Here is a 72,089-nt window from a genome sequence, read left to right on the forward strand (position 1 = left end):
TTCAAAATGTTTAATATGTTTATTACACAATTTCATCATTATGCATCATTATATATAACTTTACAATGTCATACATAAAATTATCAAATCATAGTATTAAAATATTAATATTTTTATTACAACTTTATGCATCATTAAGTGTACAATTGTCAAGCATGACACTTCACTATTTCATATAAGCATGCCTATTTCATTTATGTCAAATCAAAATATACATCATTTTTTTAAATCACTTTTATGTCAAATCAAAAATGCATCATTAAGCATGATCATTATGCATTACTTCAAATCAAACATGATTTCATTTATTTTCAAAATATTCATCATGTTTATTTTTATGAGATTCACAAGATTGGTAAACTAAATTCATTAATCTCAATAGGATATAAAATTCATTTCCATTTCATATAATTGATTTCATGTGAGGGTGTTCAAGTCTTTTTGTGAAAACATGTATTATCATTTAAAATCAAAACATAAGTTTCGTCGTAAAGCCGTCAAGACCAAACACATCAAAAATAAAACATCATGATATCACATCTATCATCAAAAGACTATCAAGAAATTCATACATATATGTACATGCACTATGTCATCTTAATATGTCATGAGAATGTCATCTTAATTCGTCATAAACATAATTAAACCAAAAATATGTTAATCCAAAATGAGAGTATCAAATCAACATTTACTTCAAAAGCTCATGCATGACATAAAATCATCAAAATACACATGCATGGATTAATCCTAAGCATTATCACATATCATATAACTATCATCCATAATGTTGCATACATCATTCAACATTTCAAAAATGAAACCTTAGCAATATACTTTTCATGATCAAATTTTTTAATTTTTCAAAGATGCTAAAAAGAAAAACATGTTATAATTTTTAAAAAATAATTTTTTATTTCCTATTCTAAAGTCAGCACTCATGAAAGACTTCAAGTAATTTCAAAATAATTCAAGAGAGTTGAGTTACTTACCTTATAGTCGAAGCCCGTCAAAGCCCAATTCGTCGTTTCACCTTTAGAAGTTCTTGATTCATCCTTGGGTGCCTTCCTTTTCTTTGGCCTCTTCCTCCATTCAAGTTCATTGTTTATTTTAGATTTTTGTTTAATGAACTTATTAAGAGTTAGTGTTCGAAGTTCAAGTTCATCATTGTCCTCATCACTTGAGTCATCGCTCAAGTGGTATTCATTTGTCCGGAGTTCCAAATCCTTCCTATTCTTTGGAAGGTGGTTCAAGTGTTCATTGTGTTCATCATGTGCATTGCGCACCATTTCATATGTCATCAAGGAGCCGATAAGTTCTTCAAGTGGAAAAATATTTAAATCTTTTGTTTCTTGTATTACTGTTACTTTTGATTCCCAAGCTTTAGAAAGTGATAGTAAAACTTTACTAACAAGTTCAAAATTCGAGAAACATTTGCCAAGAGCTTGTAAACCATTGACGACATCCGTAAAACGGGTGTACATGTCAACAATGGTTTCGCTCGGCTTCATTCGAAAAAGCTCAAAATCATGCATTAAAATGTTGATTTTCGAATGTTTAACTCTAGAAGTGCCTTCGTGCGTGATTTCAAGAGTATGCCATATGTCGAAAGCCGTTTCGCACAAAGAAACCCGAATGAACTCAGTTTTGTCCAAAGCGCAAAATAAGGCATTCATAGCCTTTGCGTTTAAAGAAAACATCTTCTTCTCCAAATCATTCCAATGGTTTATTGGAAGAGAAGACATTTCAAATCCATTTTCAACTATATGCCATAAATTCAAATCCAAAGAAAGTAAGAAAACTCTCATTCGAGTTTTCCAATAAGTGTAGTCCGTCCCATTGAAAAAAGGAGGACAAATGAGAGAGTGACACTCTTGAAAGCCGTAAAGAGCCATTTCTATTTGGGTGTTAAACCAAGGTAGAAAAATGTGGCTCTGATACCAATTGTTAGGATCGGAGCGGCACTAAGAGGGGGGGGTGAATTAGTGCAGCGGTAAAGTACGATAAACTTTTGACGATTTAAACACTTTCAGAAACTTCGTACGATAAAAGCAGCGTTTCGTTTGAAACCATTTTGATTGCATTTTAACTTGAAGAGATAAGTAAGACGGAGACAAAGAAGTAGAGCATTAAAGTGCAAATGGTTTGTAGTAATGTAAATGACAATAAGTAAATGCAAACCAGAGATCACGCCGATTTTACAGTGGTTCGGTCAAATGACCTACATCCACTTGCGAAGCCCCTCTTCGATGAGGCTCCCACCTTCCACTAGCAAATCTCTTGAAAGGGAAGGGTAAATACCCCTCTTACAACTTTTACAAGCGGTTCACTCTCTTACAGATTTTCAGCAAGAAAGAAGGAGGTGAACACTAGCAAATTGAAAACAAGAAAGGCAAAGACTCTTCTAAGACTTTTCTCTCAATCACTTGCTGCTCAAAAAGTTATTTTCTCAGCTGAGACTTGAGGGGTATTTATAGGCCTCAAGAGAATTCAAATTTGGGCTCCAAAAATTTGAATTCTCTTATGTTCCCGATGCTGGTGGTGCCACCGCCCAGTGCTCGGGTGCTGGGCGGTGCAACCACCCAGCCCAGGAGGTGTCACCGCCCAGCTCTCGGGTGCTGGGCGGTGCCACCGCCCAGCCTATGCTAGTCATAGGTGCCCAGCAAGCCAATCACGTGAGTGATGGCACGTGTGACTTAATATAGAATCTTTTTGCTTATTATATTTTGGCGTATATCACTTTATAACTATTGCATATGTGCATATATATATTGTGATATCCTTGGATTTGTGCAATGGGAATCGGATCGTGATGAGATCACGATAATGAGATCGATTCACCTTTAAACACATATCCTAAATAATCCCGGTCATAGGTTACTCGAGAGGGACATCGTGATAACCGGATAGACTGGTGTGCTGTATACTCATCCATATGATGGATGCAGCTGGTCTCATAGTTGCTCGTGTAGGGACACTAGGGATACAGTACAGGTGCTCATTGGAGAATGAGTTCACTGATTGATCCGCTTACGGAATGCTGGATGGTTGATGATGCCTTATTGTCAGACAGCGATTCCGTAGTCCTAGTGGTGTATCCGGTCCTTAGACTAGAGACACCAAGGATGTCCTGTATGAGTGCTCCACTCTTTGATACCAGACTTATAGGTTTGGCTGTCCTAGATCTAGTACAGCTGGTCATTGGGAGTGGTAGTCGACCTTACGACGGCTATTGAGTGTCGATAGAGGATCATCCACTCTCAGCGTCATGAGAGGAATATCCCATGTGTTCTTGCTCAGACAAATCCCTGGCCAGGGTCATTCGGGTTGAGAGAGAAAGAGTTCTCCGGGAGAATCCGATTAGAGCGAGACTCGAGTAGAAACCGTATGGGTCTGACAACACAATGCTCGATATACGGTCTCTGGGATATTAGATGGATGAGGGATTATAGGTACACGGTAACTGAGGACAGACAGGTCCAATGGATTGGATTCCCCTGTATCGTCTGGGGACTACGGCGTAGTGGCCTAGTACTTCCTTAGTCGATGAGTCAAGTGAATTATTACAGAGATAATAATTCACTGAGTTAGAAGGAGTTCTGATAGGTATGACTCACGGCCAGCTCGATATTGGGCCTAGAGAGTCACACACATATGGTAGGTATTGCGATGAGTAGAGGTTCGGATATGATATATCCGACGGAGCCCTTGTCTTATTGGATGCAGATCCAATACCCATTAGGGGAGGACCCATTAGGGTTTGACAGGGGACCTCTATAAATAGGAGGGATTCAGAGCCTCATAGGCTAGAGCCTTTGCTTGCCTTTCCTATTCTCCTCTTCCTCTCCACCTCAGATCAGGCCTGGAGTTTTGAGGAGCGTTGTCGCAACCCTGCTGTGTGGATCACCGCTAGAGAGGAGGACGCTTGACCTCCTTTACCCTCTCCTAAGGATCTGCAAGGAAACAGGGATATACGATCTCCCTAGGTAACACAATATACTCTATACGCAGTTTCATGTTTCGCGGATTTTTGTGCACCAATCTTCGCACGACGACGAACATCTTTTTGGGAATTGGGGATTTTGTTTTCTTGTTCTTCCGCTGCGCATGTGATGTTGCCCCCATGATTTCCCAACAGTGGTATCAGAGCCAGGTTGTTCGTGCGAATGATTGGTTTTGAACTGCGTGTGTTGTGTTTAGGAAGAATTTTGACGTCAAAATCGTTGACACAAAAGCGAGAAAGGGCAGCGACAGTTGCTGCCCTCGATCTGCGTGTGTGAAGCGCAGCTGAAGGCAGGCAGCACAGGGGCTGCGTCTGCAGTAGCCGACCGGCGGCCTGCTTGCAGCAGGCTTGCTGCCGGCGGGGCTGGCAGCCCACGGGCAGAGGCGCCGCAGGGCAGCGACGCGAGCCGCCGCAAGGAAGCAGCGCCTGCCACCGCAGGGCAGCGGCGCCTGCCGCCGCTGCTCCCGCGGGCGAAACCCCCCCCCACAGGGGCGGCCGCCCGGCGGGACAGCACCCCCTGCGGAGGCAGCGGCGCCCAAAGGGGGCGCCCACCCGCAGCGGCAGCGCTGCCAGCAGGCGAGGGCAGTGCCCTCATTCGCCGCACAGGCCGCCGCCGGCAAGGTGGCGTCGGCGGCACCAGCGTAAGGAGGAAAGGGCATTAGGGTTTTTTGAGCAAAAGATAGTTTTGCCCCTCGGAATTTGAGAAATTCCAATTTCTGTCTTTTGTCCAAATTATGAAAATACCCCTAAAAATTTAAAAATTCCCTACATGTCCTGATTTTAGAAAATATTAATTAATTAAAAGGTTTAGTTGATTATTATTTTTATTATTATCTAGTAGTCCTACATGATGATGATTATTTATACATGTGATGTATGATATGTGGACGGATGATCATGGACCGTGTGATGTGTGTACTTGTGATTATCATTATTGAGGTCTGCGAGCCTCCATTATATTTCTCGTTTATTATCGGGCCTGCGTGCCTATGATTAAGTTGTAATCACATGAGGAGGCGCAGCGGGAGCGTGGATGCGATAGCGGGACCCACGAGACGAACGATCGTGATGCATGGAGATGCATCAAGATGTCGACAAAACCGACGAGGACGAGATGGACGATCACAGGGCATGGAGATGTACCGTTGCACACATAGATCTTGATGTGAGTGATTAGGCCTACTGGCTCGGGCCTAATCATATTAGGTTGTGGTCCATGATCATCTGGTGTGATTGCTTATACACATACTAGATAAGTATATATATTTGCATGCGATATAGATATATATTAAATATGTATATGTGTGACATGTCATATTAGGAGACCAAATCTTAGAAACATCTCTCGATAATATTAAGTCGGTAAACGTGAGGCAATTAGATTGACCCACGTGGCCTTCCATCGTTATAAGTAGGAACCGATTCCCGGTGTAGGTTGAGTTGGTCGAGTCCCTCGAGACTCACCTATATCGCGATTCGCTATCTTGCTTACGACATAGAGATGTCACCGGTGACCTGAGGGCATGGTATACTTGGTCGAGTCCCTCGAGGGTATATCATCAAATCAGACTCATCTTGTAACGAAGGTGTTGACTTAACTGAGTATCATGGTTGGTCGAGTCCCTCGAGGCCATGGTGATTCGGAGGCCGAACAGGACGGGAATCACAAGGAGTTGTGATTGGTAAGAGTTGCCTACCTTTTAGGCTTAGTGTGATTGGTCGAGTCCCTCAAGGTTACACTAAGACGCTGATTGGATCCTGATCCCCACTAGAAGTCTGCCGGAGACTTCCATTTCACGTGTTGAGGGTGTCGCGTGACTCGTTAGTAAAATAGTGGGAGCATATTAAGATAGAAGTCCATATCTTGATAGTTTATTTCTTGCAAAATCTGCATGTTATTCATTTCTGCTACATCTTTATTTTCAAAAAACGTCGCTTTTAAATCCCTTACGTGGCATACTTGATGTCAACCGCCTCACTGGTCCAAATTATACGGATTGGTTCCGTAACTTGAGAATTGTTCTCACAGCGAAGAAAATCGTGTACGTCCTTGATATAGTGATGCCTACGCCCGAAGAAGGGGCAAGCGAGGATGAGATCGCTCGCTACGTGAAGTACATTGATGACTCCACTCTTGCTCAGTGCTATATGTTAGGCTCTATGACTCCTGAGTTACAGAGACAACATGAAAAGATGGATGCCAGATCCATTCTCCTACATGTTCGCAAATTGTTTGAGGAACAAGGAAGGACTCAGCGATATGAGATATCCAAGAGCCTCTTCCATGCTAGGATGACTGAGGGGACACCGGTTCAGAACCATGTCCTAAAGATGATTGAGTGGATAGAGAAACTCACAGGTCTATGAATGGTCCTAGAGGATAACTTGTGTGTGGACATTATGCTTCAGTCTCTACCAGATTCCTTTTCATAGTTCATAATAAATTTTAATATGAACAAGCTTAAGGTGACTCTCCCAGAGCTCCTCAATATGTTGAGGGAGGTAGAGAGTACTATTAAGAATGAGAAGCCAGTTCTCTACACTGGTGAGACAAAAAAGAAAAGGAAAGCAGAAAGGTCCCTTAAGAAGGGAAAGGGCAAGGGCAAACCAGGTAAAGCAAAGGTTGCTAAGAAAGACCCAGTAAAGGACAAAGGCCAATGCTTCCACTGTGGTAAAGATGAGCACTAGAAGAGGAACTATAAAGAGTACCTTGTAGAAAGGGCGAAATAGAAGCTTGGAGAAGCTTTAGGTACATTCATGATCAATCTCCAATTGGCAGATTTTTGTGATAGTGCATTGGTATTGGATACCAGTATTACTTATTACATCTATAATTTATTGTAAATTCTAGCAAAGCCGAGGGGAGATTGACGAGAGGAATATTGCATAAAGGTTTGTTTATGCAAGACACTACTCCACATATCATGAATGTAAGTGTCTAAGAGGAAACGAGATGAGGTGAACAGTGCATACCTATGGCATTGTAGGCTAGGTCACATCCATGAAAGAAGGATTCAAAAGTTGCTAAATAATGGATATCTAGATCCATTCGACTATGTGTCATATGTAACTTGTGAACCTTGCATTCGTGGAAAATTGACCAACTCTCCATTTAGTGGAACTGGAGAGAGAGCCACTGAGTTGTTGGAACTCATACATAGTGATGTATGTATGTGGACCCATGTCAACTCATGCCATTGGAGGTTACTCCTACTTCATTACATTTACTGATGATTTCTCAAGGTATGGATATGTGTACTTAATGAAGTACAAGTCCGAGGCCTTTGAGAAATTCAGATAGTATAGGAATGAGGTGGAGAACCAAACCGGAAAGAGTATCAAAACTCTTTGATCAGATCGAGGAGGTGAGTACTTAAGTACAGAGTTTACTCAGTTCCTCAATGACCATGGGATATTATCCCAATGGACACCTCCTTATACACCTCAGCTCAATGGTGTCTTTGAAAGGAGAAATTGTACGTTATTAGATATGGTACGGTCCATGATGAGTTTCGCTGACCTACCCATCTCATTCTGGGGATATGCCCTAGAAATCGCAGCTTACCTTCTGAACAGAGTTCCAACTAAGTTGGTAGTATCTACACCATATGAGATATGGAAAGGGAAGAAGCCCGATCTTAAGGTTGTTAAGATTTGGGGCTGCCTTGCACATGTTAAAAGACACAACCCCGATAAGTTAGAATCAAGGACAGAGCGATGCAAATTTGTGGGATACCCCAAAGAAACTTATGGGTATTATTTCTATCATCTCGAGGACCAAAAGGTCTTTGTAGCTAATAGAGCAGTGTTCCTTGAGAAGGAACACATTCTTGGCGGAGACAGTGGGAGAATGATAGAGTTGAGCGAGGTTGGAGAACCAAGCTCAAGCACCACTCTATAGCCCGAGTCTGTTCAGGTACCTAATACACAATTTTCAACTTTACGCAGGTCTGATAGAGTATCTCATCCTCCTGAGAGATATGTGGGACATATTAGAGGAGAGGATGTTAAGGATATTGATCCTCAGACCTACGAGGAGGCTATTATGAGTATAGACTCTGAGAAGTGGCAAGAAGCCATGAATTCTGAGATGGATTCTATGTACTCCAATAAGGTTTGGAACCTACTTGATGCGCCCGAAGGTATTGTACCCATCGGTTGCAAGTAGATCTTTAAGAAAAAGATCAGAGTAGATGGAAAGGTAGAGACTTATAAAGCAAGGCTAGTGGCTAAGGGGTATCGTCAAAGGCAAGGTGTTGATTACGACGAAACCTTCTCACCCATAGCAATGCTAAAATCCATCAGAATTCTATTGGCTATTGCAGCACACTATGATTATGAGATCTGGTAGATGGATGTGAAAACTGCATTCCTCAATGGGAACCTCGAGGAGGTATATATGATGTAACCTGAGGGATTCATGTCCAAGAACTGCCCAGATAAGGTGTGTATGTTGCTTAGATCCATTTATGGACTAAAGCAAGCTTCCCGAAGTTGGAACATAAGATTTGATAAGGCAATCAGATCTTATGACTTCGTTAAGAACGAAGATGAGCCTTGTGTGTACAGGAAGGTAAGTGGGAGCGCTATCACCTTTTTAGTGATATATGTGGATGACATCCTGATCATTGGGAATGACGTAGGAATGCTATCCACGGTAAAGGCTTGGTTATCTAGACACTTCTCCATGAAGGACTTAGGGGAAGCATCCTATATCTTGGGGATTAGAATCTATAGAGATAGATCCAAGAGGACGCTTGGCTTGTCCCAGTCCAGGTACATAGAACCATTGTCAAAATGTTTGGCATTGAAAATTCTAAGAAAGGGCGAACATGGATATGATACCTTATGCCTCAGCAATAGGGTCTATCATGTATGCCATGCTATGTACTAGGTCTGATATAGCACATGCTCTGAGTGTCACGAGCAGGTATCAGGCGGATCCAGGCTTGGAGCACTGGAAAGCAGTAAAGTGTATCCTTATGTACTTGAGAAGGACTAAGGATCTTTTACTAATATATAGAGGTAATAGCCTTAAGGTTGAAGGCTACACTGACTCAAGTTTTCAGTCTGATGTCGATGATAGCAAGTCGAATTCAGGGTATATGTACACCTTGAATGGAGGAGCAGTGTGCTGGAAGAGTTCCAAGCAAGATACCACTGCTGACTCGACCACAGAGGCGGAGTACATTGCTGCATTAGATGTAGATAAGGAGGGAGTCTGGGTGAAGAAGTTCATCACAGATTTGGGAGTCGTGCCGGGTAGCGAGGAGCCGATCTCCTTATATTGCGACAACTATGGGGCGATTACTCGAATAAGGGAACCCGGGTCTCATCAGAAGTGTTCTGAGGAGGTTCCAACTTATCAGAGAGATCGTAACCCGAGGATATGTAGCAGTGGAAAGAGTTCCATCCGAAGATAACATTGCAGATCCACTGACAAAACCGTTGTCTCATTTTGTCTTTGAGCGTCACAAGGGTCTGATGGGGATCAGACACATAGGTGATTGGCTTTAGGTCAAGTGGGAGATTGCTAATCATAGGTGCCCAACAAGCCAATCACGTGAGTGATGGCACGTGTGACTTGATACAGAATCTTTTTTCTTATTATATTTTGGTGTATATCACTTTATAACTATTGCATATGTGCATATATATATTGTGATGTCCTTGGATTTGTGCAATGGGAATCGGATCGTGATGAGATCACGATAATGAGATCGATTCACCTTTAAACACATATCCTAAATAATCCCGGTCATAGGTTACTCGAGAGGGACATCGTGATAACCGGATAGACTGGTGTGCTGTATACCCGTCCATATGATGGATGCAGTTGGTCTCATAGTTGCTCGTGTAGGGACACTAGGGATACAGTACAGGTACTCATTAGAGAATGAGTTCACTGATTGATCCGCTTACGGAATGCTGGATGGTTAATGATGCCTTATTGTCAGACAGCGATTCCGTAGTCCTAGTGGTGTATCTGGTCCTTAGACTTGAGACACCAAGGATATCCTGTATGAGTGCTCCACTCTTTGATACCAGACTTATAGGTTTGGCTGTCCCAGATCTAGTACAGCTGGTCATTGGGAGTGGTAGTCGACCTTACGAGGGCTATTGAGTGTCGATAGAGGATCATCCACTCTTGGCGTCATGAGAGGAATATCCCATGTGTTCTTGCTCAGACAAATCCCTAGCCAGGGTCATTCAGGTTGAGAGAGAAAGAGTTCTCCAGGAGAATCCAATTAGAGCGAGACTCGAGTAGAAACCGTATGGGTCTGACAACACCATGCTCGATATACGATCTTTGGGATATTAGATAGATGAGGGATTATAGGTACACGGTAACTAAGGACAGACAGGTCCAATAGATTGGATTCCCCTGTATCGTCTGGGGACTACGGCATAGTGGCCTAGTACTTCCGTAGTCGATGAGTCAAGTGAATTATTATAGAGATAATAATTCACTGAGTTAGAAGGAGTTCTGACAGGTATGACTCACGGCCAGCTCGATATTGGGCCTAGAGGGTCACACACATATGGTAGGTATTGCGATGAGTAGAGGTTCGGATATGAGATATCCGACGGAGCCCTTGTCTTATTGGATACAGATCCAATACCCACTAGGGGAGGACCCATTAGGGTTTGACAGGGGACCTCTATAAATAGGAGGGATTCAGAGCCTCATAGGCTAGAGCCTTTGCTTGCCTTTCCTATTCTCCTCTTCCTCTCCACCTCAAATCAGGCCTGGAGTTTTGAGGAGCGTCGTCGCAACCCTGCTGTGTGGATCACCGCTAGAGAGGAGGACGCTTGACCTCCTTTACCCTCTCCTAAGGATATGTAAGGAAACAGGGATATACGATCTCCCTAGGTAACACAATCTACTCTATACGCAGTTTCATGTTTCGCGGATTTTTGCGCACCAATCTTCGCACGACGACGAACATCTTTTGGGAATCGGGGATTTTGTTTTCTTGTTCTTCCACTGCGCATGTGATGTTGCCCCCATGATTTCCCAACAGCCTAGGCGGTGCCACCGCCTAGGCCAATTCAGCTCACTGGTTGGGCTCCAAACTTGGCCCAAACCAGTCCGAACTCGGGCCCAATTGGCCCCTACTTGGGTTATAAGATTAACACCTAATCCTAACCCTAATTAATGTGCTAACTACGAATTTAAAGACATTTTCTAAGCTATTACAAAGTCCGTAAGTCAAGACTTTTTCCGACGAGCTTCCGGCGAACTTCCGACGGTTTTCCGATAAACTCTCGGAAACCATTCTGCGGACTCCCGGCAAGCTCCTAGACTTCACGATTTGATCTTGACGAGTTCCAACGAGCTTCTTTGGCAAGCTCCGATCTTTCTCGGTGAGCTCCGCGAACTTCCAACGAACCTTCCGACGAGCTTCCGAAAAACCCTTCGGCAAGCTCCCTACTCATTCTCGGCTATTTCCGGCAGCATTCCCGACGAACCTTGGGACTTCCGTCGAACTCTCGAACTCCCAACGAATCCTTCGCGCTTGACTCCAGCACTTTGTTTCGCTTTATGTCTTCATCGTTATCATAGTTAATCCTGCACACACAAACCAAAACTCAACTCCGATCTAGACAATTATTACAACGTGAATTGACATTCTGTTGCCCGACACGTCATTGGTTGGCGCTTCGTCCGATTCTTCGGTGCATCGTCCTCTCTTGCGGCTTGTTGCCTAATCGGCGGTTGACCTCCGCAACCCCGATATCCTTGGCGCAATTTCGCTCTCCTTGGCCCGATGCCCGATGTCCGAAGCATTCAGCCATCCAATATCCTGACGTGATCTCTTCCGGCGCAACGTCAATTCCTCCTGTGTCAACTGTCTAAACCTGATCGAGTAGACCTGCATCGCTCAAAATGCAGTTTAAATCATAAACACATATCAAGTGGTTTCATAATCAAAATACGAGATTCAATAGATTTTGGGTAGCTAAGTCCCTCTGGACTCGTCGTCGCTTCCTCGCCCCTTTCGACCCCCTGCTTCAACACCTCTGTGTTCTCCAAGCAATCCAATTGGTCAATGGAAAGATAGATTACAACTCCCATGCATGGCCTCTGCCATCACGTTATAGGATTTGCACCAATTCTGTTCTCCTTAGCTTCCTTGGTAGCAACGTTCGCTTACTCGGCCTTGTCCTCTGACTTGCCGGGCTCCCTTAAGCGAATATGAGCTCTGGAGCAGTTCAACTCTCTAGCTGCTTCGATCATACCTCTGCATGATCAAGTCCCCCCCATGGAACTCACTGGTACTTGCATTCGAACTTTTCCCTTGGTGGAACACAGCCCCCATATGCTGATGACCAAGATTTTCATCCGATGCAAAATTCGATGCACGCACGAAAGACCCGCCTCTGCGGTACCATGGCCTTCACTCCTTGAATCCATAGCCCTTCTTACCGTCGTGTTGTTCACTGAAGTGGAGCTTCTAATAGCTCCCGATCATACCTCCATATGATCTAGTCCCTCACGGGACTAGATTGTGTGTATCGCATTGCCACGAACTGTTCCACCATGATCCGCTGCACCATGTCGCCTCCTAGTGACATCTCCATTGCATTCTGATCCTTGTGGAATAAACTCGAATTATGAACCCTCCATGTGTGGCCTCTGCCAATACATCCCAGGGTCTCTTCCACCTTCGATTTTGTTCGCCCCTTTGGCAATCGACCTTCATCCACCCACTCTTGGGTCACACCTAGATGAAGCACCGCTCTAGGACAGTCCGTCGCCTAGTAGCTCCCGAATTCCACCGACTTCTCTGTAATTTGTGCACCATTGTCTGGATCCTGGGCCTCTGCCCTTACCAGCACAATCTCCGCTGCGCACCGCTTCCTTCACGGCAACTTGAATGGCAACACTGTGGCATATTCTTCAAGAGTACCCACCTCTGAGTCCTCTTGCCTCGTGCTAAGGCCTTCTGAACTCAACTTCGCCTCCGCAAATTGAGTCGCCTTAGTTCCTCCATCAAATGCTCCTCCGAGATAAGGTGCATGTGCCCAGAAGCTCCCTTCGTCTTTGACACCATGCAAGATGAGTCCACTCTGACAGAATGAATGGCCCATGGAACAACATGATCTTGCTCTTGCCTCTACAAGAGTTCATGTCCTTAACCTCTGTCCAAGGAAAGCACTTTGCCTCTGCTCCATGTTCTAACTTCTATGCTGGCTCCCTTCATGTGGCTTGGGTACTTCGCCAAGTTACACCCAAGTTGCTCCGCTCCTCGTTTTTGCATTGAGTCGATGGTGGCCCTCGCGCCCACCATTCCACGGGTCAGCCCTCCCTTGAGTCCGATCTCCACATCGACTCCAAGTATGCCTTCATTTAAGTTGCTTTAGGTCGCTCCCCCACTTGATCTTGCAATGCATCCACCAATGCATTCTCTCAAGCGAGATCATGCGACAACTCTTCGCCGCTTGCTCAGTCCATTGAGCTTCATGGAGTTGTTGTTTGTTGAGGTACTCCTCCTCAACATGTGAGGTCCGTCCCACATGATTCTCCCTCTGGAGAGCCGGGACTTATCCCTCCTAGATAACTGTCCCATTGGAGCAACATCTCTCTTCGTTTCGGAGACCACCATCCCCTTAGACTACTCCGATCTGCTGAACAAACTGTGTATGTTCTGCCTCCTGCAAACGCACTTGCTAGATTGCGACTCTACGTCAATACAGCCCCCGCTGCGCCACTCAAGGCCCAGCAACATCCTGAACTCGTTGCACACTTCAGCCTCCTATGGACGTATCCTTCACATGCCGAAGAGAAAGTTCCAATGCTCCATGGCGCTGAGTTTCGATCGCCTTAAGATGGCCGTGAACATTCCGTCGTCCGTATACAAGCCCATGCATGAGTACCGAATTCTTTGAGTTAGCAATTCCCCTCACCTCTGTGAGCTTTGCACAACTCTTTCGATCGCTGAGCAACTCATTCCACCTTGCATGGTCTCATTCTTTACCAAGCGCCTCGCTTGCCTTGAGCACCATCAAGTATAGTTGTCAACGTTGAGCCGTAGCTCAAACTCAGCCATCCCAACCTTTGTGCGCTCCGCATTCTTCCAAGCTTGCCTGTTCTCATGGTGCCTCTTGCGCGAAGGGTTGGCCATTCCTCTGAATGCCAATGTCAGATGCCCGCTCCTCCGAGCGACTCCTTTTCCCCACATCTCCATGCTCATTTTCCCCCAAATGGTCGTGCGTGTGCTGACTGCCCTCAACGCAGCCCCGCTAGGTCCCCCACGTTTGCACGCTAAGTGTTTCTATGAGTGCTTGTCCCGCTCTGATACCATCTGTCACGGACTTAGCTGGTTTTGCCTAAGTCGTGCGGCACTCTTGCGTGTCCGTCCGCAAAGGTCGGCCTCCCCGAAGCCTCCCATTGTCCCTTAGGACCAACAAAAGAGAGAACGCCTCAATCGGGATCCACAAGCAAACATCTCCGAAAAACACTTCATAGACAATGCAAATTACAAACAGACTTTACAAGCTCTGAACAGTGGCACAACAAAGGGTAAAATGGTCCATTACAGACCGAGAATCTCTCGCACGTGTCCACATGACATATCCTTTATTTACAAGCCTAAAGAGGCCATCAACCCAACTAAAATGGGACTATTAAGCCTTCGGCCGCCCCTCTACATGCTGTACAAGGCATGAACATGCCAAAAGACACGGACATACATAAGCATTACATCAAACATCCTGTTTCGAAGTTTGTCCGTGACAGAACGTCCGGACTTCCGATGAACTCTTGAACTCCCAATGAAATTGCGTTCTTGACTTCGGGACTCCATTTTGCTTTATGTCTTGCTATCGTAGTTAATCATGCACATGTAAAAACACACTTCGATCTAGGCAATTATTACTAAGCTTGAATCATATTGTCCGACATGTCATTAATCCATCGACGCTTCGTCCGATTTTTTGGCACATCGTCCTCTCTTGCGGCTTATTGCCCAATCGGCCAGTTGACTATGCAATTTTGATATCCTTAACACAATATCCGCTCTTCTCGGCCCAATGCCCGAATCTATGGCCCGAAGCCTTCTATCGATATGTCGATCGATCCTCCGGCTCGACGTCCAATCTTCTGACATGTTTTCCTCCGGCCCAACATGATTTTTCTTGCTTTAATTATCTCTCCCTGATCGAAGCATCCTATGTCACTCGAAACACGGATTAAATCATAAACATTTATCAATTGATTTCATCATCAAAATACGAGATTCAATAGGTGCCACCTGTTGGGTCATTGTTTGGGCCTTGCACTTGGCCCAACACAACCCAAACTTGGGCCCAATTGGCCCTTAATTGAGTTAGCCCAATTCCAACCTAATTATATGCTAACTATAAATTTTAAGGCATGCACTAAGCTAATTAAGTCCGTTAAGTCTTGGTTTCTTTTGGCGAGCTTCCGGTGAACTTCCAACGATCTCTCGGCAATGTTCCAGCGGACTCTCGGCAAGCTCCTAGACTTCATGACAATCTTCTTGGAAAATTATGATGAGCTTCTTTAGCAAGCTCCTGGACTTCTTGGTCAATTCCGGCAAAACTTCTGATGAACATTCGGAATTCCGACGAACTCTCGAAGTCACAACGAAATCTCGTTCTTGACTCCGAGACTTCATTTTACTTTATGCCTTTCTATCATAGTTAATCCTACACACTTAAAGCCCACTTCGACCTAGACAATTATTACAAGGCTTGAATCAAGTGTTGTCTGGCATGTCATTGGTTTATCGACGTTTCATCCGAATCTTCGGTGCATCATCCTCTCTTATGGCCTATTGCCCAATCGGCCAATTAACCTCTGTAACTCTGATTTACTTAGCGCAATTTCAGCTCTTCTTGGCTTGATGCCCGAACCCATGGCCCGAAGCCTTTTGTTGATACATCGACTGATCCTTCGGCTCGACGTTCAATCTTCTGATATGTTTTTCTCCGGCCCAACATGATTCTTCTTGCTTCAATTGTCTCTCCTTGATCGAAGCTTCTTACGTCATTCAAAACGCAGATCAAATCATAAATAGTATCAATTGGTTTCATCATCAAAATCCGATATTCAATACCCATGAGAGATTATTGGATAGAGATCCACTAATCTAAGAGGCCTGGGTAGTTGGATGAAGATCCAATACCCAATATGATAGAATCCATTAAGGTTAAGTAGACAAGAGACCTCTATAAATAGGATGTCCACTCTCAATTCCTCCTCTATTGATGCCACCGGCTTCTACTATCGATCTTCTTTCAATGAGTGAATATCAACTATCCTCTTACAACTCTTTCTCCTTTTTATAGGTTTAAGAGAAAACATTTACAAGTCACTCACTCACTCCTCCCTTAAACAGAAATCTACACTTAGAACAAGAAGAGAGGAACTCTCAAAGAATTACAACAATATTTTCTCACTTAGATCACAAGTTTTTGTTCACTTTTCATGCTTTGTCAAGCAAAAATGATTGGGATATTTATAAGCCCCAAATGACTTCAAAAATAAGTCAAAAAAGTGTCTCATCCCGAGTTTTGGGGGTACTAGCAGTACCATCGCCATTAACTGGATAGTACCATTATATACTAGACTGATAACTGGCAGTACCACCATCTGTCATTCTAACATTGGGTGGTACCACCGTCCAGTTTAACATTAACATTAGCCGGTATCACCGTTTGATAGCCTTGGAGATTGGACTGTAGTGATATCATCACTAGTATAAGCGGTACCACAGCCCAAGCACTGTGAGTCTGTGCTTTTGGCGATGCCATCGCCAAACCCTGCTACATGCCACTAAATGGACCAAACAACAAGTCCAATTTAGCCCTAAATCAGGTCCAATTGGTCCTTAATTGAATTAGTAGGATTACTCCCAAAACTAACTCAACTTAAGATCAAACTATGACAATTAAGACTTAAATAATTATAAATTATGAAATCTTAGTTGTCCGGCATGTCATTTGTTCATCCAAACTCCCGGCGAACTTTTGATGCATCGTCTCAACCTTCGGCATATCACTCGATCCATCGACATGTTGACTCCTACAACATCTAATCTTGGTGCAACGTCCGATTCTTCTGACCCGATACCTATTTTCTAACTCCCGCCCAATGTTTGATTTTTCTTGCTTCAATTGTTTTACCTTTTCATGATCGTGGTTACTCCTACGTCACTTTTCTCAAAACATGAATTAGATCGTAAACTCATCAATTAATTTCATCATCAAAATATGAGATTCAATAAAAATTTTAGCATGTCATGCATTTCTTTAAAGTTGGTTATATAAGTTTTTGTTCACTTTCCATGCTTTATCAAGCAGGAAAGATTGGGGTACTTATAGGCCCCAAATGACTTCAAAAATAAAGCTAAAAAGTGTCTCACCCCGAGTTTCCGAGGTACTAGCGATACCACCGTCGTTATTAGGTAGTACCATCGCCTAATCTGACACTAACACTAGGCGGTACCACCACCTGATAGCCTCGGAGATTAGGCTCTGGCAGTACCACTACTAGTTTAGGCAATACCACGGCCCATGCATTGGGAGTTTGTGCTTTTGGCGATGGCACCACCAAGTCCCAAACCTTGCAACATGCCACTGAATGGATCAAACAACATGCCCAATTCAACCCTAAATCAAGCCCAATTGGCCCCTAATTTAGTTAGTAGGATTACTCCCAAAACTAACTCAAATTAAGATCTAACTACAATAATTAAGACTTAAACAATTATAAATCATGAAATCTTAGTTGTCCGGCACATCATTTGTTCATCCGAACTCCCGGCGAACTTTCGGCGCATCGTTTGAACCTTCAACGTGTCGCCCGATCCATCGGTACGTTGACTCCCACAACATTCAATTTTGGCGCAATGTTTGATTCTTTTGCTTCGATGCTTGTTTTCTAACTCCAGCCCAATGTCTGATTCTTCTTATTTTAATTATTTTACCTTTTAGTTAGTCTTACATCACTTTTCTTAAAATATAGATTAGATTGTAAACACATAAATTGATTTCATCATCAAAATTCGAAATTAAACAAAAAAATTTAACATATAATACAGTTTTTCAAAGCTGGTTATATAAGTTATGCATAAGAATCTCTTATTTTATTATTTTAGGATCATCGACGGCCATACGAAGGTCAGTGAACAATTAACGTAAACGTTTGGTTTTTTTTTTTTTTTTGTTTTAGATAAAAGAAGAGCTATTCGAGTTATGATAAGTTTGTGGTTGGATTTGTGGTGCATGTTACGAGTTATCTATGGTTACTATTTTTGAGATGTATTTCTCTCTCAAGATGAAATAGAAATACTACTAAACCACTTGTTCAAGACCTCTTTTTTTTTTAACCTTATTCTACTTTAGATTCTCTTATTGCCCTTACCTATTACCTTCTGCTGTCCCCTTATTGTCATGATAATTATAAAATAGTATGCTTTCTAGTAACAATGCTATTATTCACTTTTTCTCAACCATCATCTCTACACGGTTGATTCACTGATAATATTCATAATGTTGTGGTCGGGAAAACAACAATCGAGATTCTTTTTACAAATAGAATCATGGTATACTTATATAATTGTTGCTTTGGTGTAAGGTGATAATTAAAATTAAATTAAATAAGGTGTTATTTCCATAATAAATTTTATACTTATCATGTCCTATCATACATGATAAAGACATTATGAATTTTAGAAGTCGGCTTTCATCACGGTGGATTGGATTGTGTTCATTTATAAGTGGATCTAGTTGGGAGTTTGGGTTTATGAGAGCTAGATCGGAATCAAAATTGGTTTTTTATTGGAATCAAAATTGGTTTTCCATAATATTCTCTACTCTTTTTTTTTTTTTCTTTTTTTGTATTGTTAGCCAAAAAAAATTGGTTCTTTGGATGGCAATTGCTGTAATAACACGAGCCCTTTAATATATCGTGCTATTATAATGGATAAAGGAACCGCGACACCGGCTATATCCGGTTGTCCACCTGCTCCCCACCGGTACTTTCCGGTCTCTCCTTTTAGGACACTAAACGGCGCCGGCGTCTCTCTTATTCACTGTGAAACGCCATCCGCCACCTCTCTCTCTCTCTCTCTCTCTCTCTCTCTTCTATCTTGGAAACTCCTTGTATCGGTTTCGCTTCCCGTTTCCGGGATCCGCTGCCCTTTTGGCGCCGGATCAGAGCTCATGGGTGCCCTTCAAGGATTCCTGTTCTCCGATCGGCTCTCGGCCCTCCATTGAGTTGACTCCGAGTTTCTTCTCTGGATTTAGCTGGCCATTTCAGGGTTCCGGGGCACCAGTTTGGTTTCCTGGCGAAGAGCCGCTGAATGCGCGCGCGTTGGTGTCGATATTGTCTATTTGGGCAGTGTTGCGCTGATTTTGACCTTCGTCGGGTTTCGTGGTGCGTTCGACGGTTAGATTGGAAATGGCTGTCTTGGGAACCCTAGGTTGGTCTGGGGTCCGTGCTGCTGAAGGAAGTTGCGGGTCAAAGAAGGGTTTTCTGGGGTGCTTCCTTGGCCTTGCTTAAGCTGGGGGGTGGAGGGTTTCGATTTCGCTGGCTATTTGGTTCTTAGGAGTGCAGTGGTGCGAGCGGATAGGAGCCTTGAGAATCTCGATGAAATATTCGAACTATCATTTGATTCTGTTGCAGCAAGTGAAGGGTCTTGGCCAGGTTTAGGGCCACAGTGGTGGATCCGTGGAAAAGTTTGGATTTTGGTGATATGTCGGGAGCTCCTAAGGCCCGTTCCCTCAATGTGGCCGATCCCGATGCAAGGCCAGTCCTTGTACCCGGCGGTAACAAGGCCAGGTCAGTGGCAACCGCTCAAAAACCAGCTTCGAAGCCTCCGAGTAAAACTGAGAGCACTGAGGTTGCAGCAGCTGATGAGAAGAAGAAGCAGAAGAAGAAGAAGAAGAAGAAGAAGGCTTCTAGTCCTAGGGCGAATCTACCACAGCTTAGGTCTAGTTTAAGCGCTCCCTCAGCGCTTAGGAGGCATGAGATGCTGTTGCAGTCAAACCTGTCGCTGAATGCTTCTTGCTCCTCTGATGCATCCACAGACTCCTTTTGCAGCCGAGCCTCCACTGGGAGGATTGGTAGGACAAGCTCAACCAGCAAGCGGAGAGAGAGTATCTCAAGGACAGCCAAGATTTTGGCGAAGGTGGAGAAGAATGTTGCGGATGATTCAACCATGCATCCACCAGAAATTGTGCAGGGGAAGCGGAAGTGTGCTTGGGTGACACCCAATACAGGTGAGTTTGTTTATTTCCCCTACCTTTCTGATTACTGGAAAAATTATTGTTCTGATTTCTCACAAAATTGTTGTTCTAATATGCCTTGATTTTCTGTTTCATTTTTTTCTGGAGCTAAGCAATATTTTTTATCCTTGATGGAATCACATGTTTGAGGATTTTATAAAGAAGTATTATTACATTATAATATGGTCTTTTTTCAATTACATGGTCGTAAGCACTTCTTGTTGTGTTGGTCTTGACAAGCTTTTGGTTGGTTGGCAAGCTTTTGGTTGGAATCACATGTTTGGTATAGGGAAAAATGTCACTTTTTTGTAGGAAGTGATGTGTGGGTTTAGTGAGCCAAAATGAGACAAAGTGAGAAGGGAGGTTAAGGAAGATAGAATTGGAGAGGTCCAAGGACAGTGATGCAAAAAATGGTTCGCTTGAATTTCTTTCTTTTCTTGAAATAAATTCTTTGTCCTTGTGGACTTCTTGCTCACTCCTCTTTTTGTTCTTTCCATGATTATTCTCTTGGCAACTGAGCTAGGGTCTTGTAGTGCACAGGGGTAATGAGGCTTCATCTGCCAGATGTCCACAATCCTCAAGTTACATGATAATTGAAGCATTGACGATGTTGTGCCTATTTATCCCTGCACTCAACCAGGGAAGAAAATGGAAGAGACCTTGTGCTCTGGATTTCTATTTGGTAGATGTCAATATTAGGTGGAAAAAAGCTCGGTTAACTTGTGAATTGATTGGAGAATAGAATGGACAAGGACACTCGTAGAGTGTATGGGTGTAGAACTGTTGTTAAGGAACATTGAGAAAGTGTTAATAATCTCACCCTCATGCATCTGAGTTGGCAATGCCGAACCCAGATGAGTCTTAGCAAAGGATGCTGTTTGTGGAGCCGAACTAGTTCTATTAGAATCTGATTCATGATGATTAGATTGATCCTATCTATGGATAATGCCAAAATTTGAGTGTACTCACTTTGGCTGAATATTAGTTGTTTATTCTAGTATATTTTATGTTCTTAGCATCACTCTGAGGCTTATTGTTACCGAAGAGTTAACTTTCTGGAAAGATCTGGCAAAGGTTGGGATGACACTAATTCAATTTGATCTGGTAAAGGCTGAATATTTGTGCAGTTAGAAAGTCAACAAACCTAAGCTGTTTCAGAGATTGTCTGGAAGCAAGAATTTTCTAAGAAGTTATAGCACATCATGGAATTATAATGGGTATTTCTTTTATGAGTAATTGCTTCTCCTATTCCTTTTAGGTGTACCTTTGGTGTAACTTATTATCACGTTTTTTTGTTTCTAGAAAGGATTTTTTACAGCATGCAGCTTTTCTAATCTTCAGATTTTCTTGATAATCCAAGTGATATTGTACATATTCATTTCAAGTGTATTGAATTTCTATTTCAATTTTTTTCTAATTTTGTCAGATCACGTTACAGTTCGCCGTTCATAGTATCAATATAATCCATAATAATAAGTGATATTCTGCTTGACCTAGACTATGGCATATCTAAGCTTCCTTTTGGTAACTCTTGGATCAAGACTGGCTTGTTTATTTTGTGACATCTGATTATGCTTTGCTTGCTGTCCTAGTCTTCTACTATTTATTGCTTCTTAATTAGAGTTACATGTTGCCTTCACCCCTGATTTGCTTACCATTCTTCTTATTTTGTAAAAGAATGTCTTCAAATGCTCATGTACAGTAAATCTGGGCATAGTTTTATTTTCATTCTTTTGTGTTTCAACAGAACCATGTTATGTTTCTTTCCACGATGAAGAATGGGGAGTTCCAGTCCATGATGATAAGTATGCAATGGTGATCTTTATTCTTGATTTTTCAAGAGAACAAAACTTTCTAGTTTAGACTGTATGAACTAATGGTGTCTGGTAACCCCAAAAAATCTACAGGAAATTATTCGAACTTCTTGTACTATCTGGTGCATTAGCAGAGCTTACATGGCCTGTTATCATTGGCAAAAGGCACATGTTTAGGTACTGCAAGTGCTTATAACTGGTTTGCAACTGTTGGGAAATTCAAAATATCATCATTATTAGTGCTTATATAGCACCATTTCAGGGAAGTTTTCTTGGACTTCGATCCTGTTGCAGTCTCTAAGTTGAATGAGAAGAAGATTGTAGTGCCTGGAAACACTGCTAGCTCCCTTTTGTCAGAGCCAAAGCTGCGAGCCATCATCGAGAATGCACGCCAGATACTCAAGGTTGGTCTCACTCACTTTTCTTTTCCCTGTCATTTTCTTGTCATTTGTCATCATAGTTGCCACAAACTAGAAATCCATATTTCTTTGTCTAGGAAAGTTATTGCATGTGCACCCCACCGAATAAAGTTTAAGAAATTGCATGCGAGTTGGTCAATTTTGGAAAATTCTCATCCTGAAACATAAGTAAACAAACACATGTGATCTACGACTAATCTGAGTCATGATAGGTTCACCGCTTAGCTTTCCTGCTCTCTTTCTGATTTGTGACAGATAATAGATGAGTTTGGATCATTCGATAGATACTGTTGGAGCTTTGTGAACTACAAACCCATTGTCAGCAAAATCCGCTATCCACGTCAGGTTCCTGTGAAGACACCGAAAGCAGATGTCATAAGCAAAGACTTGGTTCGAAGGGGCTTTCGCAGTGTGGGCCCGACAGTCGTATACTCCTTCATGCAGGCAGCTGGACTGACGAATGACCACCTCATCAGCTGCTTCCGTTTCGTAGAGTGCATAGCTGCTGCATCCTCGAGCACAGATGAAGCTGATCGGGCTAAGGGAAGGCTCGACTCCAAGGTAGAAGATAAGACCAGTACAGATCAGGAACCGATGGTAGTGATCGCTGTGGAATTGTCAAGAGATGTGGATGAGCTAAGCATTTCCTAGCTGTTTGTGATGGTGAGTTCTCTAGTTGTGTCCACCATTCATACTGCTTTTGCTGGGTTTACTCCTTGCAGAAGAGAAGGTAGCAGCTGTGTGTGTTTGTGTGTGTGAATAAAGTTGTTTGTTAGATTTATTTATGCTTCTTGGTTTTAAGCAAAGAGGGCAATCTTCATGTCGGAGAATGATGTTGGGTCATTTTGCCTTGTCTTTTTTATGATGGGTGGGGGAACAAAATCTGTTACTTGTGCAGGTGAGGGAACACATGTCCAGAATTACTTGCGGGTCCCAGTGGCTATTGGTGTTGTCCTCTCAGTGGTAGGTGGTGGGCACATTTAATTTACTTGGTGGTGGACAAATGATTGCTCTGCTATCTATCATTTGCCCAGCTCAAAATCATCTCATGGATCTCATGATGTCTTAATCAGATACCTCTGCACTGGTCATTCTGATTAAGATCTTCTTTTGCTGGGATTAAATATAAAACACTCAATCTGGGTGACATGATTTTGTAAGGACCAACAACCATATTTCCTGGTGATTGGCTTGTCCTGGATTCCATATCAGGCTTGGCAGAACATGAAGTATGCCAGTAAATCAGTGGAACTAATGGGTTATTAATCGTTGAGAATCTATGCACATTATGTGTGATGCATATCTATTTCATCGTACCATATTTCTATTACTTGGTACTAAAACCCTGATATGATATTTATTTCTCTATTGAATCTCAGATGTCCTAAATGAAGCTGATTAGGTATTATAGCAAGCACTAAAACAATGCTATGTGATGAGAGAGGAAAGTGTATGCTACATATACTCGAGATGGAAGATGTTGAGTTTGTAATCTGTGGGGGTATTACTTGTTACTGAAACGTTTGACACAAAAAGTATTTGTCACGCGGTGGTCTGTATGTATCCTGTCATGCCATGTGAACTGAGATGAATGTGGAACTGTGTTTCTTTCGATGTCTTGGGATGTGATGAAGGTAGGGGTTAATAATATTTGCAATTTCATATCTAACAAAAGAGATGTGTTGAGTGTGTGGGGGTCGTCACATATTTGAGTCGCCATGTCATTTTTTTGAGATCATCTTAATCTTTTCCATCGAGTGCATTTTTATTATCCCTTTGTGTGCATACTCCTTGGGGAACTCATGTATTGTTTGCTGTGAGCTTACCAAATATAAGATGGGTAGAACAGGAAAAACACAAGTCAGACCTTTTGACCGAGATGGAGATTTCGATTCGTATTTCTTTTTTTTTTCTTTTTTTTACTATGAAGATTATTATTCACCGTCCTTTTACTATTTATAATCCTATTTTTTAAAAAATTAATATTTTTAAATTATCCTTTTATAAATAGATGAAAATATTCTCCTCCACCTCCTCTTCTTTTGTTTTGTTTTTTTTCTCCTCAGAGGACGACCTAGAGAGGACGGCTATATTTAGGTCAAACTGTGTGAGTGAGCAACATTAGCAAACTTCTTCACCAATCAGATCATATACTTCAAACCAAACCACATCTTGTAAAAATAAAAAAAATACTAGGCATCTGTAGCTCATATGATACTTATATAAGTATGAACTACTCAAAAGGTTCGTCTATACCAAACAGAGAGTTACAAAAATAGAAAAGCAAACTCCAAACTGGTTTTGTTTAGTAATTAGATCATCTAAACTTTAAAAAGATTTGAATGCTTTTGCCTTTTCTATTCATTATCTAATATATTTAAATTCTCATGAGTATATTAAATCCTTTTGTTCATGACGATTGAAAAGAGGGTTTTATTATGCCCTATTTATTACTATCTCATCCCTTCAATATGTTTATTTCATTCATACGATCATTTTTCACTATATTATAATTTTTTTAATATTATACATATATTTTATATTTTTTAATATAAATATATTTTTATTTGTTATTAAAAAAATATGAAATATATGGTTCGATCAATCGATCCACCAATTCAAGATTTGACCGGATCGAATCTGATAATTATGGTTATAACCACCTAAAAATACGCTTACCGAGCTACCAATTTCTCCCGAAAGCCTGTTAATTGCCTCCCTGCTCGAATCCATATCTGAACTCCATCCAGGAAACAATCGTCTTTTCCCTCGAACCCCGATTGAAATAGATGGAATGTTCCTGGCATCATATCTACTCTTCTATCCTCGTTTGAATGAACAATCAATGAGGGTTCTTTGAATTTGGCACGCAAATCTGAGTTCGATCAACCTCTTCGATAATTGAGTATATATATATATATATATATATAGAGAGAGAGAGAGAGAGAGAGATTGCACCTTGTCGGTTGGTCCAGAGCATCACCCTGTGTTTGCAGTGCAGCAGGCAGCTCGAACGCTGAGGCGTGCTCTGGCAAACCATGCAAAAAGTATAAAAATAAGAGACAAGAAAACAAAAGAAAAGAATTGTAGATTAATGATCAACTTACCAGACGTTGATGCAAGTCACCGAGTAGGAAGTACCAGATGTTGTGGGGCTCAGATGTTGAACATTGTCCCCTACACTCTCCAAAGGCACACACAAAGTTAGTTACTTGGGAGACAGACTCTTTGACTGAGCATCGACAAAATCATGTCCTACAGCTGAAGTCAGTATCTTCTTCTTTCCCCAGGTAAATGGGGGTTACTAAGATGATTCTTTCGGTGAAGCCACTCGAGACTATACAGAAGCACATACTACAATAATGCACGCTCCTAGTACAAGTAAATAAGCAACAACATACACCAAAATTGCTATAAACCTGTTTAAGTGTTCTGCACCGACACTACAGCTGGATTTTCTTTGAAAATGGGACTCTTCATGCACTCGGAGTTACTTGCGGCAGTGCCCTCCGCAGAAGTTGGGCTGCATCCAATGCTTAGAAGAGTTTGAGCAGATTCTAGTGCTCGATCACCTCCGAGTTCCAATTCCGGATCACTAACTACTTTCTTTAATACGTTATTTGGATGTGATTTGTCTGACAATTTTTTGACTGACTGCACACCTGAGATACCAAGCTGTTCACTAGCCACCCCTGCTGCAATGTTACTTTTAGCGGTGGTAGCCAGTGTTTCACTAGCATATTTTGAGGATGGCTGTTCATGATTGTGCTCGCCCTCATATGTGATAAGAAGAGCTTTTGCATCATGTGGTACTCTCTCAACATGCTTACGAACAGGGCACCCACTATGGGTGCATCTATAGTAGCTCCTGCAATATATCAAAGGCAACAAAGTCAAATTAATTTAAGCTGGACAATTATCATCAAACTGCAAACAACAAACAGGAGCATTCAATGCATCGACTATTACAGAATATGTTTATTGCACTCAATAGTGTAGTTCAAAAATATGCTCATTTCAAAGTAAGACTATTTATTAGTTACAATTCAGCATGAAAAGTTACTCATTATCCAAGTTGAAGAGTGTGCTAGCTGATTAGCTTTTAACAGGTTCAATCAGCCTGTTTCGGCCAAACCAGTATTATTTAATAGTTGCTTCCAGAAACCTTGATTGACATTCACAAGTTCAGTGGACTGCAGTTGCACTCATGTTGTAATTAGTGACCAAGAGCCTGTCCCACATACAAGATGATACACTATAATAATAAGGTCAAATCTCCCAGGCCATGTCTGTAGTAGTTTCTTCTCCCTCCTATTTTAAGTTTGTTATCTTTTGGTGGCACTCATATTTTACAACCAAAACATCTTGCCATGCATTTGCATGTCCTGCTGATAATTTCTTTCTGTAAGGAAATTACATCTGATACTGTGACAAAATTACACTGATACTGTGACCAACATGCCCCAGTGTCTAATCCATCAGAGAGATGAATTTCTATTCAAAAGATGTTTTCCACCTACATTCCTCTGGCTTATTTTTCTTTCCTCCATTCACATGATCAAATGTTCCAGTAACTATATTTTAGGATCTGGCCTTTGCTACAACATTCATTAGCAATAATGTCATGTTGGCTCATCATTAGATGATTGTTTGGATAATTGACATAGCATTTCCATATCCAATCAGATAGAGCAACAGCAGGAAAGAATTTCTCATCCCTCGATACAATCCAAAATTCCCATTTAGGTCTTTGATAGCCCCTAACTGTCCTTTGTTTGGAAGAAAAGATAAAATATAATATCAGAGAAATATTTTATGTTTAGAAATTATTTTATCTTCATATTTAATAAGGTAAGTATCTTTTAAAAAATATTTAAACAAAGAAGATATAAGAATGTATATAACAATAACAAATAATAATAATAAAGAATAATTCATCAAAAATAACTGTTATAATTTATATGTTTTTTATAGAAATAATAACCATGTTGTGTAAGGATATTATTATAGTTATATATAATACAAAAAATTCAAAATTTATCAACCTGCAAGTTTAATAATAAATATTAGTCCAGTATGACCTCATTTTTCTCTAATCACAATGCCATCAGAAACAAAAAAGATTTGGGATCAAATTCAGAATTATATTACATCTGCATTTTCTATGATAGCAATACTTTCTTCTAAAGAAATTAAGAGCTACTCTCTGTCTATCCCTTCTCTCATATGGTGCATGGTAGATATTGCAACAACAGTAGCAGATGATAAATACAATTGGTTGTAACAAAAAATCAGATAATAACAATATTAAATGTTTTCTCCTTTAATTCTTTTTTTTTTGTGTCTATCTTTGCTTACCTCTTCTCCTTCCTCTCCTAACATCCCTTTTTCTCACTTCTTATTGAGGCCATGAATCAGTTATAATTAACAAGATCAGCCAACTCCAGTTGATTTTAATTGATTCAGTCATTCCTCACCAATTTTATTTATAAGGCCAATTAAATTGATCAAAATTGGATATCAGATTCAATCAATATTGTGAACTATACTTATCGTGATCTTCCATTGCAGGAACATTGCTATATTAAAACGTCATTTGAAGTCCTAAAATCATGGACACTTTATTTATCCCAGCCATGATTGCCCATAACCTAGCATCCAACTTTGAGGATTCTAGGCTGGATCAACCCGAGTTACAAAATCTTGATACGTATTAGCTTACATGGAGAGCCTGCAAGGTTACACCATGCAGGTTGTCATAGAAGTAGCAAGACTACTTAACCAAATAGTTTATAGTCATTAGGAACTAATTACATGGATTTAGACCGAACTAGCACTAGCTGTAGTTGGTCAAGTCAATCATACACACCAATTCACCTTATCATCATCTCCAGCCGTTAGACTAATAGGGTCTCAGCCTTTAAAACATGACAGGCATTAAACTTCACATAATAAGATGGAAGAATAGAATGATAACGAACAGGAAATTATCTTTTAAACAAGACCATGAAAAGAGTTAAAATATGTGTGAATAACACAAAATCTCTTAATGGAGTATTAGCAACATTTAGAGCATCATAAGCAAGCTTCTTATGCTAGAACCTTTGATACAATAATAGACTGCGATAAGTGTATACCTTGGATTACGATTTCCCTTGACAAATTTTTGTCCATATTTGCGCCATCTATAACCATCAGTCAAATGTCTTGCATCAATTTCAGTCTGTACAATATATTCCCTAATTGTTTTAAGAACTGGTGCTGAAGAACTTTTTGAGTTTTCACAAAGCCTGCACAACAAAGTAATAAAAAAATGAAACACAACTGACAGAAAAGAAAATTGAAGTAGAATACCTTAATTACTTGCCTTCGCTTTGGATCTGGTTCATCAACTATATCCTCTTCACTCTTGGTCCCAACGTCCAACAAACAATCACTTGAGCAATACAGCTGTTGTTTAGGAGTTTCATTGCTAGATTTCTGTTCAATCTTACATGATGAAGGATCTGATTCTTTATGTCCGATGCTCGGATGTTCTAAACCATCATTCTCTAAAGGGGGTCCACCAGACTGAGATCCTCTATCCTTTGTGTACCTATGCTTGTGAGGTGGATCGTGGTTGTGTTTACCTCTGTAGATTACTTCAATAATTGTGCCATCAGGACAACGTTCAACTTTTTTCTTAGCTGAACAATTGGAATCTGTGCATCTATAGTAGCTTCGTGCATTCTCGCTGCTCTTCACTTGCTTCTGCCCATATTTCCGCCAGTTATAAACATCACCTGAAGTTTTCTACACAAGCAAAATGAATAGATTCAGATTACGTTAAGATTTGAAACCAACCAAGTTCCTGCCTTTCTGGTGAACAGACATTTAACTCAGGTGTTGGAGGTGGCATTTGTTGCAATGGTATGGGGCTGGCTGTAGATAGCATAGGCTGTGGAAACGAATCTGCGATTGGTTTTGGTGAAGAAGAAGAGCATACAGCTTGCAGTTGCATCTGTGCTTGGGCTGTGACAGTTGCCAATACTGCTTGATGAGTCATCGCGAACTGCCCCTATTTTTGAATGATGAACAAAGAACAGATGAACATAAGCACCAAGAAAAAGATATATCAAAAGGCACAATAAAGTTCCAGCAAAAGTTGTTCTGGGAACACTCCTAAATCATCTTTATTGGCTGAGAGCCGATCATGAAAACATAGATATTAACAGTTGCAGTGTGTAGAAGACCACAAAAAAATAAATAACTGGAACTCATGGAATTTCATTCACAAAATGATCATGTCTTAAGAAGGGTAGAAGAAATGATACTTATTGTACTTTTAAGAAGTTCTTAACCTGCCAAGGTTCCTAATAAGGGTAGAAGTGAGTCCTCTGATTTATACTTTTATAAAATAGGAAAAACTTACCAATGTTTCTTGTGAGATTATATCAAATATAACACATTAATAAGGCACATGTTGGTGTCACATTAAAAAATTTCAAGGTGAGAAAAATGATAAATTAAGGAATTGATGAAATAGTCAATAATCTTGGATAGGATTTTAACTGCATTATCTGATTTTCCAAACTGAAGGTCGCCTAATCTTATAGGCCTCAAGTAAAGTGGATGCTTTAAGAACATTACTTGACTAAACTATCCTGCATGTTTCGATGTTAAGATCAGGCAGATGGTAGACTGTAGGTTTTTGTTTTCATTATATATCGCAAGATAGAAATAAAGTTGGTCCCCTTTTTACTGGAAAAGGCTTAACTAATCAAGATTTAATAAAAGTTCAAGATGGATATAAAATCGATCTCCAGACTTACCACAGAGGATAGGCATGACATCAAGTTACTATATGTCATTATATATATATATATATATATATATATATATATATATATATATATATATATATATATATATACATGTATGTATATATACATGTATGTATATATACATGTATGTATATATACATGTATGTGTGTACATGTATACATGTATGTGTGTACATGTATACATGTATGTGTGTACATGTATACATGTATGTGTATACATACATATATATATATATATATATATATATATATATATATATATATATATATATTTATTTATTTATTTATATATACACCGAATTTTAGACTGAAGCAATAAAAGTGCGATCATTTGATCTGAAAAAAGAGAGTTTAAAAACCAACAAGACTGGGAAAAAAAGCAACATAAGGTTTCCAGAGAACCCTTCTTATGTGGAAGTCAATCATCTCACTAAAATCCTAAATCTAAATATCAAAAGTAACACAAGCAAAGATATATAATCTACGAACCCTAAAATTCAGCAAAATTCACAGTAAGACATGTTAAAAATATAACCCTTTTTATAAACCCTAGCAAAATCCAGAAACAATGGTTTGGATGAAGGTAGAGATCAGGGCCACTAACCGCGAACCCCTGCGACTCGATCAACGCGGCCGGAGTCAAGAAGCACGGAACGGCAACCACAGGGACGGTCACGATCGGCGCCGGGTGGGGGCTCCCCGTCGGCGAGGCCATGGCGCCAGCCAATAGCTGCGAGAAAGACCGGCCGCCGGTGTTCGGCGTTGGTGGCGCGGCGTCGAGGGCACCGCCCTCCGCTGCAGCCTCAGGACCGGCGCCGCGATCGGCGGGCAGATGCTCCTCCGCGTCGGAGGATGGCAGGGTCGACGTACCGCCCGCTTCCCTTCCGGCCTTCTCGCTGGCAGAGCTCGCCTTCTCGTCTGACATGGAAGCTTCAAGATCGACTGCCGTCCTTCCCAAGTCCCCGCCGTCTGAGGTCGCCTTCTCCTCCGCCACGGGAACTCCGAGATCGACAGACGCTCGGCCTGCGCCCTCGTCGGCCGAGCTCGCCTTCTCCTCCGTCATGCAAGCTACGAAATCCTTCCTAGGGTTTCTGTCTTTGCAACTTCGCAGAGAGAGAGAGAGAGAGAGAGAGAGGGTGGGGGGATGAGTTTACATGCGAGCGAACGAGCGAGCGGGCGAGATGGAGAGAAGGGGGTTTCTTTTCGCTTTTTGACTGGAAATGACGGACGGCAGTCTGCCGTCAGTTATCCAAAGCCTAGAAAGTGAAAAACCAGTTTGAAGAACCACGTAGACGGAGGAAACGGCAGGCGACAGACGTCATCGGGATGGAGTTTGACCCGCGTACAGTAGTAACATAGGAAACTTTTCTTCTGAGAATAACGCAGTTGGACTAGTGCATTAACCACTATGTTAATATCAGTATATAGTGTACACAATTTTACTATTATTTAATTGCCTCTTTATGAATTGCTGCACTTACTCAAGTACATTTTACTCGAGTGTTACATCGTCATTATACATTTCGTTTATTTTGCACCTACATACAATCTATTGCATCTAATTTATTTATGGAGACAACAGAGGGTTCTGAAGGTTTTCCAGAAGCCAAATGAAACCCTCTAAATATAGGAGGATAAGACATCTGGTACGACTAAACTTTTGCATAACAAAATTACCATAAATTTTGGTGACTAATCTCTCATTTATGGACAAACTAGAAGAAGAGAGTTTTAATTTCTAACACGTAAATGACAAGTATCAATAACAGTACATAAAAAGTTGTTGGACTTAAAAAGACTAGATGAAGTAATGTTTTTGTGGTTTCCATCACTAGGGAGGGCACCAAACTAAATCCACCAGTAAAAAGAGACAAGTATCTGATCTATATAGATAGGCATACACATTGGCAGAATAGGCACAAGAAAAACACATAAAGAGGAAAAACACAAGTCAGATTCCTTAGAAGAACTAATAAAAAAAAATGATTGACTACCAATATATAATTTTGATAGCAATACCAATCACATGACCACAAAAGATGGGAAGTTCAACCGAGATTATTGATGAAACTGACAAACTAGGAACCCTCGAAAAAAATCTCAAACACAAAGTACAATAATAGCATGATCATCCAAAGTGATAAAAGGCAGCACATGCACTTGGTGTTCTTGTATGACCAGCCACAACTGTAGTATTCCTTACCCCTCTCGTCTGTTTCCTCAGCCCAACTGTCCTCCTCTTCCACAATAGCAGAGATGCATGCTTACAAGAGCACCACCAAACTCCCTGATCCATGTATCCCTCTTTTTTTCTTTATGCCTGCTTTCGTTTGTTCACTTATGAATCCTCTGAAGCTGCCAGAAATTTATAAACCCAATATGATGTTAAAGACCGCATAAGAAATAATAAATGTTTTTATGGTCATTAAGTATATTCAAACACTAGTGTATGTGGAAACCAGAGCACAGGAGTAGACGTCGAAAAAATGTAGCTGTGGCTGTATACATAGTTTAGCATAATGCAGCACCTTTCTTCCTGTTTAATACGACCAATTCATATGAGCCATGAAATTGGATAGGTTGATCACTAAACCAAAAGAAATTCTAGTCAGACATTCAAGACAGAAGAGAGTTGAGTGAAAATGGAATAGCTCAAATGCTCGTATCCTTGCAAATTTTTATATGAACTAGACACAATCTCATTTGTGCAGACATCAACAATGAAGCAAAGATAACATAAATCATTTCTAACCTGCTCCATAAGAAGTAATTAAGAATATCTTCTCTTGGCTTTTCCATCTTCTCTATACATCAAAGAATATCCCATCTCAAGTACTCGTGTGTTGGTTTTGATGTATGAAAAATTGTACTTTATCTGCTAAGGGGTGCAGGTTGCACTTCCAACATTCCAGGTGACCGAGACTCTGGTGAGATAAATGTACTTTTAAGGGCACAACAGATACTCTGAATCATCTTCCTCGCTATTTCCCGATACCTAATCGTTAAGGTGATGAAATTACGATTATCAAGAAGCATGTTGCATGGACAATCTGAATTGTAGCATAAACGAGTTCGCAAGTGATGCTCTCCAAATACTAAATTGGAAGTAACAATGGAAGACGGTTTCCCAACAAAATCACCGAATGGCAACCAGTCTGAGGTAACCAAAGGCAAACAATGCAACAGGGCTTTTGTTTAATGTGAAGAATTTCCAATGAAACTAATATGAAGACAAATCTTTCACAAGTATAGATAACAAACTCATCAAAATTATGAGGTCCAAATGCTGATACAGGTTAAAATCCTAAGTGAAGCATCTAAAATAATGGCAACAATGCCATCATACTCACTCTTCTCATAATATTAGTACTCATTTTGCCAGAACAGGTCATTGATCACTTCATCAAGAAAAGATACAGAGATGCAACAACAAATGCCATATTAATCATAGTATCACCAAGCTGAATTGTGCCATGGGATTTGATGATCATGTCTCATGTTCTGTTTGTGTCACATTTTAAACTACTTCCAATTTAGGTGACTCTATCAACCTTGTCAACATGCCATGTTTATACTGTTCATTATGAATTTGCATCAAATATGATGGTATGGTCATATTTATGCAATAACCTTATGAGACAAAAAAGAATAACCAACTAGTTCAAGTTGCCTTATAATATAGTTTAGCACACATTGAGAACATTCCTTACATAACCAAATGCAACTACAAATAGGAGGATCGTCATAACAATCAACATTTATCGTAAAAGCTTGAAATGTACTTTGGCAAAATGATAACAGCACCCACAACGTTAACCCATGTTTGATATGCCTACATATGGCTGGGACTCAGAATATGTCAGCCTTTATACATATTAGCAAGTCTCATACCTTGACAATACCTGTCAAACAAATATTAAGACAAATTATTCCGTGCTCCATGTAAGGAGAACCTGTGGAATTGTATCAATCAAGTAAAATTTATTTATTTATTAATCTATGATGTGAAAATCCTCTATCCACAGTGAAAATATGGTGATTGATGATGTTCTTCAGAAAGTTTGAGAACACAATCAGCTATACAATTTAGCCAATGGATGGAGGTTAACAAAATCATCCAATCATCAGGAAAAAACACGGCTACCATGTTCGGGGTCAGCATATCCAAAAGGTCAGATAAAAAATAAAGTAACCTGAAATTTTTATCAGATCCAAATCGAGATCCATATAATTTAATTTTTGTCTCAGATTTAGTTAACACTGTTCATTGTGAGTTCAAGGCTCTCGAATTAAATTGTAGCTTCATCTAGATGTGAATTAGTCAATGAAAAATTGTAAATTACACCTAAATTATGCTTCTCAAAAACTTCGAATGGTGGTAGTGCATCCATTTGATCAAATCATATTCAATTAGACAAAGTTCAAGTAGCGCCAAGCCTTTTTCCAGTCTAATTATAGATATTTTTATGGATGCGGGTCTGGTTGAGCTTCTTTGCTAAATTCAGTCATTTGATTTGTCATCTTAACCAAGATTGATACAAACGATATTTTGTCACAAATCATATTGGGGTCAATTGTCAAAACCCAATGCAAGATTTTGTCACAAATCATATTGGGGTCAATTGTCAAAACCCAATGCTAGATGTTCTTTTGACACAGATCTGATGGGTGTTCTTATTCAATCATTTGATTTGACATCTCAACAAGGACAAAGAATCTTATTCACTGTTCAGCTATCTACCAAACCTTTTCAAATATAAAACACAAGAAGAAAAACCTTTTCGACACCATTTCAGATACAACCAACTAGTAAAAATTACAAATTTGAAGGTCCTAATACTACTTCCACACATCCAAACAATTAATCGCCTCAAAAGAAATTTAATCATGACAATTTATGATAATTTGATTGAAATTGGTCCAGAATGTGGCAGATGAATTGTAATTGCAGCTTGGATTTGATTCAAGATTCTATTTCAAAATTAAGTCACCGGTCCAACTTGCTGATAAACATACAGCCTTATTCAAAGCTTACAAGGATAAATTAGAAGTGTCATTGATGTTTACGTTACAGATAATCATCTTAACACACAAGAATCTTGTAAAGATTAATTCCATGCATTTAATTAGTAATAAATAGGATGAAACCCATGACAATATGATTATAAACCTCTGCATTTACTTATGATTGCCAGTGCTTCACAGAACTCAAGACCCATAAATCACACTATGACCCTTGATTCAATCCAAATGAACAAATGAGAACAAGTTGGTGATTAACAACATAAAGATGATTGAAAATTTCCATTGTTTTAATTATTATTACTCCATTTTTCACCAAATGTATAAAATATGCAACAGCTCAAGCACAATGCCATTAAAACAAGCTATCAGTTATGGCATATTCATGTCTCACTTACTAGGACAGTATATATTAATGTAGCACAGACTACAAGCATATTTTCTTGCAGAGCTGCAAGGAAAAGTTTCGTCCAAATATTTTTTAGATTCATGATAAAATAAAAGAAAATTTTACTATTTGTTTGATGGGTGTGCACAAAACATTATTACGATATTATTTTTTTTAGGATCATAAATGACTTTAAAACAGATATTGTGACAACAAAGGACTGTCAACTTTTAATGGTCAAGTGTGCTTTTACCTTATACCTAATCCCAAATTAAAGACTTCAAAGGAATTCAACAACATTATGCCAAGATATAGCAAAGTAGATTGGATTATTGGGACTAAAACCAAGGATTGTTGTACCGCCCGAACCGATGTGGTACAGGCGATATGTACCAATCTGAGCAACAGCAAATACGCGGACCACCCCCGTTTTGGATGATCCAGTTAAAATAATAACAAAATCAGAAAAATGATGGGGCCCATCCATCTTGCCATTAAAAAAGAAAAAGAAACAAATTAGGGCTCACGAACATGAGCCGTCTTCTCGCTTACAACGTTATTGCCATCATTGTTGTCGCAACTGCAGCTTTACCGTCGCTGCTTCCAAACACTATTGTCACTATCACATCATGCCATTGCCCCACGTTCCTTCTTCCTCGATATGCTCCCACCTCTTCTCCTCTTATTCCGTCTTCCTTCACCAGTTCCTCTCCTTCTTTTCCCCTTTTTCCTATTCTGTTCTCCATTGGTACATACTGGTGTATCATGTGACATTACATCGGTACTAATCAGTATGTACCGATTCGACATATCTCCAAGATGGGTCCAATACCTGAAACGACTAACCTTGGCTAAAACACTTATATTCCTCTTCAATGCCTAAAAAAGATTAACAAAGCTAAACGCAAATTCCAATCTTAAATGTAACAAAAGAGGCTATAAGGATCATCCAATTTACGTATGAATGTAATGAGTATGTTGTTCAATAATAGATGTCACCATTTTCTTTTAGAATCATATGTTTATACTTATAATTTTGTGTATATGGCCAACACTAAGATAGACTATCTCGGAAAGTTTCTTCTTTCTAAGACAGTGTATCAATTGATCTACATATATGGTATTACATCCAATGACTTGTTGACGTAACAAAATTCAAAATTAGCTAATGCTCAGTTTGTTAGGATTCAATCAAATCGCCACTGCTCGTCAGCCAAGGAAAAAAGTAGCTTCTTAAACTAATTAAATCAAGTTAGAACTTGAGAACTTTGTACATCCTTAGACTAAAACTGGAGTAACATTAACCTATAAAAATCTTGTGATGCCAACATCAATCTCTGATCACATAGATCAATAAGTTAGTGAGCATCCAAAGTTATCTGACACATTGATCTTGGTATTCTTTCTGATTCTACAATGGACCATCCCATTAAAAGTTACCTGACATACAACCATCTTAGTATGAACTAATTAATGAGCATGAGAACTACCCCAGGGATGCAAACTAATTGATGGCCAATGTAGTATGAACCACTGCCCTAAGCATGAATAGGTGTAAAAATAAAGAGAGCAAAACTTCAACTTTTTTGGGTGATAGAAGTATTTCAGAAAAATTCTCACAAATAAGATAGTTGTTTTAAGATACTAAACAAACATATCAAAGGTGAACTAGCTAATCATGAATGGATTAGGAGACCTGGTCATGCATAATCTTTGTCATGGTTCGAACAAGAGAGGATCAGTAATCAGGCAGTTATCAAAATTAAAAGACCGCAATAATGATCTATTTCCAAGAACCTTATAGAGTGTCAAAGCATTACATGATATTGTCTCTTGGAGCTGAGGAAACTGATCCATCTAGATTGAGATTACCGATCCTTTAGAACATGATTTATTATGGCTGTGAAATATTATCAGGCTTCAGTAGAGACGATATGAAGGTTCCAACAGCTACCAATTCAAAAGTTCTTTTAAGAGTCTCAAGAGAGTAACCCAAGTACACCATAAGTTGAAGAAATCTGTCACAATGGTCAGACCAATGAAGAGGATAATATGTAATTGAGAGATCAATCTGAAGAACTCAGGACTGGATGTTGACAACATCTCATTATATCACATGTATCATGATCTCAAAATAACTAATCAGTATTTAAAAAATGAAAAATATACATCATGCAAGATTAATAACTATACAATGCACAACCTTCCAGTTCTAAGAAAAAAAGCTCCTCGCATTGATCATAATATGGTGCTAACATAAAAACCCTAAGAAGATCAATACCTACATAGTCAAAGCACTGCCGGCCAAGGTGGCAGACTTCAACAAAAGATGTAATCTTGAAATCGGACGCTTCAAAAGCACCATCATTTTGTCCAGTATATCCAGATATCTTATGACAATGGCCCTCATTGGGAAATGTTGATTTGTAATACAAATCAAGAAGATAGGTAAAAAGCTGTGTTATATTTTTGTAATTCGTAAAAATGTTTTAGTTGTTATCCAAAGCTACTGACTGAAATGAGACTTGGGATTCTTATTTGATATGTTGATGACTCATGGTTTGGATTATTGATGTAATTGGTTTTGCTAGTACCAAATTTCTTTCTATTGGTTAAAAATCCTCACTTCTTCTTGAGAAAAAAAGTGCAGCTCCTTGCTTCAAAAATGTCTATGCAAACATAAAGCATCACATCCACCTTTACACTAGCATGTAGTAGTTTCAACCAATGGAAAATGAATCCAGACATACCATAAATTAGCTAAAATAAGTTTTGTTCATACATACAACACTTTGTGATCTTCGCGAGACCTCAACTTGACAGTTCACCTGCGTAACACTTGACTTTAACTGGCACCATCCACTTATAGCCTTCACATCATATCCACAATTCACCAAACCCTTATAAAAGACATCTATTATCAATATGTGACCTACACCAGCAACGTAGTTAGAATTTCCAGATGCCAAACAAACACGACAAAAATTTCCCAAGAAAGGACTCAAGTTGGAAAAGAATTATATCCTAAAGTAACTAAAAAGGTAAACAACATATCGAGAAGAGTGAAAAACGACATTGGCAGGCCAAAAAATCCAGTGAAGTTGGATTACCTCCGAAGCATGAAGAAGTTCCTCGATAAAATGACACGTGCTAGAGAACCACTGATTCATTTCTTCACCTCGAAACAGAAGAACGAATAAAATGAAGGACCGGACCACAACATGGACCACAAACTAAAAGGAAGTGTCTTCCTCGAAAGCCCTCGCGGCATAAAGAAGCTCATCTGTGACAGTCCTTTACACAAAAGCTACTGTCGAGCAAGAAGCACAAAAAAAGGCATTCATGCAGCTAAAGCGATGTCACAAATCAAGATATGCACAACTCATTTAACTTCTGCGGTCAAAAGCTATTGAAACTTAAACCAAACGAAGAAAAGCAAGGAGGCAACCAACATGGAATGAGGTACTGCGACCACTATATCACCACAAATATGGAAACCTCAAACTAAAAAAGACGAGATGTCGCTACTTTCACCCTATTGCTTCCTCCATCCTCCACGGCCAGTCCATCTAAACGCCGAGAACAAAGAAAATAATAAAGAGGAACAATCCCAGTACAAGAGACAGCTAAAGATTCGAGGAACAATCTTCTTTTGGACCCTAAAGGAACCCAACAAGAAGCCCTGGCGTCTAAAACAAGCCCAAAAACGAGACCTTGAGAACAAAGATTAAAGCGGTATATAGAGAATAAAAAACAAGAATATCAAGAACACGGTGCTTACGAATCAGGATCTTCGCCAAAATTCCATCTTGGTTCTACGAACACACAATGTTGGGGAGAAACAAATCCGGATCTGGTACCTCAATCAGCCACCATCGAAACGCCCAGAACAACCCCTAGCCAAAGAGAATAGAAAGCAAACAAGAGAGACGAAGATGCTTCCAGAGAGTCGTAGCACAAAGGATGACATAAAGAAAAAGGAAAAAAGAACATCCGAACAGTGGTTTCCGTAGATCCGCACAGTGTGCACGGGAGATGCATGTACGCAACCCTACCCACCTTCATCCGACCCGATCCGATTCCCGAAGAGAGGTGGACGGTCGCCCCCTTCTGCTCCTCAAAAGCCACGTTTTTCTCAGGGTTCCACGGCTTCAGTTTCTGCTTCTCCCCATAATTTTCCCTACCCTCTCACAAAAGAAAGAAAGGATAAGGATCATTCGGAGAGCCGTATGTACAAGCGATTACATCACCATCGTCCTCGGAAATCATCCGTCGCGGTGTTCCTCTCGCGACGACTGACGCATATATCAAAGACAAGAAATTAAAGGGAGACGACCGGCTGCAGCAAGGGCAATGTTAATGAATAATAATAAACAACCATTTTGATGAATCGAGAACGCAGCGATCGCCACACGCGTAGCCATTTCCCGAGATAAAGATATCATCTTTACATCTTTTCCCCTTTTCCTTGCTGGGAGAGAGAGAAGAGAGAGAGAGAGAGCGAGAGCATGCGACGATGATAGCAAGGGTTGACAGGAAGAGAAGTGAGCACGCAACGGAAACAGCATCATACCATACCATTTCCCCCCGCCGTGTGCTCGCTCTCTTCTGTCAACCACCCATTCTCCTCCGCCTCCTCCTCACATAAAATCACATCTTCTCTTCCGCATCCCTCTCCTCCCAATCAAAATCTGCAGCAAAGCCTTCCTTATCAGATCTGGAGCCTCTCTTCTGTCTGCCAATGAATCATTCTCTTGCAATAAAATCAGAAAGCTCTTATCTTCGCCAATCATTCTCCTGCAATAAAATCAGAAAGGCAGAGATCGTCGCAGAAACAACCGCAGCTTAAAAGATCTTTCCAATCTTGTCGCCACGAAGGGGTGGGGGCTGGGAAGTGATGAGGCGGTGACGGGACTCGAGCGCTCTCTCATTGAGACATTAGGGGAACCGGTTAATTGTACTCGTGACGACGTGGCGACTGTCGGAGGACGAAGGTATGGGGCCCCTACAGCCGTCGGTGAGAGGGACGCGTGGAGATCCTCGATGGAAAGACGTTTCAGAACCTCTACCCCCGCATCTTTCCACGCGGGGCCCGCTGACATTACCACTCACAGCTTGGGTAGACGGGAAACGCGTAGGAAATGTGTTATCGGTGTTTCCCAGCCTCTTTCCCTCGTATCGTTACTTATAAGGAAAAAGGGCAAAATAGAAAGAACATGTGAAATAATTAGTGGGGTGATGGGACACATAATTTAATATGATATTTAGTAAATAGTTTTTAGAATCGTACAAAAGAATAACTACGGAATTAGTTATTTAGGTGCAAAGTAAATTATTGGACCATTTCTGGCAGCTTAATTTTTTTAGATTATTTGTTACCCTATTTAAAATTATTTATTATGTGATTCTTTTTGTATAAATCTTAGTATGATGATAATTCAAACTGTTCAAGATCTTCTGAGCTCTTCTCCTTCGATTATCTTAATTCGGTAACTAAGTTAAATTATGCTAAATAGTATTACGGTCTTCAACACTATCAATCTCCATCTTGAGTTTGGATAAAAAAATAAAAAATTATATTAAATCATTAACAACTAGCATTAAACTATGTCAAATCTTATAAATATGAACATAGCATAGAACTAGATCATTACTTGAATAAGATGTGAGGCATCTTTACTACTTACACGTCTCGAATTACAAACGGTAAGATTGGGAGGTTGTCTGAAAGCATCGCATCGCATCGCATCGCATTTGCATCTGCATCTAGATGCGATGCAAAGTATACAAGAATTCTCTCGTTAAAGATTATGATAGCAACCTAAAATATATAAATATTTTTTTTTAAAAAAAATTAAACTTGGTAAATATTATGATAAAAGAAGAATAAATATTACTTATTTATAAAAGATCAAGTGAGTAGAAAAAATATGGAGAGTCGATATTATTTGATTTAAGATTTATTTTATTGAAAAAGTTAAACACGCTGAGCAAGTGTTGTTGATAAAATCCAAAGAACTATGTTATAGATTAAAAAAATCTTATATAATCGATGTTAAATAATTAGGATTTATGATTTTATTATTATTGTTGTTACAGTATCATCTCCTCCCTAATCAATATTTGCATGGCAAGTTAAACCTATAACTGAGCTCTGTTTGAGCATAAAAAATCTAATTACACATAGAACCATAACAAACTCCACTATCCTTTTCTAACCAAGGCGAGCGGATATTTTACGTGCAGTGAATCTCATGTATATCCATGCAATCACCCACAAATTTAATAGATTCGGATGTATTCTTCCTAATAAATACACACATTCACAGGATCATGCACTTTTAAGTACTGGATCAAGTTCATCCACGTTGCTAATCACCAACTCTTCCTCAAAAAATAAATGAAACGTGTGCAATGTTAAAGTAAGCAAAAGCAAACATTAAGTTAGAGAGATATCCACCCAAAAAATCTTGGCCCCAAAACAAGCATGTAATCACCCAATTGTCATGTGTTTCCATGCATGTATGGACTTTGTGCTAAGTTGAAAATAAACATCATATCTCATGTAGTAAATAAATGCCATGCACGCGTCGTGCTCATGTTGTTCTTTATGCCTTGAGATAGAAGGAGAGAGAGACGAGGAGGGAGTGTCGGAGAGATTAATAGCTACTGTGTAAGTTTCCTTGTATGCTATTCTCTCCGCTCTTTTAGATATCCTTCTGATCTTAGGGAGATTGCATTGAATCCCTTGCCATCTCATGCCTTCTCACTCTCTCTTTATATTCATCGGGAGAAGAAGAAGGAGGTGGATCAGTATTCGTCATCTTGGCATCTCATGGAGGAGGAAGAGGAGAAGAGAGGAGAGAAGGAAGAAGAGAGGGGACACAGTACGCAGCAGCTGTTTCAACGGGAAGAGTCGAAGGCCGACACCGACGCGATCGACGGGTCATCGTCTTCGTCGCTACCGGTGCTGGAGCTCAACCTCATCGGGTCGCTTGCCTCGGCGAACCCCGAGCCGCTGGAGGAGGAGCCGCGGGTGTTCTCATGCAACTACTGCAGGAGGAAGTTCTACAGTTCTCAGGCGCTCGGCGGGCACCAGAACGCGCACAAGCGCGAGCGCAACCTTGCCAAGCGCGGTGGCGCAGACGTGGCCTTCGGTGATCATGCCGGCGCTAGTGGAGCCGGTTACAGGTTTCCGGTAAACCTAGCAAACTTACCCCGACAAGGGTTGTTCGCCGGCAGGCCGCTCGGCGTCCAGGTGCACTCGATGATTCATAAGCCGTATACCGGAACACCAACGTCGGCGGCGGCTACCTCGTTGATCTACTGGCGACACGCGTGGTCGCAGCCTCCGATGGCCGATCGTCAACCAGCCATAGGACGGCTGCTCACGGAAGAGTTCTACGGCACAGGAAGAGCACAGGTGGCGGCCAAGTTCGATGAGGCGGCTGCGGCAGTGGGAGGGAAGCCGCGTGTCAGTGGCGGCGGTGGTGGTGAGGAGTTGCCTAAGCTTGACTTGTCTCTAAAGCTCTAGAATACAAGTTGACTTGGCGGCCAAGTTCTTATGCTGTAGAGTTGTAGCTGACTTGATTACATAGGCTTGTATTGGCTTGGTTCTAATTTGGATCTCCGAATGTCTAATTTATGTGAACAAAAATTATTTCTTCCTGTTAAAAATTCTGCTGCTTTTATATCCATATCTTTTAAGGATCATTATCTTGGCATCAACTTGAGATGCAAGGTCACTGGGATTACATTGCATTCTCAATCTGCAAAGGATGTGTGTAGAGACAGATTATGATCTATCTTATTCTTTACAAGCTAAATTAGGTGAATCCAGGTAGCAGCTGCACAAATGTATTAATCACATTGGAAACAGTTAGGCATCATGTACATAGCAGAGTAGGATCAAATCAAATCCCCTGCAGGTTTCCAACTTGGCATACACAAGCTGGTGTCCAATCTTGTCCTAAAAGATATTGTCGACAAAAGTGTTTTAGATGTAAATATCACATTCACCATGTATTTCGAGTGTTGGAATGAAGTAACTCAATTTCCTTCAAATTTTCTGAAGAAAAAACATGTCATCATAAATTGTATGCAAGCCACATATTCGTCTTCAAGGTGTGACAAAACGGTTCTTCCTTTAAGCAATCTATCTCCTCTCAACTGTACAAGTGACCAAATTCGATTAAAAGTGACTCAGAAAGCTCGCTAATACATGTAGAATACACAAAAAGAACAGGGGATATCTGCAAGGAAGAGCTTTAGATATTGGAGTTGACAAGCAATACAGCTACGGCAGCAGCCTCCACCCTGACATAATATATTCATCAACAATGAACATTCTGACAGATCAGAGAGCACTATACATCAGCCCGATGACAAGCTTGATACCAGTGTTTGAGATCCACTGTGTTTCCGACTACTGAGAGACAGAAAATATTGTTAAATTGTTGATACCTCCCATTGATAAGACCAAGTGAACATCAATATATGAGACAACTTTAGGAATCATACCCATGTCAAAAGTGATTAGCATTGAGATGGTGCTGCTGTTTTGTCAACTGGCTTTCTTCCCATCACAAGTTCCAGCAGATAACTCCAAATGCATAAACATCACTCTTCTCAGTGAGCTTACCTGAAAAATCAGCACTAGTTTCTGCTCTAGCTAGCTGAGTCCTTTCTTGCATTTAAATAAATTGTAAAAGATCGATTAACTCAGAGAAAAGGTATGCTGACAGAAAATTGGCATATATCGCACACCATCTTATTGATGCCATCTAAAATGAAATTCTTGGAATAGTAAAAAATTATTTTCCCCATCGAGTTCATCTTGGAGTCCACACTAATGGGCAACAATGATAAAAAAGGCACAAATCAGATGCCAAAAGGCCGACATCGACCGTCAAGTAATATTTCTGCACCTTCATCTCTGAACTAATTTATTAATCTTTAGGCATCCGACCTGTCACTCAATCCACAGGTCCGCACCAACCATGACTCATTACATAAAGATGAAATGATAGATCTAAAATCTTTCCTACTCCTAGGAATCTTCAAGATATTCTTTATAATGATATAGATTTGACTGATTCCATTAAAATGATTGTAGATACACTTATTTGATTAAGAATCAGCTTCGTAATCAAATGAAAAGGCTGAAAAAGAAAAAGCCTATAATTTCCGCAAGAAGACATTACTTGACCAAACTTTCAATTATGAAGGTTGATCGAGTCAAGCACATATGACCAAAGCTACACAGACAGCCTATCCAGAAGACACTGCCAAAAAGAACGAGATTGTAACAGAATGTGAAGGTACATATAGATGCATATGTAGCAAACCTTTTAGGGCAATTTATAGAACACAATAACCATTAGGGAGGCATGGGCTGACAACACTCAATTTAAGCATAATTGAAACAAAAAGAACCGTCAGTTTCTTTTCTCAAAGCTCTAGAAAATAGCTATAGAAATTTTCATACTTGTTGAAGCTTTCATACTTACCGATGCAATAAGAGTTTTTGGTGATTACCTCTTTCCACTTGAGCATGATTTATGAACTGTTCCAGTTGTAAAAGTCATCCCCGGATCCAGAATCACACAGAAATTCATCTTATATATGCATGTGTTAAACATGTACCTCAACACCACAAAAGTATCAAACTTTCTTAATTATACCGAAGTTTTGTAATCTAAAGTTGAGCAAAATGGATAGAAGGGTATATGACAGGGTAAACAATGGAAACACAAAAGATACCACAGATTACACCCTGTTAAGAGCTGTTCATGAGCTGGACCTGATTCAGGCCATTCATATGGATCCCATATCAACATGAATTACTCATTCTTAAAGTTGATCCGACCTACAACATCAGTTTTGCTATGATGACCAGGAACAGGCTCTTTTTCTCTCACTAACTCCAGCTTACTGGACCATTTCCCTACGAAAGATCATCAAAGCCATAAGGTCTTTTGTTTTAGCCATCTAACAATCCAAAAATGCTTAGAAGTTGTCCCCCACCCCCCCTTTTGTTTTCAGAGGAAAAGAAGAAGATCTTCAATTACATAAAAGTCATGAATTGGAAGTCAGAAGATGGAATCTTTAACCATAAACAATTCCAGGAAGATTCTCACTTCAAATTGAGAATCGACAAGATCAACGGAAATGAACTGGGAAACACGATACTATCACGACATGGGTACAACTGCAGACCAAATTGTCCCTCGGAAACTAAAAGCTTGGATGCGATGTAGGGCTTCAGGACATTACGAACGATGGTAAGAAGATACCTTGAGGCAACTCGCGTGCCGGGCACCGCGAAACCATCGTGTCGATTGTCGAAGGCGGACACAGCAACCTCGAGGAGCTCCCTGGTATGCTCCACTCCGCTGCCGGAGCCGATCTAGTGGTCGCTGGCCTCCGCCAACATCGGGTTCTTCAGGATGTGTTGCCTTTCCCCGCTCTGCTACTGCTTCTGCCGACGCAGCCCCTTCTTCTGGATCTTGCCCCCGGTCATCGACGCAAGGATGCGTCCTCCCTCTACTCCCTTCCCGCCGGTGGTCGATCCCTGTGGGCTTGAGGAAAAGCGGGCGACCACTGGAGGAGCATTTATGGGAGGAGTTTATAACGCAGGCGATGTAACGTAACCGAAACGTTACATAAACCGACATCATAACGATGATTTACATAATTTGCATAACGCGACATACTTACTTATAAACCCATCACATAATTATATTTTCACACATACTCTTCTAAATACTATATAATAGACATCCTCCTAATTTTCTGTTTACTCGCTCCTCCAGAAATTATACGTCTGAAATGAAAGTTCGATTATATTATACTTATCATATAAATCAATATTATATACATCTTTCCAAAATATTAAGATCCTTTCGTATATCTCCCTATTGTATAATAGGATTCGTTAAAACACACGACATTATTATTGTCTTGTTAAAGGACATAAAACATAAAATACCTATCATGATAAGAAATTTGTAATTTGCATATAAAGCATAAAATTACCTACATGCCCCCATTTTTATCTTAATTATGAACTGACCTTAACCATGCAGTTTCATAATTCTTTTATGATAACGAGTTCGTTCTATAAGCTTCATGGAGTACATACTTGTGTTGAAAGGATCCATGCAAATATAGACAATAATTATGTAACCCGAGGATTAAATGTTTTTAGAGTATTTATATGTGTAGGAAATCTTGAAATTTACAGATTTAGTCGTGTAATTTAGGATATCTCTGGTGATAAAGAAGAATTCCACTATTACGAGGATTCCTGCGTGATTCTACGAATGTTTAGGGGCTTTTCTATGATTTCGCGATCGGGGCACGTACCTACGGCGACCATGCCCCCCATGCATGCAGGAGACGCCATGGAGAAGCGCCCGTCCAACGTTGTGTTCTTCCATCTGCCGTGAGCAGCTCGTTCGATCGATCCTACAGCCATCAGAAACGATGTAGGCAACGTAAAAGATAACCAGAAAAATCAACAACAGAACCCACGGAGACATTCTGTTTGAGCTCTTCTCTGCGCCGTCAACAACGACGACGGAGGAGACGAAGCGCCTGAAGTGAAGAAGGTGAAGCTCCCGACGCAGAAGAAGAAAGAAGGCGTTAATGGTCGAATGGTGGGTGATACCGGAGGGGGCGCATCAGACGCACACAGCGTGGCACGACCGGAATCCTCAACGGTGATCGTACGACGCGGTGTGCGTCTCATGCCACCTCTCTCAGGAGCTTATGATCATGGCCTGGATTTATCCTTTGTCAACTTCTCCACCCATCCTCTCTCCACAACTCTTACCGGTGTACTGGAGAAGGGGACGTGAGCTTCTCTGTGGCCTTCTCCAACAGCCATCCCACCGCCATCATCTCCGACTCCCTTACCTTCTACCACAGAAGGAGCGGCACCAGGAAAATTCTCGAGCAGAGAACATATATAGGAAGCGAGAGAGCAAGACGGTCCCTTGTGATGGGATACCGCTACAGGGTCCAGGGGCGGCGGGTACGTGTACGTAGATGAGGGTGCATAAGGGCGCCACCCACGTGACGTGGCCGGCGTGTCGACCGTCGGCGAGACGACGCCACCAACGTGATTTGACCGGCGTGGCGCGGACGGCGACGTGGTCGAATCCACGCCGCGAGCCGGGTCCGCGGCCCTTCGGATTGGGTTACGGGCTCCGGACCGTCTCACGCCCGACGTGTGCATCTCCCTCGCGTGGCAGTGCCCGAGTTGGACGTACCAGACGCCGCCATGCACGCAGGGAGGCGTGAACGGTGTCCGACGCAGACCGACTTGGAGCGAAGTGAGTCGGCGAGTTAGCGTGAGAAATGGTGATAAGGTGGGGAGGGAAACCGACGACGATGATGATGATGAGGGTGGCGGTGGTGGGAGTGGGGAGGGAATTGAGGCGGGCGGTGTGTGGTCATGTGGGCGGGACTCGACACGCGCCGATGTGCATGCATGGGGACGTCTCTCGTGCGCGCACTGTCACCCAACACGTTCCGGTGGCCACGCCCTGCCACCCCTGTCACCTTGGCCGCCCGCCTGTTTTGTGTTGGCTTCCGCGACATAAGGTTTTCTTATAAGACCCATTTCATCAACATCTGGCAGGAGGAGCCATAATACAAGAAAAGATAATGTTTCGGACTAATTTATAGAACAGTCACATGAAGTTTTTATTTTCAGCAAGAATTGTATTGTAAATTTATCTTTCTAGGACTAATAGCAACAAAAGAAATTGGTTAAGGTTTAGAATTTCAAAATAATCAAATTTGAGAAAAGAAGTTAAAAGAAATATTAATCTCCAAATGCTTAAAACTAACACTCATTGCAGGTGTATTGTTATATATATGTATATATACATATACATATACATATGTATGTATACGTGTGTGTGAGAGTGAGAGAGAGAGAGAGAGAGAGAGAGAAAGAGAGAAGAATGGACAGCAGTGAACTGATCGTCTTAAAGTTACGATACAATGCTGCTATCTCAAAGCCTTAGAGATCTGAAAAGTGACTAAACTGTCAGATTTTGATGCAACTTGGAAGGTGATAAACATTCCACTACAAACTTTAAACACCCAAAACATGATCGCTCTATGAAATGCTGTCAAATGAACACCTTTGCAACCGAGAGATCGAACGATATAACGTGTCATCTTCTTGTTCCGGTCATCTAAGAATTGTGATGAGGACAAGCTGCAGAATAGTTTTTATCTTTTAAACAAGACAATGTTTTCCTTGGTTGAAGCACACAGAATTATTGTACTCTGTTTTTCATTATAAAAAGGTTAACATCCTGGATACGCTTGATTTTAAATATCAAATTATGGTATTCAGCAGATAGAGTGCTTAATCAAGTGAAGGGACCTCTTACAACCCTCATCACCATTGTCCGGTACCCACATATTGAGTTCTTATCTAATTGCAGGGTTGACTCCCCCCCTGTTCCCATTTCGAAAGACCTCAAACATCGTTGTCAGTGCAATTTGCGTTTAGTTTGGACGAACGCAAATGAACTCTGAAAACTTGCAGGAAAAAATGAGGTGATAATGACAAATCAAGCCTCTCCTAATCATGTCTTATGATGATAAGACTGCCAATCTAATAAAACTGAAAAAACGACAAACAAATTAACACTTTCAATTCAACTTCTCACAAGCAAATATGTTATACATGTCAAAGACAACTAATGTGAGTTGCACCAACCAGAACATAGAGCAATCATATACAAATGACTCCCAGAAAAAAACTCATCAAATCAACGAAGAAATAATTCAAGCTGCATTAAAAGCAAACGAGTACAACAAGTGTTTCACACATGGGCAGAAGTCACTTGCAAAACTTGACAAAGCTTTCCATCACATGAAAAGGAAAAAAGAAGTGCGACTGTTTTGTCTCCTCATGCAGCAGCTCTATGTGCTACGACCTCAACTTGTAAACCATACCCACAACATCTGAACATATCCGTAGCATAAACATCCAAAGTTCTAATCTAATATCCAGAGATCCTACTCTCAAACTTGTAATGTTCAAAAGTTTGTCCCTCATGTGAAACATGCATGTGCATGAAACATGCTTGAAACTTTAAAGATTGCATCAGTGCAGTGCATGAAACATAACGCCAGATCACACATCCATGTATCTGGATGTGTTGGAACTTGATAAAACCCTGGTCACCGTTTATGGATTTGACATCGAACAGCAAAAAAAAAAAAAAAAAAACTGTGATCTTTATAATTGAATAAGATATATAATAAAATTAATTAGATTCTGATAATAAATATTGATTAATAAAAAAAAATTAGATTATAATAAAATTTCTTAGGGGATGTACTTGATGAGGAGAACTCTCCTAATAACTTATCCTAGACCTTATGTTCTCGTCTATAAATAGACATGACATCTAGAAACTATATGACGTATATCATAGAGGACACAGTTGAGAGAGTCTAATTTTCTTTACAGATTGATAGCGATTTTTTAGATCTAAAGATTGTGCCTAAATCACACAAAAATCTTTTTCAAATGACACCAAAAAGTAGGTATCATAAAAATCAATCTAATGCTATTTGATTTTAATTCTAACATAAAAGTTTTTCTGTATTATATATAGCATATCACATATTTTATACTTACAATTGGTATCAGAGCCTAGGTTCTTGAAATCAAATATTTTAGATATATTATTTTCTGATTTACGATGGTTGAATGATCCATATTTTATCGATCTAAATTCCTATAACGTGATCTTTCTTGTAACATGATTGCGGATGATGTTAGATTCCTTGTAACGTGATATTCAATGATCGCAAAGCAATGACGGTCGTTGTGTAGCACCGCTGTCGACCTCGCTGTGTTCTGCTGCTACACTGGATCTACTGACGATAGTGGTTGCGTTGGGCAGTGTGCGCACCGTAGCAGCAACAGCGGTCGTGGGCGACCGCACATCACGACGGCCACGCTGGTGATGGCTGCGGACCGAATGCTATGTCGATTGCGTAAGCGATGACCGAGCGTGGGTAGCAAACGTGCACAGGCGACAGCGCACATACGCGATGATTGCATAGCGACGACCACGCACAAGCAGAAGCTACATCCAGGCAACGACTGCGCGAGGGCAACAACCACCCCCAAGCGATAAACGTGCACCAAGTTGGTACTATAGGGGTAGCCATGCGCAAGCGATGACCGCACCGATGGCAGTCGTACAATCGGTAGTCGCTTATAGGCAGTGACTATGCAACATATTAGGTTTTTTGGGCAAATTATAATTTTACCCTTTCTTTGAGATTAGGATTTTCTTTTAGTCAAATTACATATTTACCCTTCTATATTTTATTAATACATTTTAGTATTTTGATAGGTTTGCTCTTTAATAATGTCATAATTACACCTTATATCTTATCAATAAAATTATAGTTTTGCCCTTATAAAATGGAGCATTTCTAATTTATATCCTTAATTATAAAATTGATAAATATGATTTATTTTAATTATGATTGAATTTGATCATAATTATATTTTGATTATTTGATTAGATTTAATTTTGATAAAAAAATATAAATTATGGTTTATTTTTAGAGTTTTCTCAAATGACTTATTGATTATATTTTGTATGTGGTAAATAAAATCCAATTATTGTTCTTGGATATTTCTTTGGTTATTCACATGCATGTATTTAAAATTATGAAATAATATTTATCTTTCACACATGATTTATATGTTTTCATCATTATAATTATTATATAAGTTTTTTTCTTTTACATATTAATGTTCAATAATTATTATGATTGTTATTCTATTATTGAACTGTATAGTATAAATTAAATTTAAAAAATTTGATGAATGTTATTTATAACTCATCTCCCTAAGTTTTATATGATTTGTACTACTAAAGTGGCTTGGGATGATAGACTTATGTTATCATGATTATAATCATCATATGAGTTTTTTTTTTTGCAGATTAATGTTCAATAATTATTATGGTCGTTATTCTATTATTGAACTATTTAGCATAAATTAAATTAAATAAATTAGATGAATATTATTTATAACTCATCTCCTTAAGTTTTATCTGACTTGTAGCTATCAAAGCAGCTTGGGATGATGGATTTATGGGATGTGAATTATAATAAAAATTTTATCATTTATAGGGTATTTTAAATTATATTTTATATTAATTGTATTGGTCTTATAGTCATTAAAGTGGCCTAGATCAATGACTTATAAAATTATATTAAGAAATCAGTCCTAAATGATAATAAAGAAATAATATTCATAATGACATACATAATTAAGAGATTTAGATAATCTCAAAGAAGAATCTACTTCAAATAATTATGTGATGAGGTAGGATAATACTATTTTAGATATTCTTGCAGTTTAGAGTTGTATACCCAAAGGTAACAATACTATTCCATAAGGATGGTATCAATCCTCCATAGATGATCTTGAATGAACACTAAATATGTCAATATTTCACCCAAAGGTGAAATATGGATGATTTTAATAATTCATCAAATTTTAAAAACTCAAAGCATTAATATTATTTTATATTTTGCAATGGTATTTCCGTCCATATATTCTCATGCGTCTAGAGTCCCTTTACTCGGATCAAATTATTCAGAATAGTTAGAGTATTTAAATCAAGTTAACATTTAGGGGGGTAAATTAGTGCTTCGATAAAAACCTCAACGATTCAAAAACTTTCATTTGATAAAAAATGTATCGAAAAAGATAAAAATATGCTTGACTTAGAATAAGTGCAATAAACAATTAAAGCAATATCAATGATAATAAAAAGAAAAATAGAAATATAAACTGAGTTTTATAGTGGTTCGGTCATTGTGACCTACGTCCACTCCCGATTTCTTATCCATTGAGGCCACCAACATCCACTAATAGTATTTCTTCAGTGGGCGAAGACCAACTATCCTCTTACAACCTTTTTCTCCTTTTCATAGGTTTAGGAGATAACCTTTACAACCACTCAACCCTCCCTTAAATAGAAATTACACTTTTAGAGAAGAGGAGGGGAACTCTCAAGATTATAATAATGTTTTCCCCAATTTATGTTCTCATTTTTTTTTTTTACTTAGTAGAGATGAGTTGGGTATTTATAGGCCCCAAATAGCTTCAAAAGGTAGAGGCAAAATTTAAATCTCTGAGAATTCAGGGTACTAGCGGTACCACCACCAGTACTCTCTAACACTGGGCGGTACCACTACCTGACACAATTTGGGAGATTGTGTTTGAGCGGTACCACCGCCCAGTTTGGTGGTACCACTGCTTGACACAGTCTTGAAGACTGTGTCTAGACACACACGATTACAAGCATGAATCCTATGTTATCCGGCATATCATTGGTTCATTTGGCGCTTCATCCGATCCTTTTGACGCATCATCCTCTCTTGCGGCATATTACCCAATCAGCATGTTGACCTTCGTAACATCCGATCTCCTTGGCGCAATATTCGATCCTTCTAGTCTGATGCATAAAGTCTTATGCCGATATGTCAATCGATTCTCCAGCTCGACGTCCAATCTTCGGATATGTTCCACTCCAGCCAATGTCCGTTTCCTCTTGCTTTAATCGATTTGCCTTTTTTGATCGAAGTTAGTCCTACGTCACTCAAAACATAGATTAGATCATAAACTCATCAATTAATTTCATCATCAAAATCCGAGATTCAACAATCTCCCCCTTTTTGATGATGCAACAATTTGACGATGGAGTTTAAACCAAACTCCCCCATCAATATGCCATATTGATAGAAACTTCAAATTTAGAAAATCATGACTATTTCATCATTGCATGCATCATGAATATTGAAAGAACCAATTAATCACATCATTGCATGCATCTTAAAATCATGAGTATTGCATGCATAATACCAATTCATATGTATATTTTCAAAATCATTATTACATGCATGATTCTAAATCATTATACATAATTTCAAATCATCATTTTAGGCATAATATGCATGATTATCATCATATCTTCTCCCTCTTTGTCATCAACAAAAAGGAAATGTATAACTAGCAAGTTTTTAGATATGCAAGCTAGTAAGATAACAAGTTTTGAACATGCAAGCTAGCAAGTTTTGAACATATGGAAGTTAGCAAATTTTTGCATCTTTTGAGATATGCAAGATAGCATGTTTTTGCATCTTTTTGAAAAGTGCAAGCTAACAAACTTTGCTTCTCTTTTAATATGAGCAAGTTAGCAATTTTAGTAAGTTTTATATCATGCAAGCTAGTAAAATTTATATCATTTTACAACATGCAAGCTAGCAAATTTCACATCATTTTAGAATATGCAAGCTAGCAAGTTTTCTTCTTTTTGAAATATACAAGCTAGTAAGTTTTCTCCTTGAAATGTGTAAGCTAGCAATACTTTCTCCCCCTTTGTTATTGTCAAAAAGAAGGAAGAAGAGGGGAATAATATAATGGTGTAATTCATTTCCCTTTACATCAATGCTCTACTCATAACAAATATTAATAACAACGATAAGTTTACATCAATATTTCAATCATAAAAACTAAAAGATTAAGTCATAAATACTAAAAGACCATACTTTCTCCCCTTTGTTATTGTCAAAAAGAAGGGAGAAGAGGAGAATAATATAATGGTGCAATTCATTTCCCTTTACATCAATACTCTACTCATAACAAATATTAATAACAACGATAAGTTTACATCAATATTTCAATCATAAAAAATGAAAGATCAAGTCATGAATACTAAAAGACCATGAGTCATTTTTGACAAATCTCCTCTTTAGTAAATAACAAAAAGAAATCTTAGGAAATTAAATAGTCAATGATCTTCAAAGGTAATCTTATGTTATAAATTTCAAGAAATTAAGAGAAAATTTTGAATAAACATTCTCTTTAGCAAAACGAAGGAATCATAGTGAATGATATTAAGTTATATAAAAATCTCAAGTTATAGTTATCAAGATCATGGTTTGTTTGCATAATTCTCCTCTTTAGTAAAAGAATGAGTCATAAAAAATATTGATTCATGAAAAAAATTTAAGTTATGATTCCGAGAAATCAAAGAGAAACCATGATTCATTTAAATAAATCTCAATAAGAATGAATGATACAAGAACACATTATAAGAGATCTTGATTCATAAATGATTTCAAGTTATAAATCTCGAGCAATCAAGATAATGATTTTGATAAAATTCATTAAATTCAAATCTTCAAAATTACTTTCATAGTTCGCAAGATTCATAACATAAATAGATTCATTAATCCCTTATTGAAAATTTTAATAAGCTTTTGGGATAGAGTCATTTTCAAGAAAAATAATGCATTCCTCTATGTGATTAATTTCATGCCATTGTTCTTTAAGCCAAAACCATGCATCATCATTTAAAATCAAAAAAACAAATTTCATCAAGACAAAGATCAATAGTATAACACAAAAAATTATCATTACTTCAAATCAATATGCATCATTAAATCATTTTGTTTGTTGTAGTAACACATTTTTCTTCTTAAGTAAATCTAACTCTTTATACTTAGTGTAAGGAGTTAACATGCAATTGTCATGCTCAATTTTTTTTATATTTTAAAATTACTAAAAAGAGAAGCATTATCCCCCTCCTTTTTGTATTTTATATACTAATTTAAAAATAACTCATGAAATATATCAATTAATTTCATAGTAAAGTAAAGGGGTTTTGGTTGAATCATTTACCTCGTTATCAAAAACTACCAAGGCATAGTTCGCCATCTTTTCTTTGTCAGTTTACTTCTCGTCTTCAGATATACTCGAATCATCTCAAGTCACTTTGAGTGCTTTTTTCTTCTTTTGTAGCTTCTTCTTCACTTGCGGACATTCGCTTTTGAAGTGCCCTCATCAATTGCATTCATAGTAAGTTGTTTTGTCATTTTTAAGTTCATTTTTATTTTTTAATTCTTGTTTTATGAACCTTTTTAATTTTATTGTAAGGAGTTCAAGGTCATCACCACTTGAGCTTTCACTCGAGTGGTCTTCTTTTGTTCTAAGTGCCAAATCCTTCATGTTCTTTGGAAGGTTGTTCTCAAGTTTATTATGTACTATACACATCATTTCATAGGTTATCAAAGACCCGATAAGTTTTTCAAGCGAAAAGTTATTTAGGTTCTTTGTCTCTTTTATAGCAGTTACTTTCAAATCCCAATTTTTAGAAAGAGATCATAATACTTTATTAACAAGTTCAAGATTCGAAAAATATTTACTAAGAGCTTTTAAACCATTGATGACATCCGTAAAACGGGTGTACATGTCAATACTAGTTTCGCTTGGATTCATTCGAAATAGTTCAAAATCATGCATCAAAAGATTAATTTTAGAATCTTTAACTCTACTCATGTCTTCATGTGTAATTTTAAGAGTGTGCCAAATCTCATATGCAGTTTCATAAATAGAAACCCGACTAAATTTGTTTTTGTCTAAGGCACAAAATAAAGCGTTCATCACTTTAGCATTCAAAGAAAAAGTCATCTTCTCCAAATCATTCCATTCTTTCATTGGTTTGAAAGACTTTTCAAAACTGCTTTCAACAATGTTTCATAAATCGAAATTTATAGAAAGCAAGAAAACTCTCATTCGAGTTTTTCAATATGTGTAGTTCGTCCCATTGAACATAGGAGGATGAATGATAGAGTGACCCTCTTGAAAGCTGAAAAAAGTTATCTCTCTTGGGTGTTAAACCAAATAGAGAGAAACTGGCTCTGATACCAACTATTAAAAATAAGTTGGCACTAAGAGGGGGTGGTGAATTAGTACTTTGATACAAACCTCAACGATTCAAAAACTTTCATTTGATAAAAAAGATATTGAAAAAGATAAAAGGTGTACTTGACTTAAAATAAGTACAATAAGTAATTAAAGCAATCTCAATGACAATGAAAAGCAAAACAGAAATGCAAACTGAGTTGTATAGTGGTTCGGTCATCGTAACCTATGTCCACTCTTGATTCCTTATCTATTGAGGCCACCGACATCCACTAACAGTCTTTCTTCAGTGGGCGAAGACCAACTACCCTCTTATAATCCTTTTCTTCTTTTCACAGGTTTAGGAGATAACATTTACAACCACTCAACCCTCCCTTGAATGGAAATTATACATTTAGAGAAGAGGAGGGGAACTCTCAAGATTATAATAGTGTTTTCCCCAATTTATGTTCTTAGTTTTTTTTTTTACTAAACAGGGATGAGTGGGTTATTTGTAGGTCCAAAATGACTTCAAAAGGTGGAGCTAAAATTTAAATCCCTGAGATTTCGATGTACTGGCAGTACCAACGCCAATACTAGGCGGTACCATCACTAGTATTGGGTGGTGCCACTGGCCAGTCTGACGGTACCATCGCTTAGTTTAGTGATACCACCGCTTAACACAGTCTTGAAGACTGTGTCTAGACGGTACCATCGCTAGTCCCTACTATAGGACACTGAATGGACCAAATAGTAGGCTTAATTTAGCCTCGATTCAGGCATAATTGACCCCTAATTAAGTTAGCATGGTTACACCTAAATCCAACTCAAGTAGACCTAACTAACTTGATCTAGACACACACGATTACAAGCATGAATCATATGTTGTCCGGCATGTCATTAGTTCATTTGGCGCTTCGTCTGATCCTTTTGGTGCATCGTCCTCTCTTGCGGTGTATTTTCCAATTTGCATATTGACCTCCGTAACATATGATCTCCTTGGTGTAATGTCCGATCCTTTTGCCCCGATGCCTGAACTCATGGCACGAAGCCTTCTGCCAATACGTCGACCGATCCTTAGGCTCGACGTCCAATCTTCTGACATGTTCCACTCTGGCCCAATGTCTGATTCCTCCTATTTTAATTGATTAGACTTTTCTAATTGAAGTTAGTCCCGTGTCACTCAAAACGTAGATTAGATCATAAACTCATCAATTAATTTCATCGTCAAAATTCGATATTCAACATAGACCATGTGCAATTCACAATAGACGTACTTATTGAAAAGCCCGCAGACTTGACTGATGAAAGTACTATGGAATAAGTTAATGAAATGAAGGCTTAGGAAAGAGCTGATAAGCTTAGTTTAATATTCATAAGAATGACGATTGCAAATAACATAAAGGCTTCGTTACCGATTTCAACGAGTGCACATGAATATTTAAAGGTTATTGAAGACAAATTTAAATCTACTGATAAGTCATTAGTTGGCACGCTAATGAAAGAACTGACTATGGCTCAATATGATGGCACTTAAGGAATTCCGGATCACATCCTCAATATGACTAATAAAACTGTAAAACTTAAAGCATTATGCATAATATTTGTAACATCCCCCATTTTTAAAAATTTAGTAAAAGATTTGTTTGTAAAAAATAAGGATTATTTAATAATTATTTTATATTCAATGATAATATATTAAAAGTTTATGGCTAGGGACCTAAGAGTAAATATTAGAAGTTTGATATAATTTATAAAAGATTCAGATTTAAGTTTTATATATATATATATATATATATATATATATATATATATATATATATATATATATATATATATATATATATATATATATATATATATATATATATATATATATATATATATATATATATATAGTGGACATGTGTCACTAGCTAACCTAAGGTTGGTGCCACTTATCTTTGCTCTAAAGATGACACCTAGCTCCTTTCATGCATGCATGACACCTTGCAACTTTTGCATTAGCCAAAATCCAAATAATTAGATGAAAGGTTAAAGAAAACAAACCTGAAGAGTTGCAGCCAACGTGAGTTTGAGAAAAAGAAGAAGAAGAAGAAGAAGAAGAAGAAGAAGAAGAGCTTGAGGTTTTTCATCAATTTTCTCACATTTGGGATTCAAATAATTTTAAGGCAAGTGTTCTAACCCCATCCCACAGTAACCTTAATCTCTTTTTCCATTTTTATTCTGCAAAATTTGAAAGATTTCAACTAAGAACCAGACCTCCTTTCGTTTTGATATAAAGCTATGAATCTGTAATTTTTCGATAATCTGACCTCTATGCAATATTTCGGTCATAACATTTTGTAATAAACTCTGATTTAGACAAACCTGTTCCATTTGAAAGTAGACAAAAAAACCTTTATTTTGATACTAAGATCGAACGATTTGGAATTTAAATGCCTACTAAGACTTCTGCTTAAATTAACCCTACAGATTCTGTAAAACAGGGACCGAAATTTCTGACCTCTTATTGCTTAACTACTTATAACTTTCTGCTGTGAACTCAGATTCATATAAAGTATGATTTATTCGAAGCTAGACTCAAAATGCTTTCTGTATATACCTGATTTGAAATTTTTGGAGTACAATTGCTAACTGAAACATCTGCTTTCATCGACCCTATGGATTCAGTAAAATAGAGCTAATATTTTCAGACCATACGCTACAAAATTATCTGTAACTCCTGTTGTAAATTCCAATTCTTGTTAAACTTAATTTTCCTAAAACTAGATTGATAAAGCTTTCTAATGACACCTATTTTGTATAAATTGAAGCATAATTGGTTATCCAAATAGTTCATACAATGTTCCTATCAAATTCTGCCAGAATCGAGCTTTGGTCGATTTCGGCTTTCCTTGTTTCTTCTCTTTGGAAATCGATTTTGGAAAAAAACTCTTACTTCATTTAAGCTTTACATTATTACCTTAAATTCCTGTATACTTGTTAGGACTCTAGCTTGGAGAGTCCTAATTGAGAGGGACATTCATGTAAAAATGTTAGGACTCTAGCTAGGAGAGTCCTAATTGAGAGGGACATTCTGTTAGGACTCTAGCTAGGAGAGTCCTAATTGTGAGGGGCATTCATATAGGAGGTTTTTTCTTAGAGAAGAATTATGAGTTGTAAGGGAATAGGAGTCTTGAGTAGGAGTCCTATTAGGAGTTGGTTAGAAGTAAGAGTCTTAAGTAGGAGTCCTATTATGAGTTAGGGTTTAGAAGCCCTATAAATAGCCATGTATTCCTTTTCTTTTCTTAAGCAATAGATGAATCTTTTCTGCAGCCTTTGAGCAGCAACTTGGAGGGAGGAACCCCTATAGAGTTCCAAGGAGGCCGATCCCCTAAAGAGATCAACCCCAAGTTTAGAATCTGCAAGGGTTCTATCACCTGGTATCAGAGCAGTGTTCTTGGCATCTCACTGCCCTTCCACAGCCATCCATCAACCCTCTACAACCATCCAAAGCAATTCCCACAATTGCTTAAAAGATCGTCACCGAATTCCGCCATCATCTCCACCACCGCGGATCATCCTTTGATCTCCCCGTGAATTGCAATAGGTTCTGGTTTCCTACCTTACTGCTGCTGCAATTTAGTTATCCTTATTCGAAAATCCAAAAAAAAAAAAAAATCGTTCCTATATTACTGCATAAACTTTTCGTCATAAAGTTTTCATCTCTACGACGAAAGATACATTGTAGAATTCCAGCCGCATAGCACCATCTGTTTGATATTGCTACTGTGCTTTTTCTATCCAAATTTTTACGAAATTTTTATGATATCTTTGACACTTCCTAACAGTGGATTTCCGTTTGGTTTCATCAAAAAATTCTCAATATAAACTACTGATCTTTTATGTCCAATCTGCTGCACTTGAATTGCAGAATTCAAGTCGCATAGCACCATATGTTTGATCTTGCTACTGTGCTTTTTCTATCCAAATTTCTACGAAATTTTTATGAAATTTTTAACACTTCCTAACAGTAGATTTCCCTTTAGTTTCATCAAAAAATTCTTAATATAAACTACTGATCTTTTATGTCCAATCTGCTGCACTTGAAAATCTATGCTGCAGAAAATTTCAGCTGCATATCGTTGCCTTAACCCATCTATTTGCAATCTTTTTTGAATGAAATTTCTTATACACTTCATAGATCATCTTGGCTTCCATCTAAGATTGATCTATTAAGAAATTCATCTCTAAAAATGATTTTATGTTGCTGCAAATTTTCATCGTAACCCGCTGAAATTTTTCGACAACAATTCTTCAATTGCAACTTGCACCAATTTCCTTGCTGTTTTACTGCTGAAATTTTCTTGATTAAATTAGATATCCTTGCTGTCATATAAAATGTGATTTTGCTATCAATTCCCTCCTCAATTCTCTCAAGTTTTTGGTGGAAATTACGTCGAGAAACCGTTGTTTCTTCGACGACAATTCTACTCTTACAAGACAGCACATACTTGCTGCAACTTCCACGGATTTCTGTCAAACCTTTGCTACCATCTACCATAGATCCAAAACTTTCATCCATAGCCCTAAAACTCTACCAAACCACACCCTCAAACTGCACCCAAAACAGCCACAAAACAAGCCTAAATCGTAGCCTACATCCACCGATCCACCAACCCTTTCGACCATCACTTCTCTCAACCTATACATGCCTTTAACCTGACAACAAAAGAGAGATATTAACATCATAGATTTGGAGGCATATACTATGGCATTTAAGGAGGCAATCGATGCTAAATTCGAAGCCTTGGAGGCGTGAATGGAGGATAAGATTCGGACGCTCTTTACCGAACTCAGATTAGGCCGACTACTAAGCCCGAAAAAATCATATCACGGAGAGAGCTTTGCCCAATCGCACCAGGCCCGAAGAGATGAGTTCCAAGGGAGGAGAGGCTCTATGATCGATCCCAACTATCCACACATAAGGGTGGACTTCCCTAGATGGGAAGAAGGAGACCCGATTGGTTGGATCTCGCGCGTGGAGCGATATTTGTTGGGAAATCATGGGGGGGCGACATCATATGCGCAGCGGAAGAACAAGAAAAACAAAAATCCCCGATTCCCAAAAAGATGTTCGTCGTCGTGCGAAGATTGGTGCGCAAAATCCGCAAAACACAAAACTGCGTATAGAGATTGTGTTACCTAGGGAGATCGTATATCCCTGTTTCCTTGCAGATCCTCAGGAGAGGGTGAAGGAGGTCAAGCGTCCTCCTCTCTAGCGGTGATCCACACAGCAGGGTTGCGACGACGCTCCTCAAAACTCCAGGCCTACTCTGAGGTGGAGAGGGAGAGGAGAATAGGAAGGGCAAGCAAAGACTCTAGCCTATGAGGCTGTGAATCCCTCCTATTTATAGAGATCCCGTGTCAAAACCCTAATGGGTCCTTTCCCTAGTGGGTATTGGATCTGCATCCAATAAGACAAGGGCTCCGTCGGATATCTCATATCCGAACCTCTACTCATCGCAATGCCTACCATATGTGTGTGACCCTCTAGGCCCAATATCGAGCTGGCCGTGAGTCATACCTGTCAGAACTCCTTCTAACTAAGTGAATTATTATCTCTGTAATAATTCACTCGACTCATCGACTACGGAAGTACTAGGCCACTACGCCGTAGTCCCCAGACGATACAGGGGAATCCAATCCATTGGACCTGTCTGTCCTCAGTTACCATGTACCTATAGTCCCTCATCCATCTAATATCCCAGAGACCGTATATCGAGCATGGTGCTGTCAGACCCATACGGTTTCTACTTGAGTCTCGCTCTAATCGGATTCTCCCGGAGAACTCTTTCTCTCTCAACCCGAATGACCCTGGCCAGGGATTTGTCTGAGCAAGAACACATGGGATATTCCTCTCATGATACCGAGAGTGGATGATCCTCTATCGACACTCAATAGCCCTCGTAAGGTCGACTACCACTCCCAATGACCAGCTGTACTAGATCTGGGAACAGCCAAACCTATAAGTCTGGTATCAAAGAGTGGAGCACTCATACAGGACATCCTTGGTGTCTCAAGTCTAAGAACCAGATACACCACTAGGACTACGGAATCGTTGTCTGACAATAAGGCATCATCAACCATCCAGCATTCCGTAAGCGGATCAATCAGTGAACTCATTCTCCAATGAGCACCTGTACTGTATCCCTAGTGTCCCTACACGAGCAGCTATGAGACCAGCTGCATCCATCATATGGACGGGTATACAGCACACCAGTCTATCCGGTTATCACGATGTCCCTCTCGAGTAACCTATGACCGGGATTATTTAGGATATGTGTTTAAAGGTGAATCGATCTCATTATCGTGATCTCATCACGATCCGATTCCCATTGCACAAATCCAAGGACATCACAATACATATGCATTTATGCAATAGTTATAAAGTGATATACGCCAAAAATATAATAAGCAAAAAGATTCTGTATCAAGTCACACGTGCCATCACTCACGTGATTGGCTTGCTGGGCACTTATGACTAGCAATCTCCCACTTGACCTAAAGCCAATCACCTATGTGTCTGATCCCCATCAGACCCCTGTGACGCTCAAAGACAATCTGAGACAATGGCTTTGTTAGTGGATCTGCAATGTTATCTTCGGATGGAACTCTTTCCACTACTACATATCATCGGGTTACGATCTCTCTGATAAGCTGGAACCTCCTCAGAACACTTCTGATGAGACCCGGGTTCCCTTATTTGAGTAATCACCCCATAGTTGTCGCAATATAAGGAAGTCGACTTGTCGCTATCTGTATCGACTCCCAAATCTGTGATGAACTTCTTCACCCAGACTCCCTCCTTTGCTGCATCCAATGCAGCAATGTACTCCGCCTCTGTGGTCGAGTTAGCAGTGGTATCTTGCTTGGAACTCTTCCAGCACACTGCTCCTCCATTCAAGGTGTACACATACCCTGAATTCGACTTGCTATCATCGACATCAGACTGAAAACTTGAGTCAGTGTAGCCTTCAACCTTAAGGCTATTACCTCCATATACTAGTAAAAGATCCTTAGTCCTTCTCAAGTACTTAAGGATACACTTTACTGCTTTCCAGTGCTCCAAGCCTGGATCCGCCTGATACCTGCTCGTGACACTCAGAGCATGCGCTATATCAGGCCTAGTACATAGCATGGCATACATGATAGACCCTATTGCTGAGGCATAAGGTATCATATCCATGTTCGCCCTTTCTTCTGGAGTCTTTGGGGACATACTCGTAGAAAGCGATATCCCATGTCTCATCGGTATGAGACCTCTTTTGGAATTTTCCATGCCAAACCTTTTGACAATAGTTTCTATGTACCTGGACTGGGACAAGCCAAGCATCCTTTTGGATCTATCTCTATAGATTCTAATCCCCAAGATATAAGATGCTTCTCCTAAGTCCTTCATGGAGAAGTGTCTAGATAACCAAGCCTTTATTGTGGATAGCATTCCTATGTCATTCCCAATGATGAGGATGTCATCCACATATAACACCAAAAAGCTAATAGCGCTCCCACTTACCTTTCTGTATACACAAGGCTCATCTTCGTTCTTAACGAAGTCATAAGATCTGATTGCCTCATCAAATCTTATGTTCCAACTTCGGGAAGCTTGCTTTAGTCCATAAATGGATCTAAGCAACCTACACACCTTATCTGGGCAGTTCTTGGACACGAATCCCTCAGGTTGCATCATATACACCTCCTCCTCCAGGTTCCCGTTGAGGAATGCGGTTTTCACATCCATCTGCCAGATCTCATAATCATAGTGTGCTGCAATAGCCAATAGAATTCTGATGGATTTTAGCATTGCTATGGGTGAGAAAGTTTCGTCGTAGTCAACACCTTGCCTTTGACGATACCCCTTAGCCACTAGCCTTGCTTTATAGGTCTCTACCTTTCCATCTACTCCGATCTTTTTCTTAAAGATCCACTTGCAACCGATGGGTACAATACCTTCGGGTGCATCAACTAGGTTCCAAACCTTATTGGAGTACATAGAATCCATCTCAGAATTCATGGCTTCTTTCCACTTCCCGGAGTCTATACTCATAATAGCCTCATCGTAGGTCTGAGGATCAATATCCTCTACATCCTCTGCTCTAATATGTCCCACATATCTCTCAGGAGGATGGGATACTCTATCAGACCTGCGTAAAGTTGAAACTTGTGTATTAGATACCTGAACAGACTCGGGCTGTAGAGTGGTGCTTGAGCTTGGTTCTCCAACCTCGCTCAATTCTATCATTCTCCCACTGTCTCCGTCAAGAATGTGTTCCTTCTCAAGGAACACTGCTCTCTTAGCTACAAAGACCTTTTGGTCCTCGAGATGATAGAAGTAATACCCACAAGTTTCCTTGGGGTATCCCACAAATTTACATCGCCCTGTCCTTGATTCTAACTTATCGGGGTTGTGTCTTTTAACATGGGCAGAGCAGCCCCAAATCTTAACTACTTTAAGATCAGGCTTCTTCCCTTTCCATATCTCATATGGTGTAGACACCACCGACTTAGTTGGAACTCTGTTCAGAAGGTAAGCTGCGGTTTCTAGGGCATAACCCCAGAATGAGATGGGTAGGTCAGCGAAACTCATCATGGACCGTACCATATCTAATAATGTACGATTTCTCCTTTCAGAGACACCATTGAGCTGAGGTGTATAAGGAGGTGTCCATTGGGATAATATCCCATGGTCCTTGAGGAAGTGAGTAAACTCTGTACTTAAGTACTCACCTCCTCGATCTGATCGAAGAGTTTTGATACTCTTTCCAGTCTGGTTCTCCACCTCATTCTTATACTCTCTGAATTTCTCAAAGGCCTCGGACTTGTACTTCATTAAGTACACATATCCATACCTTGAGAAATCATCAGTAAATGTAATGAAGTAGGAGTAACCTCCAATGGCATGAGTTGACATGGGTCCACATACATCACTATGTATGAGTTCCAACAACTCAGTGGCTCTCTCTCCAGTTCCACTAAATGGAGAGTTGGTCAGTTTTCCACGAATGCAAGGCTCACAAGTTGCATATGACACATAGTCGAATGGATCTAGATATCCATCATTTAGCAACTTTTGAATCCTTCTTTCATGGATGTGACCTAGCCTACAATGCCACAGGTATGCACTGTTCAACTCATCTCGTTTCCTTTTGGACATATTTATATTCATGATATGTGGAGTGGTGTCTAACATAAATAAACCATTATGCAATGTTCCTTTCGTGATGATCTTATCATCTAATAATATCGAACAACCATTGTTCTCAAAAACAAATTTATATCCACTAACTGTTAAACATGAAATGGAGATAATGTTTTTGATAATAGAAGGAACAAAATAACATGCATCTAATGCAATAAAAGCTCCACTAGGCAGATGTAGGGCGACCTTGCCAACAGCTAAAACAGCAACTTTTGCTCCATTACCCATCTTGAGGTCCATCTCGCCTCTCTCTAGTCTCCTAGGCCTTGCCAGAACCTGCAACGAATTACATATATGATAAGCACTACCGGTATCTAATACCCATGTGTTATCATAAGAGTCTGACAAATGGAGACCGATCATGAATGTACCTGAAGCTTCATCAAGCTTTTGTTTCGCCCTTTCTGCAAGGTACTCTTTGCAGTTTCTCTTCCAGTGCCCATCTTTACCACAGTGGAAGCACTGGCCTTTGTCCTTTGTTGGGTCTTTCTTAGCAACCTTTGCTTTACCTTGTTTGCCCTTGCCCTTTCCCTTCTTAAGGGACCTTTCTGCTTTCCTTTTCTTTCTGGTCTCACCAGTGTAGAGAACTGGCTTCTCTTTCTTAATAGTACTCTCTGCCTCCCTCAACATATTGAGGAGCTCTGGGAGAGTCACCTCAAGCTTGTTCATATTAAAGTTCATTATGAACTGTGAAAAGGAATCTGGTAGGGACTGAAGCACAATGTCCACACACAAGTTATCCTCTAGGACCATTCCTAGACCTGTGAGTTTCTCTATCCACTCAATCATCTTTAGGACATGGTTCTGAACCGGTGTCCCCTCAGTCATCCTAGCGCGGAAAAGGCTCTTGGATATCTCATATCGTTGAGTCCTTCCCTGTTCCTCAAACAATTTACGGACATGTAGGAGAATGGATCTGGCATCCATCTTTTCATGTTGTCTCTGTAACTCTGGAGTCATAGAGCCCAACATATAGCACTGAGCAAGAGTGGAGTCATCAATGTACTTCACGTAGCGAGCGATCTCATCCTCGCTTGCCCCTTCTTCGAGCGTAGGCATCACTGTATCAAGGACGTACACGATTTTCTCCGCTGTGAGAACAATTCTCAAGTTACGGAGCCAGTCCGTATAATTTGGACCAGTGAGGCGGTTGACATCAAGTATGCCACGTAAGGGATTTGAAAGCGACATTTTCTGAAAATAAAGATGTAGCAAAAATGAATAACATGCAGATTTTGCAAGAAATAAACAATCAAGATATGGACTTCTATCTTAATATGCTCCCACTATTTTACTAACGAGTCACGCGACACCCTCAGCACGTGAAACGGAAGTCTCCGGCAGACTTCTAGTGGGGATCAGGATCCAATCAGCGTCTTAGTGTAACCTCGAGGGACTCGACCAATCACACTAAGCCTAAAAGGTAGACAACTCTTGCCGATCACAACTCCTTGTGATTCCCGTCCTGTTCGGCCTCCGAATCACCATGGCCTCGAGGGACTCGACCAACCATGATGCTCGGTTAAGTCAACACCTTCGTTACAAGATGAGTCTGATTTGATGATATACCCTCGAGGGACTCGACCAAGCATATCATGCCCTCAGGTCACCGGTGACATCTCTATGTCGTAAGCAAGATAGCGAATCGCGATATAGGTGAGTCTCGAGGGACTCGACCAACTCAACCTACACCGGGATTCGGTTCCTACTCATAACGATGGAAGGCCACGTGGGTCAATCTAATTGCCTCACGTTTACCGACTTAATATTATCGAGAGATGTTTCTATGATTTGGTCTCCTATTATGACATGTCACACATGTACATATTTAATATATATCTACATCGCATGCAAATATATATACATATCTAGTATGTGTATAAGCAATCACACCAGATGATCATGGACCACAACCTAATATGATTAGGCCCGAGCCAGTAGGCCTAATCACTCACATCAAGATCTATGTGTGCAACGGTGCATCTCCATGCCTTGTGATCGTCCATCTCGTCCTCGTTGGTTCCGTCGACATCTTGATGCATCTTCATGCATCACGATCGTCCGTCTCGTGGGTCCCGCTATGGCTTCCACGCTCCCGCTGCGCCTCCTCATGTGATTACAACTTAATCATAGGCACGCAGGCCCGACAATAAACGAGAAATATAATGGAGGTTCGCAGACCTCAATAATAATAATCACAAGTACACACATCACACGGTCCATGATCATCCGTCCACTCATCATACATCACATGTATAAATAATCGTCATTATGTAGGACTACTAGATAATAAAAATAATAATCAACTAAACCTTTTAATTAATTAATATTTTCTGAAATCAGGGATATATAGGGAATTTCTCAATTCCTAAGGGTATTTTCGTAATTTGGACAAAAGACAAAAACTGGAATTTCTCAAATTCCGAGGGGCAAAACTGTCTTTTGCGTAGAAAACCCTAATACCCTTTCCCCTTTTCGCTGCTGCGCCGCCGCCGCCGCCACCGCCGCCACCCTGCTGGCGGCGGCCTGTGCGGCGAGGGCGAGGGCACTGCCCTCGCCTACAGGTGGCACGCCCGCTGGGGTCGCTGCCGCTGCAGGTGGGCGCCCCCGCGGGCGCCGCCACCTTCGCGGGCGGTTCTGCCCGCGAGTCAGCGCCCGTAGGTGGTGCTGTCTCGCTGGCGGCCGCCCCTGCGGGGTTTTTGCCCGTGGGAGCAGCGGCCACAGGCGCCGCTGTCCTGTGGTGCCTCAGCCCGCGCTGCTGCCCCGCGGCGCCTCTGCCCGCGGGCTCAGTGGCCGCAGGCGCTTCTACCGAGCGGGCTCCCAGCCCCGCCGGCCGCAAGCCTGCTGCAAGCAGATCGCCGGCCGGCTACTGCAGGCACAGCGCTTGCGCATGCGCCGGCGCTGTGCTGCCTGGCTGCGGCTGCGGCTGGCTGCAGGCATGCAGATCGAGGGCAGCAACTGTTGCTGCCCATCCTTGCTTTTGCGTCAACGATTTTGACGTCAATATTCTTCCTAAACACAACACACGCAGTTCAAAAACCAATCATTCGCACGAACAACCTGGCTCTGATACCACTGTTGGGAAATCATGGGGGGGCGACATCATATGCGCAGCGGAAGAACAAGAAAAACAAAAATCCCCGATTCCCAAAAAGATGTTCGTCGTCGTGCGAAGATTGGTGCGCAAAATCCGCAAAACACAAAACTACGTATAGAGATTGTGTTACCTAGGGAGATCGTATATCCCTGTTTCCTTGCAGATCCTCAGGAGAGGGTGAAGGAGGTCAAGCGTCCTCCTCTCTAGCGGTTATCCACACAGCAGGGTTGCGACGACGCTCCTCAAAACTCCAGGCCTACTCTGAGGTGGAGAGGGAGAGGAGAATAGGAAGGGCAAGCAAAGACTCTAGCCTATGAGGCTGTGAATCCCTCCTATTTATAGAGATCCCGTGTCAAAACCCTAATGGGTCCTTTCCCTAGTGGGTATTGGATCTGCATCCAATAAGACAAGGGCTCCGTCGGATATCTCATATCCGAACCTCTACTCATCGCAATGCCTACCATATGTGTGTGACCCTCTAGGCCCAATATCGAGCTGGCCGTGAGTCATACCTGTCAGAACTCCTTCTAACTAAGTGAATTATTATCTCTGTAATAATTCACTCGACTCATCGACTACGGAAGTACTAGGCCACTACGCCGTAGTCCCCAGACGATACAGGGGAATCCAATCCATTGGACCTGTCTGTCCTTAGTTACCATGTACCTATAGTCCCTCATCCATCTAATATCCCAGAGACCGTATATCGAGCATGGTGCTGTCAGACCCATACGGTTTCTACTTGAGTCTCGCTCTAATCGGATTCTCCCGGAGAACTCTTTCTCTCTCAACCCGAATGACCCTGGCCAGGGATTTGTCTGAGCAAGAACACATGGGATATTCCTCTCATGATACCGAGAGTGGATGATCCTCTATCGACACTCAATAGCCCTCGTAAGGTCGACTACCACTCCCAATGACCAGCTGTACTAGATCTGGGACAGCCAAACCTATAAGTCTGGTATCAAAGAGTGGAGCACTCATACAGGACATCCTTGGTGTCTCAAGTCTAAGAACCAGATACACCACTAGGACTACGGAATCGTTGTCTGACAATAAGGCATCATCAACCATCCAGCATTCCGTAAGCGGATCAATCAGTGAACTCATTCTCCAATGAGCACCTGTACTGTATCCCTAGTGTCCCTACACGAGCAGCTATGAGACCAGCTGCATCCATCATATGGACGGGTATACAGCACACCAGTCTATCCGGTTATCACGATGTCCCTCTCGAGTAACCTATGACCGGGATTATTTAGGATATGTGTTTAAAGGTGAATCGATCTCATTATCGTGATCTCATCACGATCCGATTCCCATTGCACAAATCCAAGGACATCACAATACATATGCATTTATGCAATAGTTATAAAGTGATATACGCCAAAAATATAATAAGCAAAAAGATTCTGTATCAAGTCACACGTGCCATCACTCACGTGATTGGCTTGCTGGGCACTTATGACTAGCAATATTTTCGGTACCACAAAATCGCGGATGTATCTATGGTGAAAATTGCAGCTATACATCTTGAAGGGGATGCTATACAGTTGTTTGACTAGTTTGAACATACTTATGGAGTCCTTTCATGGCGACAATTCAAAGAAGGACTACTGATTCGCTTCAGACCAATCGATTACGAGAATATTGACGAACAACTAGCAAAGATCCGACAAACCTCCACCATTCAAGAGTACCAAACTAGGTTTGAAAGGTTATCTAATCAAACTCGTGATTGGTCTCAAAAACAGTTATTGAGGACCTTCATTGAGGGCTTGAAGCCGGAGATCCGAGGAGAAGTTAAAGCGCGACAACCGTATACACTTATGGCAGCCATCTCTTTCGCACGATATCAAGAGGAGCAATTGAACCATGAAGCTCGGAGGACTAGGGTCACTCCTCAACCAGTAATATTGAAGCCCTCAGCCCACCCTACTATCGACCAAGTCCCTACACCAAAGAGGTCAACAAGAGAAGAGCTTCGGGAGCGATATGCGAAGGGGTTATGTTGGCATTGTGACGAGCCGTGGAGCCGTGAGCATCGCTGTAGTAAAGGGGGACTTCTTATGATTGAACCGATAGAAGAAGAGGTCATTGAACATCCAAAAGAGAGCCTTGAACATGAAGAAGAAGAGCCACAACCGACCGAAGTTACGGTACATACACTAGCTAGCTACTCAAACCCGCAAACGATGAAAATTGGAGGCCTTCTCAAACAACAACCAATCACTGTTCTCATCGACACGGGCAGTACTACTAACTTCCTAAATAGTAAGCTTGCTGTTCGGATATCATTACCTATCGAGAATCGCTGCAGGTTTGATGTTAAGGTCACCAACGGACGGATTTTGAATTGTGATCATAGGCGCTTGCAAGAGAAACTATTGCTGTAGGACCAAGAGATAATTGCAGATTTCTTCCTTCTCCCTCTTAACAATTATGAGGCCATGCTCAGAATTAAATGGTTGACGACATTAGGTGATATTTCTTGGAATTTTATGAAACTAATTATGAAATTTTACAGTAAGGAGAAACAGGTGACATTGCACGGAAAACGTGAGGGCGACATAACAACGATTTGCACACAACAAATGGAGAATATTTTGCATAAAGCATGTAGCGGCTTTTTGGTACAACTTGAGTAGCAAACTAAGGGAGAGCCAACAGAATTTGAAGATCCAAATCTACTTCCTTTGCTTGCTGAATTTTCAAATATATTTGACGAACCGCGCAACCTACCTCTTACCTGTCGGCATGATCATTGTATAATGATTCTTCCAGGCAAATCTTCAGCAAATGCTCAGCCATATCAGTATCCACATCTCCAGAAGGATAAAATAGAAAGGATTATAAAAGAGATGCTCGAAACAGGAGTTATTCGGCCAAGTTGCAACCTCTACTCTTCGCCGGTGCTACTTGTACGCAAGAAGGACGGAACAAGACGAATATGTGTTGATTACCGAGCTCTCAATGGCATAATCATCAAGGACAAATACTTTATTCCAATAGTAGATGAATTGCTAGATGAAAGGGAGCACAAATCTTTACAAAGCTGGACCTTTGATCCGGGTATCATCAAATACGAGCATGCGAAGAAGACATACGGAAAACCACCTTTTGAACACACAACAACCACGAATTTTTGCTTTCTTCAACAAAAGGTGGAATATCTTGGGCATATCATATCAGAGGAAGGTGTGGCAGTGGACCCCTTCAAAATTGGAGCAATGCAAAACTGGCCGACCTCGAGAAACATAAAATTGCTAC

The 72,089-nt window shown here is 40.2% G+C and overlaps 3 protein-coding genes and 2 long non-coding RNA genes across 37 annotated transcripts; 2 read left to right on the forward strand and 3 right to left on the reverse strand.

The window, feature by feature from the left end:
• The first annotated feature begins 19,061 nt into the window (after positions 1-19,061).
• On the forward strand, positions 19,062-24,065 carry LOC135584338 (uncharacterized). 4 transcript variants are annotated; one of them, XM_065083558.1, is made up of 6 exons: positions 19,064-20,254; positions 22,008-22,065; positions 22,168-22,251; positions 22,337-22,478; positions 22,749-23,156; positions 23,392-24,065. In XM_065083558.1, exons 1-5 carry the CDS (start codon positions 19,729-19,731, stop codon positions 23,142-23,144), a joined length of 1,206 nt encoding a protein of 401 aa, XP_064939630.1. In that variant the 5' UTR covers positions 19,064-19,728; the 3' UTR covers positions 23,145-23,156; positions 23,392-24,065. The 4 variants fall into 4 exon arrangements, with proteins under 4 accessions (XP_064939631.1, XP_064939632.1, XP_064939630.1 ...); XM_065083559.1 differs by lacking the exon at positions 23,392-24,065 and having other exon boundaries at positions 19,062-20,254; positions 22,839-23,274; XM_065083560.1 differs by lacking the exon at positions 23,392-24,065 and having other exon boundaries at positions 19,063-20,254; positions 22,778-23,274.
• A 1,640-nt stretch (positions 24,066-25,705) lies between these two features.
• LOC103998429 (probable WRKY transcription factor 32) lies at positions 25,706-31,506 on the reverse strand. Of its 2 annotated transcripts, none has more exons than XM_018831131.2 (5): positions 30,921-31,506; positions 29,479-29,550; positions 28,861-29,285; positions 28,631-28,783; positions 25,706-26,361 (listed from the first exon to the last, which is right to left on the reverse strand). In XM_018831131.2, exons 1-5 carry the CDS (start codon positions 31,377-31,379, stop codon positions 25,917-25,919), a joined length of 1,554 nt encoding a protein of 517 aa, XP_018686676.2. In that variant the 5' UTR covers positions 31,380-31,506; the 3' UTR covers positions 25,706-25,916. The 2 variants fall into 2 exon arrangements, with proteins under 2 accessions (XP_018686676.2, XP_018686675.2); XM_018831130.2 differs by having other exon boundaries at positions 29,365-29,550; positions 30,921-31,505.
• Positions 31,507-32,289: 783 nt separating this feature from the next.
• Positions 32,290-40,657, reverse strand: LOC135593474 (uncharacterized). 28 transcript variants are annotated; one of them, XR_010479635.1, is made up of 6 exons: positions 38,837-40,657; positions 38,509-38,658; positions 37,547-37,744; positions 34,099-34,218; positions 33,069-33,311; positions 32,290-32,671 (listed from the first exon to the last, which is right to left on the reverse strand). It is a non-coding gene; the product is annotated as an uncharacterized LOC135593474 (long non-coding RNA). The 28 variants fall into 28 exon arrangements; XR_010479638.1 differs by having other exon boundaries at positions 37,547-37,626; positions 38,837-40,656; XR_010479656.1 differs by lacking the exons at positions 34,099-34,218; positions 37,547-37,744 and having other exon boundaries at positions 38,837-40,197; positions 40,300-40,657.
• A 1,866-nt stretch (positions 40,658-42,523) lies between these two features.
• On the forward strand, positions 42,524-43,372 carry LOC103998434 (zinc finger protein 1-like). The gene has a single exon (XM_018831508.2). The coding sequence runs from the start codon at positions 42,562-42,564 to the stop codon at positions 43,258-43,260; it is 699 nt and encodes a 232-aa protein (XP_018687053.2). The 5' UTR covers positions 42,524-42,561; the 3' UTR covers positions 43,261-43,372.
• A 394-nt stretch (positions 43,373-43,766) lies between these two features.
• Positions 43,767-46,296, reverse strand: LOC108951211 (uncharacterized). 2 transcript variants are annotated; one of them, XR_010479658.1, is made up of 3 exons: positions 46,022-46,296; positions 44,247-44,367; positions 43,767-44,154 (listed from the first exon to the last, which is right to left on the reverse strand). It is a non-coding gene; the product is annotated as an uncharacterized LOC108951211 (long non-coding RNA). The 2 variants fall into 2 exon arrangements; XR_010479657.1 differs by having other exon boundaries at positions 44,247-45,672.
• Between the last annotated feature and the right edge of the window lie 25,793 nt (positions 46,297-72,089).

The sequence above is a fragment of the Musa acuminata genome, chromosome BXJ1-9 (genome assembly GCF_036884655.1).
Source record: "Musa acuminata AAA Group cultivar baxijiao chromosome BXJ1-9, Cavendish_Baxijiao_AAA, whole genome shotgun sequence".
Classification (NCBI taxonomy): Eukaryota; Viridiplantae; Streptophyta; class Magnoliopsida; order Zingiberales; family Musaceae; genus Musa; species Musa acuminata.

Excerpts from the sequence above, each read along its gene's own strand:
- LOC103998434 (XM_018831508.2), top strand. The coding sequence starts at position 42,562 with ATGGAGGAGGAAGAGGAGAAGAGAGGAGAGAAGGAAGAAGAGAGGGGA.
- LOC103998429 (XM_018831130.2), bottom strand. The coding sequence starts at position 31,379 with ATGACGGAGGAGAAGGCGAGCTCGGCCGACGAGGGCGCAGGCCGAGCG. Across the intron at positions 29,551-30,920 it reads TCGAGTCGCAGGGGTTCGCG|GGGCAGTTCGCGATGACTCA; the intron begins GTTAGTGGCCCT and ends ATTCAAAAATAG. Across the intron at positions 28,784-28,860 it reads GAACCAGATCCAAAGCGAAG|GCTTTGTGAAAACTCAAAAA; the intron begins GCAAGTAATTAA and ends TTTGTTGTGCAG.
- LOC135584338 (XM_065083558.1), top strand. The coding sequence starts at position 19,729 with ATGTCGGGAGCTCCTAAGGCCCGTTCCCTCAATGTGGCCGATCCCGAT. Across the intron at positions 20,255-22,007 it reads TTGGGTGACACCCAATACAG|AACCATGTTATGTTTCTTTC; the intron begins GTGAGTTTGTTT and ends GTGTTTCAACAG. Across the intron at positions 22,252-22,336 it reads GGCAAAAGGCACATGTTTAG|GGAAGTTTTCTTGGACTTCG; the intron begins GTACTGCAAGTG and ends GCACCATTTCAG.